Source organism: Aptenodytes patagonicus, chromosome 2, assembly GCF_965638725.1.
Source record: "Aptenodytes patagonicus chromosome 2, bAptPat1.pri.cur, whole genome shotgun sequence".
NCBI classification, from domain to species: domain Eukaryota; kingdom Metazoa; phylum Chordata; class Aves; order Sphenisciformes; family Spheniscidae; genus Aptenodytes; species Aptenodytes patagonicus.
This window is the reverse complement of record NC_134950.1, coordinates 99119974-99184126: the sequence shown is the minus strand read 5'-3', so window position 1 is coordinate 99184126 and position 64153 is coordinate 99119974. Positions and strand designations below refer to the sequence as shown.

Sequence of the window (64153 nt, the reverse complement as noted above, 5' to 3'; positions counted from 1 at the left end):
GCTATTATTGTAAATAAGGCTTATTAAAATAAATACGCACAAGAAAAGCAAGTTAAAGTAATCCAGGCAGTTTTTGTTCTATGGTATTCTAATTTTTAATCCTTCTCTTGGCACATATAATATCTTTGAAGGTAACTGGCAACCATACCGACTACTGGAGCCAAAACTACGTGTAGGAGCTTGGCTGCCTATCACTTGTACCCTAGAAGCTCGCCAGGTAGTGATAGTTCATGCGGAAGGTGCAAAGTGTAGCCCTTCCTTCTATTCAGAATACCCTTGGTGACCTCCCTCCCACTACCTTTCCTTTGGCATTAATACATTACTGTTTCCCAGGGCAGGAGTGCAGAGAACAGCTTCCTTCCGCCCCTTTCCCTCTGCGTTACACCTTTATGCATCACACAGTGAGCTCGTTGGGGAAGGACTCTGGTGTGGGCCTCAACACAGCAAGACCATGATCCCAGACCGGGACCTCCGTATGCTACCCGAACACTAAATGCTAGCGGGTATGAGAGAGGTCATTCAGGTCCCTCCACAATTCACAGCAAGTTAACGCCACCAGACTCCTCGGAGGAGATGTGCAGACAACGAGGAACAGTGCATCTAAATACGGTCTTTTGTAACAGCTCAGCTTCAGTTTTTGGTTTGGAGCCATCATTTTTTTCCCAGTTCTTGGCTGACTTAAATGAACAATACGGGCTATTTATATAAAGATGATAAGCATGAGAGGGATGAGAAAATTCTATTTATGTAAATTTAGAAAATACCAAACTACACAACTAAACTGTACCTGTGACTGCAGCCAAGGACTTTTCCTGGACACGCTGCAATTGCATTCCAGCTTTAGCAAAACCTTTAAGAGCAAATACCGGCAGTATTACTTTGTTCCAAAAGAGGGTGCTAAAACATAATATTTATTACAAAAACTGCGAAGCTGCGCAATTGTTCAACTCGATACTTCCTCCAGCATGAGTTTATTGTGGCTTAGTTTTTATTTTACGTGCTCACAGCTGGCAATTTAATACAAGTTTTAGCTTTAGCTGTACAGACATATTACACCAGCTATAGTTTCAGAAATGAAAAGCATAGAAAAAATGACATTATAAAAAGAACTAACCATACCAGAGAAAAACAAGAGGACAAACTTTCAAATCGGTTTTGATAAATTACAAAATCTTTTTGCTTTAGCCTGATTACTCAGATTTGATTCAACGCAGTTTTATTACTGACGGTTCTTAAGCACTCACTGAGGGTTAACAAAAATTCTGTCACATTAACCTCATAACTCCCTGTGATGTCACTAGCAGAACTGAGATCTTTAGGTACATAACCACTGTTCTGTGCCAATAAAATTAGAAAATGGATGGATAACAGAAGAAAGATAACCTCTTTCATCTGAGCTAGCTGCTCAGGGAAAGATGAGATGTTTTGCCAGTGAGTTGGACAGATGCTACTGACACAACAGTTTAGTGAAACAGGGAGGTCCTGAGTTTAAATTCCAAGTTTTGGAGGAGACCGTGATCAAGAGCAGTGGTTGGTAATGGGAGACATGGCTGATTTCACTTTTCTTTCCCAAACTAAAACTTTATCCTGATTGAAACTTAGCAGGAGCTGAGAGCTGCCGATAGTTGGATGATCAGTGGTACCTTGTCCAGCCTGTTTCCTGCTGAGCTGCAAACCCAGTGAGACCTGGCAGCTCCAAAGTCATTGCAACTCAAAGGTGCTTTTCCTAAGATGGAGGGATATTCAAAACCTGACTGGACACAGCCCTGGGCAACTGGCTGTAGGTGGCCCTGCTTGCGCAGGTGGGTTGGACCAGATGACCTCCAGAGGTCCCTTCCAACCTCAACCAGTCTGAGATTCTGTAAGTTAGATAGCTTGTGATGAGGTCCAACCTACAACAACCCCTACACCAGCAGGACTCAAGCTAACTCCCTGTGGTATTTCACCGTGAACAGTAGTTGTTGTGTAACAGCATCGCCCCAGAATGAAGTCCTGTTTTAATTGCCTCCACTTACTCTCCTTGTTTCCAGGGAATTTCAGCTGGAACTATGCAATTCCATTTTTCCACATGGTGACTTATTTTTCTGCCTTTCCTCTCAGCAGAACATGCTGTTCAGCAACCACTCAAAGCTAACGTGCATGGCAGAGGTCTGCTGTGCTCAGTGCCCAGGATCCAACTAAATACATGGCATCGTCCTCCGTACAAAACAGATGAATCCAAATCCTGCCACAGCCCTTAAATCTCCAAATTCAGGTCATTAGATAGGTGTTAAAAATATCTAATATTATTACAGCTTCTTTTAGATGCCACCAGGATCCTATTTGCTTCTTATGTGTGACTTCATTGGAGTCATTATTGTTTTGATAAAAAATAAAATCACTACTATAGAAGGAAACTACACTAATTAGTATTAATATGATGTGTCAGGTACAAGGAACTCAAGAAATTAGAAATGTTACATCTTCATCCAACTTGAACAAATGTTTCCTGTCTCTTTTAGACAAAGAAAAGCAAGAATAAAGGAAAAATGTTTTGCATTACCATGTTTTTAGGTCTGGATTTGGCTTGACACACTAACTCCAGCCTATTAGGACTAAAGAGAAATTGGAATAGAAATTGTGAGGCTGAAGCTTTCCAATGCACTGAGTCACTGCCATGTTTCTCTGTCAGTCAGCTTCCAAACTGTTCCTTGCTCTACAGCACCTAAAGAGTAATGTCTTGGGCAAAGAGTACAATTTTCTGCTTAGGGAACAACTTCTCTGGGGTCAGAATGGATGTCAAAAAGTATTTCTCTTCAATATTTCAAGATGGTCCGTAGTAACACAGAAAGAAATTAATAACCTATCAAAAAGATGAATTAGAGGAAAGGCTGGCAGGTCAACCTCAGGAATTACGGCAGTTCAGCGTAGACTAACACGCCAGAATTTGGAAGCTCAAGCAAACAAATCTGCATCTATAAAAGTGGGCTAGAAGTTACATGAGGACACACTTTCACGTGAAGCTTCTGGCAGTGTCATTTCTGGGCAGGCAGGCAGCCCTGGGAAGATAGCCATGCTGTCACAGCCTTTGGAGTATCTCCGCGTCCAGATCCGAGAGAAAGCAAGGGGTGAAGTAGTACACGGACAAAGAGCCTACCAGGAAGGAAGACTTGAGGTTTAGAACATCAGCGCTACATTTTGGACAAACATAGCCCACCTATACATCAGGTACGCTTCAGTTTCTGAAGATGTTACCTGTCCTGCACCACACATGGTCCCCTCAGCTTACTTCTGCTGCTTGTGCCACTGAAACTGGGAAAGACTGTTCTCTGAGCCCTGGTCAACAAAACTGTGAACAGCAGAACTGAGAGGGCAGCAATGGGAGTGCATGTATGAACGTGTCATTTTTGACAAGTTTTCATTTAGAAAATAAAATAAAAATGAAGAATTTTAATATTTTAAGAAAGATTATTTTGATTTCACATGCCAAAGACTGCTTTATTAAAAACAGGGGAAAAGAAGCAGGACATTTTCAATAAGCTTTGATAGTTTAAATAAATGTTTTATAGGAGATAAAAGGCTTTGTTAGCATTTAGAACAAAAACCAGTTTTGAAGGCATGAAATTCTGTGCTTGTCCCACCAAGCGCGAAGCCTCACTTCTTCCCTGACCTTCTGTTTTGTAATGGTGGCAGAGTTGTGACGGGGTCAGTAGCTCCTGCTCTGTGTGATTTTTGCCTCTTCCCTAGCCAACCTAAATAAACATTTGCTTATCAATTCCTCCCTAATAGACAGATCTCCAGGGAGGTGCCACAGTTAGGTGGTAGGGCGACACGGATCTCGCTTTGGCACGGTGCGTGGAAGATTCAGGTCTTCCAGTCAGAGAACTTCAACTGCAAATACGAGTGCGGGGCTATTGACCAAACCCTCTGTTAAATACAGCAGAGAGGCGTCAGGATCCCGCTAGCCGGCCAGCGCCCCCACCTACTCCCAGACTGGCCTTGTCAGCGGAGACCCCTCTGCATTGAATCTTCCCAACGGTGTTGTCGAGGGCCGATGGCCGCTATCCACAGTGCCGCCCGGGGCGGTGGTGGAACAGCAAGCATCCTTAACCTCTTCCCCTGCTCACCTGTCGCATTCCCACCTCCCCGCGGTTGCTCGCCACCGCCTTCCCATCCTCTTTGCACTCCTCCCCCTCCCGGTGCGCGGCGGGGTCCCGGAGGAGCCCAGCGCACCTCGCCCCGGGCGCCGCCGCGGCGATGCCGCCGGGAGCCGGCCCTCCCGCCCGGTGGCCACCGGCAGCCGGCGGGGGCGGGCGCGGCGGAGCCGGGGAGGAGGCGGAGGCGGCGCCTTATAGCGCGGGCGCGGCGGGCAGCGCCGGCAGAGCCGAGCCGGCCGATACCCTGGACAGCGCCTCGCCGCCGCCATGGTGAGTGTCCCCCGGCCGCCGCCGGGGACCCTGCCCTCCTCTCCCCCCGGGGCCGATCGCAGCCCCGCATCCCCCTCCCGGGGCTGACTGCAAACGAGGCGCCGCTGCCCTTCTTGCCTCCCTGCCCCCCGCTCCTCTGGGGCCGGCTGCAAGCGGGGCCCCGCTGCCCTCCCTCCTCCCTCTCAGGCACTGCTCCCCCCGCTCCTACGGGTCAGATTTGGGGCGTGCTTTTTCGGGGGGGGGGGGGGGGAAGGAGCACGCCCTCAGCTGCCCCCCCACCCCACGGCGAGGCACCCAGGCCGCCCGCCCGGGTCAGGCGGCGGCGGAGGAACGGGAGGGAGCCCCCTGCACACCCGTGCAACGCGGGGAGCCGGGAGGCGTGCGGGGACAGTCAAACGGAGGGACGGGGCCGTGGGCGGAGGGAGTAAGGGATGTGCAGCCCCCGCGCATACAGTTCCCCGGGCGGCATGCGGGGGCACGGGGGGCACCCACAGCCCCTATGCCCTTCCCCGCTCCAAGCCGGTGCGTTTTTCTCTGTTTCGAGGTGCGCTGGAGCATGTTACATAAACAGATTATTCCCGGCGGTATGTTAATAGAAGCTCTTGTGTTAGTCATACAATCTGTAGTGGAACACTCTCTTTTTCCACGTAATGAATGAACAACAGAGTTTTAGATTCCAGTTTAGCACTTAAGAGAGTTAAAGTGGAACAATGCAGTCACCTATTTAGCGAGCAGGACCATTTCCCCACAGCACATCTTGTCTTTACAGTCATAGTAACTTCCCCAAAGGAGCTCATCCTGTTTATAAACAGTAATGCATTAAGTATAATGCTGACCTTACAAAGTAGGACAGTATCATACAGGTATTTTGCAGCCTTAAAGTCTGAGGTACAGTGGGGCTGAGTAACTTGTCCAAGCTTGTCGTATCAGAAGCTTGGGGCATGATTAACAGCAGAACCTAGTTTTTCTTTTGTGTGATTTAACAACAAAAATCCTTTTTTTTCCAAATGTCTTTGCATCATATATAGTAAATTCTGCCTTCCTTGCATAAAAATCAATTTGAAATCCCCCCACCCCTATTCAGACCTGAATACTATTAAAACAGTCTTTCCATGAATTAACTTGAGTCCTCTTCTTAACAGTCACGTATCTGTCTGCTGTCAGTTTGAATCTACTTCTCCTATTTAATGTGTTTGCAATCAACTCAGACGTGGGATGATAAATGGGAAAAGACCCTATTGAAAAAGACCAGAAATGGTGCAGTAGTTTATGTTGTCTAGGACCCCCAGAATGACTTTCCGCTACATTACCGAATTCCTATTTCTTATCATGTAGGATGGGACATAAATACAAAATATATGACTAAATTACCATAACTGCACAAAGCCTAAGTTAATACCAGCCATTGATAATGTCTTCCTTATGATATAGTGAAGGCAGTTACAAAGACACCTGGTGTTACAGAAGGTAATGTGCATTATTTGTCAGTAACTGGTACAGCTAACGTCCAGGTGCTCAGCAGTGCTGAGTCAACTGGAAGGAAAGTTAAAATTGCCTGAACCAGTTAAAATAGTTCATTTTGGCTCCTTCCAGGACTGAGATGAAGTCAGTTATAGAATCATAGAATCATTAAGGTTGAAAACTGCTGCAATGACACTAATGAAGGGTTAAAAGTTACAGCACATCAATGACTAGGTGGACCTGGAGCTTGGGGACGGGGGGACACACGGACACGGGAGGATACTACCAAAGGTATGTCAGGAGCAAATGAACGACAGACAGATTTTTGGTCCAAGTAGTGGGAACAGTATTTTAGCGCTCCCTTCTCTAGTGGGATAGAAATAAGCAGGTGTATGTTGCTAATGTCCCTTCAACTCAACTGAGAGAGTTTCCTCAGCATCCTGGGTGTTAAACCACTATTATTTGTAGAAAGTAGCATAAGGAAACATGTTTTTTGAAACTTCATTTTGCTGAAGCAGCAAACCGCAGCTTTCATCAGGCTTTAAGATTTCCCTGTCATCCCCATCGTATGAGGGTAACCACGGTGGGGTGGTTCTTCTGTTTATGCAGTTCATTGCAGCACTACTTCAGTGAATCTAGGTCAAATTACACTGGCTCAGGATTTGGCTGCACTCTTGAACTTTAAACCGATTATAAATTTTGATTTGTCAGTGTATTTTCCATAGGGTCAAATCCCACTTTTACGGAGTAAGAGAGTGTATAACCTTGCACAGTGCATGGCAACTAAAGCTTACAAAGAGACTAGGTAACACTAAGGTAAGCATAAACATGAGGACGGTGTGAAGCTGTATTTAATAGGTTCAAGTATCTGTACCTCTACAATATCCAGTTGCAGAGGGGTTATATAGACAGGAGCTAGAATATTTTTTTAAATTCCCTAAGAGACTTTGGTAACCGGTGTAATCTGAAATCAATGAAGAAAGATACCTAACTTTTCTAAGCATTCATAAGCATCATGGCCACCATAACAGGGTATGATGCTTGATGTGGGCATACATTCATTGCAGGACATACAGAAAGGACCCTAGACAGCAACAAATCTCTCCTCTTTGTTGGCAGTAACTAAAAGAAAACCCTGCATCGTTATCCATTAGTATTTGTTAATTGCCCTGAGCACCTCCTGAAAAAGAGTATTGCAAAGACAATGTTCCAGCCCCTTCCTTTGGAGACCCTGGACGTTGACACACAAACTGGAAGAGAAGATTTTCTGTAGACAGAGATCAATCCAGCACAAATCTATGACTGACACAGGAGGCAGTGCTACAGCACCCACTGCCAACAAGATCTCTCCAGCTCCATTGGACTGAAAAGGTAGCAGACTTCAGCAGCCCTGCCATCCAGAACCACGGCAGCAAGCCAGGTTGTGCCAGCTGATACAGAATTAATAAACTATGAGAAAACATGCTCGGAAACTGCATATAGAATAGACAAAGGGACATAAGTACTTGCAGAGAAACTCAAGAAGATGCGCTGAAGATATTTGCACATGATGCAGTGACAGAGGATTGGTTAGAAAAAACCTCCAGGGCCTGAAGTAAGAGTCCAGTGTTTAATTTGCATAGTTAATTATAGATACCTGCTTATAAAAACCGGCATGCTGGCCTTGATGTTGATTCCTTTAATCTCTAGAAAGATCCTTTGATTCTTTAAGACTGATCATTGTATCTTCATTACAAGCACTCTGACCTGTGAAAAGAAACAGACTTCTGTTGTTCATCAGGCACTTGATTTTACGTTCATTTAGTTTAATAGCATCTCTTGATTTTTATTATGTTCATTTAGTTTGATAGCATCACTTGATTTTTATTAAAGAAAAAAGTTAATCAGGTGCAAACACTTTAAAATTGAATCTCTGACCCAGTTAAAAGTTGGGGGAGAAAAAAAAAAAACCAAAACCTGCAGTAGTATTTTCTTTAGGTATTAGTAAACTCCAGATTAACGTAAATATAAAGGGCTGGTTTATTCCCTGATTTAAGCTAGCTTCAAGTGTAAATCAACAGAATCACATCAGGTAGGAATTTTGCGTGGTGTTTGCATGCCATGCTATATGAGAGTTTTTGTTAATCGCTGCCTGTAAAACTGATTTAGAAGCTGAGGCATTGACCGGAATTTAGAAACAAATTTCATACAAATTGAGTCTGAAGTCCATATTCAATGATAAAGTAGTATGTCACAAGTGCAGCCTGACTTGCAATTAAAGAAGGTAAAGCAGAAGGGAGGGAAATTAGGAGGATGAAACTAGTCATACCGCTGATTGTTCAGAGCCAGAAGGCTGTTGGGATGAGTCTGCCTTATGAGGCAGTGGTGGAAGGGCACGAGAAGGATGGCCCAGCTGCAACAGAGAAGAAACACCTTGTGAGACTAGGGCCCGCAGCTCTGCTGCATTATAAACGCCATGCTTCAGACTGCAAGCATATCAAATTTATCAGCCAATTTGTAAGCGCCTGGCAACAGCAGAGCTTATAAATCCATTATCTGCTTTCACCCCCCGTGGCTTGCCTTATCATACGCTAAATACATGGGCCACAATATCTGAGTGACTGCATCTTTACCCACAGGACTGCTGCACAGCTGACAAGTAGAATTCAATATGAAATAAAATGAACACTTACGTCTTCTGTGGGGCTTCTTATCTACCTAAGTAACAGCATAAAACACTTTAGTTTCTGAGGGCTAGTTATGCTCAGATCTAGGAGGGTAAGAGGGAAAGCTTTACATCCTATATCTTCAAGAATATGATAATTAACATTATATTGGCATTAATACTGAAAGTACTCTGGTTAGATGTCAATCTAACAACAACTGAGTGATTTTTAAAAAATACTAAGTTCTTCCAGCTAATGACTTTAAACTGCATCGCATTTCCTCTTCCTCAGTCAAAACTGACCATGATAAAATAGTAAAGGTCAGATGTCCCAAACTGAAGGAAATCAAGCCCCACGTGGCAGAAATCGCTGCATGAAGATGTGTAATTAGAGAATAAAAAATTAAGGTTGTTTTCATCGCTGTTGGGAGACACTTTGATTCTTCCCCCTAAGAAGGATAGATGTGGAAATGAAACAAGAGGTACTTCATATTCTGTGTCTTTATTTGAAAGCCAAACACAGCAAGAAATGGAAGTTGGAAGTAGGGTGGCCAAGTTTTAAATAAATAAATGTCCTAAAACCAAGCATAAGGAAGTTCAACAAAACCATTCTTTCCCTAGTTCTTAAAGACTGCCTAAAATATACTAGTCATTAGTTACCTTTCGTGACACTTTGCAGCTAGCAAAAACAATGTGGTACAGCAACCTTATGGGGGAAGTAACTTACACAGATGAAGAAAAGTCTACAGTTGTTCTTATTTCCCCTATGTGACAATAACTGATGCAGTTTACAGACATTTTTGTGTCATTAGGGCCTTACCGTGCAGCACAGTCATTAGCATTTTTATTTTGTTTTGAGAAAAGCATCAGCCTGGGTGTTTCCATGGTATAATGGGTTTAAGAGTTTTGGGCTTTCAAATACCAGTTATACGTGGATTAAACTCTAGAATGCCTACTGTGGGGGTTAACGGAGGAAGGGGGCTAATTAGCTTGTGTACCCTGTTATCCCGTGCCAGCAGACTGTGCTCTATTATTGGGGTTCCCTAGGCTTTTAAGAAGAGGTGTCCTTGGAGTTTATTAGCCTGATTTAAGGTTTTAAAAGAGGTAAATTTAGAACTGTTTTGGAGGAGGAGACATAAGAGAACTTCCATACTCTCTTTTTGTCTTCCTTATTAAACTGGAAAACCAACTGTTATTTCCTTTCCTCTCCTCACCTAGTCTTCTTTAATCATGATTGAAGTCCAAAACAGGAATTAGCATTTGAAATCCAGATTTTTGCCCTCAAGGAATTAAGGGAGAAATGGAAGAAAAAAAAGTTAAGGACTGGTTAACAGAACAAGAAGATATTTTCCTCTTCAAATGTTGTTTTGTGTTCTCAAGTGACACTTTGGAAAACAGGCATCAGATTCTGTTTCTTCATTTCCCTATATTACACATGCACTTTCACAGCCAGCTTGAAGTAAAAAAAAATACTTTGTTTCTTGCATTTTGCTGTGAGCATGGATAAAACCATTCCGAAAAGCAACGTGCCTTCAAACTGGCAGGGAATAAATGGTTGGCAAAGTTGTAAAGGGTGACTTCCATGTCAGGGAATTGGCACATCTTTTGGTAAGGTGGTTCTGAATAATACCATCCACGCCCTCTTTCTCTCCGATTTCTCTGCAGCCAGCCAAGTTACTTCTATTCCAGTTTAAGAGGTCAGGTGTGAGGTCATGCGAGTTCTGCATCTGCTAGAAGTCAGTATTTGTGGCAGAACAGTGTTTTATTATGTACACAGTTTAATTTTTTCAGTGTTTGTCAATAGTCCATGCAATTCCAGGAGGAAAACCATGAAGGCTATTTTCATATTTACGTGTTTGTCAATCTATTATCGAAATTTCTGTATGTACAAAGTAGTTTAATCAGTTTGCAGTATTGACTGGCTACTCAAAATTACCCTACTCTCCAAATTCAGGAGCTCTTCTAGTATTTAAAAAAATATTCTGTGCAATGCTTATAGGAACAGCTGCATCTCTCCTCTCAGCTGTTAGGATTACGCACTTTCCTGGAGTAGCGTTACAGAGACACTTTGCTGTTACATCAGAGACTGAACTGTGGCTTAAAATCTTAAAATCAGCCCTTCTTACCTAGGAGTCTTGAGTAGATTTCTTTTTGAGGTGTATCTTTTAATATTGACAGAAAGCTATGCGTGAAGCCAGACAAAAGCCTCATCATTTCAAGTTTACGGAGGAAAAAGAAAAATCAAAGACATCAGAAAACAAGCATATAAAAAACCGGTTCAGAGTAGCAAAGTGTTTATAAAGTCCTTTCTTCTTCCCACCTTCTACTGCTGCTGAAAGCAGAAATGAGAGATGTCCTCCAACCTGCCAGTATGCAGGTGGCTTCAATTTCAGCAGTTATCATCACTCTCCAAATAGTAGACACTTAATTTTATGAAAGTTACTTAAGAAATCCAAATCTCCCCCCAAAACCCACGTCCTTCCATTGAAAAAGGTATTAGAAGACTCTGGATCCACCCTCAAAAGCACCCTTGGAAATTTTGCCTCTTCAAATACTGGAGCTACTGGCTTTATCTGGAAGCTTGATGATTAAGGGTCGTGAGAAGATGGCACTGAATCAGTCCATCCCCAAAACCAGACAAGTCAAAATATATCACGTCTCTAGTTTTACGGCATGCTCTTCAACTTCCAGAGCTCTCTTTTCTGGCAGAAGGTTAGTTACATATCCTCTCTAAGATTTTTTTTTTTTTTAAATTTCTCTGATATGTGTCAAAAGCATCACAGGATGTTCATGCTCCCCTTTGAAAGCTGAGATACAGCTTGTGATTTCTTGATGCTGAAACATATTTGAAGCTTGGCTCAAAAAACAGGGAATTTGTGCAGGGAAACAGAAAAGGTAGCATTTAGCTTTATTCCTCTGCAAAATACCAGTAGCTCTCCATTTCAGTGAAAAGCAATATTGAGAACCTTTTGGTTTTAATGCGGGTATTCCTTACTGCTGCAGACTGTAAGCCTGCATTTTAATAGTATGTGCAAAAAACTTGAAAGATAAAAGACTAGATGAGAGTTATTTTGCTTACAATGAGTAAAAGAAAAACTCAAAAACATCCCCCATAGCTTACCCTAGAGGGAAAAGCACCACTTTTTCCCCTTTTACATTTACTAAATTACCAGCATAATGTTATTTCAAATCGGGTATCACTGAAATGTCCCCTCAGGACTACATTTAATACACATTTTTTCACAAAATAATTTATTTTCATCAAGCAGGAAGTCATTTCCTTCTCTTTGACAGACACCTTTGGGAGATGGCAGAATTCAGATCAGAAAGTGTTTTGATGGAATGGTGCAAAGCCAGAGAACAAGGTCACGAGGACGGGTGTAGAAAGGAGAAACAACACAGCACTATCCCATTATTGCCTCCAGGTGTGTTTTCATGAGTTTAAAGGAGTGTAAGTATTTCAAAATTCTGGCTCATTAAACCTTAGGTCTTGCTGAAACTCGGTATGCGTGCTGCAAGCACTCAAAAATACTCAACAACTCCGGAGCGCTCAGTAGGATAAGGAACATCCTGATCAGCTGAAATCAAGAAACACAACCCAGTCCCCTAGTCTTCAGCAAATCTGGGGGTTCATGCGCTCTTGTTTCTTTTACAAAGGCATCCCCCCACCCCTCAGTGCTCCTTCTCCAAGTATGAACGGCATTGATAAGACATTGAGGCAAATGCGATTCTCAGCAGTTCTCATTGGATGCAATAAGGTGGTTATTTAAGTGAAGAGGATACAGTATTGCTGAAATAATGATGTCATGTAAATTAACAATATGGAGCTAAACAACAAGGCATTCACTGCAACATGGGCATCTGCGTTCCAGAAAGCAAAGTGAGATCATTAAACACCTATGACGCTTCATGCATCAATCCAGAATTAGAAGAGGTCTGAGAATTTGTTACCTGAAATGATCTTGCACTTGACTCAATAAGCCAGTTTGGGATATGTTTTGATCAACAGCCAGTTGATCAGATCTTCAGGTTAATATTGCAGATAACTGAGTCTAAATTACGAAGGAGAAATGTACGTAGTCAGAATGAAGGAAGCGTTCAATTCAGTTAGAGCCCTCAAGTAACACAGTGCTTATACCTAGCTGGGAGAAGTACCAAGGGACATCTTCAGACATCACCTCCTGGTTTCTTTCTCAGCATCTTGCTAAAAGAAATCATTTCAAGTAGATGGATTTTCTTTAAAACTAGTCATACTTGCAGTTCTTTTATTTTACTTACTTAACTCTCACTGCTATCACACATTTGCTCCCTCACCACATTTACAGATTGCACAGACTTAAACAGAGATGTATATTTCTTGTTATAGTCTGTTTTCCAGGAGAAAGTCTCTTGTTGCTGCTTTTTTTCTGTAATGCCTTAATTCTCTATGATATTTGATAACTAGATTTACCATTGTTACCTTTGCCACTTCTGTCACACAACACGTTTTGCTGGCAAATAATTATTCTGTGTCTGCTAGTTAGTTTTTCTTCCCTTAGTTTTTTGGTTAGTTTGTTTGGGTTTGGGTTTTTTGGCTTTTTTTTTTTTTTTTTGAGGAGAGAAGCTTTCCATTTTATCTGTCTTTAAGGATATCTGTAGTGATACTTAAATCAGCTGCAAGTGCCATCAATGCTACTTTTAACTTGTCCTGTAAAACAAATGTATCTATTACATTTACTTGTAAGAAATTGTCACCTCTGCAAATAGTTATTCCCAACAGCACACATTCAATGCAAAGTAAGAAGTGATGCTTCTCCTTCTTTGAAACAGTAGTAAAACTAAAGAGACTTGGAGCATCTGCTTCACTTGTTGGGAACTTGAGCTCACGAAGATATTCGTTTTCTGGAAAGAGGTACCTGATCAGTGCCTGTGATGTATACCAGGTCTCAGGCAGTTCAAGCTGACCTTGCCAGCAACTCTGTTTTCCTCCTGTCTGCTATCTGTCTGCTACAGGGCAGCGCTGAACCTCATTGATACTTAACCATCGAGGGAACCAATACTTTTCCACATGATCTCTATCTTTATAATGGCTGTTTGCTCTAAGAATTAATTAATAATTAAATCAGTCCAGACGGGCTCTGGACTGTCCAGTGGCAGTCACTGCAGTGCAGCGTTCTCGTGTAGATGTGATGTCACAGGGAAATTCCCAACTTCGATGGCACTTGATTTTACAGGTCAGCTTAGGCTGATCCTATCAGATGATCTCCCCGAATGATGAAGAAAGCTGTGTGAAAAGCTGCTACCGAGAAAGCCGATCTTCTAATACTGGACATAATCAAGAAAACACAAAATGTATTGCAAGACCAGACCAATGCAAAGACTGAAGCAATGAATGTCTTCTAGTCATGTTTTCTTTCCATAATATTAGATATTGTGACATGCTCATCCTTTAGAATTTTTCTGGTTTTACTTTTCTTCCTTAAATCAGCAGTTACTTGTAAGTGAATCAAACATCAAACCGATAAATCAGAAGATAAATGTTTATTAAAACTCATAAGCTTGAAATCTGTTTGATTTTAAGTTTAATGTACAGATTTTAGATTTTATAAGCAGATATTTTGACCTAAAACCTCAGGTTTCTTTCCCAGAGTGAATTATAATCATAACTAATTGAAAAGCTTCCTGTACTGAGTTTTGTACCTGCATTCCTCACACAGCGGTTAGATTGTTTTGTACACGGGTAGTGACCTCGAAGTGAAATTGAAAGGCTTTGCATGTGTTGGAAGATTAAGGCTGAAGCCTTAGAAGCTGGGATCTGGACTCTGTAATCCACAGCAGCATACTACAAACACCTCCTCCTCTTCCATTCCTTTCCTTCCCCTTTTTCCACTTCTATCCCTACAAATAGTTCAGCAAAGGGTCTATGTGTTTGGGCAGCAACTAGGCCTGGAATGGTGCGGCAAATGACTGCAAAACAAGAACAACCCACTTCTCTAATGGGCAAATAAACACAAGCGGATTTCCTTCACCCAAACTATAAGGACAAGAACAAATCTGTAAATTGAGTGCCATTACTTCTAAGGCTGTGGCTAAAGCAGGCTACAACGTGACCTGTCTTACCAGTCTGAATGGATAGCAATGGAAAGAAAACACACGCACACACGTACGTTAACCTACAGCACTAAGCTACTTTGCCAGATTCCTTCGTTCCAAGTTTTGAAGAGAAATTAAAATACAAAGGCTCCACTCCTGGCAGTGGGTCCAGTGAGTCTGGGCAAGTGGACCATTACACCCATGTGGAGCTTTGCTGGTCTCTTCAGCAGCCAGCACAGCATTTACCCATACGTGTTGGGTTATAATTATGCAATGAACACTCCTCCTTGTAAATCTCCTGCTTCTTCCAGGTCTATTCCCACGAAGCAAGGGAATGGGAGTATGTCCTGGTTTATATCTTGTATAATTCAATAACTTGAGTAGGTTACACAGGGTATATATATCAGGGCAGATTTTGATGCATTGTGCCTTTGGGAAGGTAGTTAGCCCAGTTTGACTATATGTTTACAGGTACAATTTTCCACAAAGGAAATACAGCTGGGCAGAATTAATCTCAGTAGCTTTACATGAGGATTAAATAAGACATTCAGTAGAAGATTTGGGAAACAAAGCAAACACATAGGCATTATTATAGATACGGTTTTGTGGGTTTTTAATCCCACTTTGTTCCTTTCTGGGTTTTCTGACTTTACAGATGTAAATAAGATTATTACAGAGTAATAATCTTAACTTACAGGTATTCCTTTTAAATATAATTCTAGTTTTCTTGTGGCAGTGAAAAGCTTGAAAGCATGACTATAACCTCTAGAGCATGTAAATTTATGAAAACAAGAATTTAGTGTTTTAACTCAGTAAAAATGCAGGAAGGAGGGAGTTTGGTTTGGGGGATCTAGACTAAATAAGTTACTGCAAAAGCCAACCAAGGATGTGAATATCTGTCTGCTCCTGTTCCAGCTGTGCCAGTAGACGAAATTACCGCTCCCAGTCACACAGCACCATCCTTTTGCTGCAGGTCACTGTCCCGCACAGCTCGTCACATGAGCTTTGCGTAACTTACTTTAAAAGCCCCTATCTGGATAGTTTCAATTAACCAGAGTCACTTTAACAGAAATACATCGCAGTCGTACAACCAGCACTGCCAAGGGGTCTGAGACGGTGTTCCCAGCCCAAAGGAAGCACAGCTGAGAAGCTGGTGCATGGGAACCCAACTCTGCAGCCAGCACAGGGGCTCTCTTGGTGCCCAAAACACAGCAGCTCTCTAGCTCTGATTTGGGTTTTATTTATGTTTAATAAGGAGCTCAGTGCAGTTTAATAACTGCATCAACTGCAGATGGTTTTGCTCATGAGGATGAAAGTATTTTCAGGACCATTATTTTTTCTGAAAAACTAAGGTATCCTATGCTATAACTGTCTGTTTGCTCCTAGAAGTTTTTATACTAAAATGTTTTTCTGTACACTTTCAGTAGCTATGGCTATTTTAAAATACTTTAGAAGCATGAATTTAATAGTAGTGAACTTCAGAAATTCATAATACATTGACTATATATACAGTACACAGATGATGCAAACAAAATGTGCTGCATTTCATTCATTTTCTTATGTACAGTACCTTTAGCATTATATATATTAGAAGCCTATTTTACCCCCTACATCCTGACTAGGTGAATCAGTTATTGGTTTGGTTTGAAAACAGGTATTAATTACACATATGTATGTAGCTGTCCGTTTTGCCGGCAGCTCTCAGCGTCTTTCATTTTTGTTAGGTGCTTCACAGACTGTATTCAATCTTCTACCACTAGTGTCCTTAGTAAAGGTGTGTCTATAAAGGGAATTAGCATTGCAGGAAAAAGTCTTAATTAAGCAATGAATTAGTTAATATTTTCCAGGTTGAGTTTCTGACTTACAGTTTTCTGAAGGGTTGCTGACAATTGTCAGTCAAAGAGTATAAGGTATAAAGAAAAAACCCTAAGGCTTTATTTTATTTTTTATATGTTTATATTTTTATAATTTATTTTAATTTAATTTATTGTATTTTAAAGAGAGAACCTCACAGCCCTACTTTTATGTCTGCCCGGAGGAACCAGAAGTGCTGCCCACGCAGGTTTTCAAATACTCATGCCTTGTCAACCCCCAGCAGGCGCGTGCCCCGCAGCACCAGTACGAGCTGTTTAAGAAGTGAGGCAAAACCGTTCAGTCAGGGAGAGCCCTGGCCAGGGAACACATTTTAGAAAATCCTTTTTAATCCTCCCTCCCTGTAACAGGAGGGGCAGGCAGTCCCTTGCACATTAATCCCTGCCGTGGGGACACAGTGTGACATTGCAGACATCTGGGATGGCAACCAAGAAACCTACTTCTTCGTCATAGAGTGCCCTTTGTCTTACTGCGCTGCCAGGATTGTGGGAAAACCAGAGCTCTTGCTTTTGGGATTGGGGTTTTTTTTAAGCTTCATTGTCCAACAAGCCACGAGATCCTGTGCAGAGGCTTAGGATCTTATTCATCTTAGATCTTGAAGTTTGTTACAGTACAAAATTAAGAGATTTTCACAGTACTAGAAAGGATATGTTGTCTGTTTGTCTCTATCGCTTTCTCCAGAAAAATGGCCAAACATGTACGCCAAGTACAAAATAAAGCCCTGCATGCATTATACTAACTTACCAAATCAGCTTCTCAGCGCGACAAAATCTGTCTGCAAATAGTGAAGAAAAAAAATTATCACGATATGGCATATTGAGAAAACTGAGCTGCCTTGTAAACTTGTTGCTGTAATTCTCTGCTACCATTTCATTTGCTCCCTGTCCCCATCTTGTTTATTCATTGTACGGGTCTAAATTTAGGATGCAAGCTTTTTGCTGCAAAAACTGCGTAGTTGCATACATGGCACATGTTGGGCAGACGCTGTGTACCGAGGCACATCTTTGGGGAATATTCTGTTCCAAAACCAAATTGTTTGGTAAATCCAAAGCCTTAAAAGGGTAATTACCCTCCCTTGCTCTGGTAGAATTGTTTTCCCATGCTTCTCAAAGTGCAGCTGGCTGTCTTGCTCTTATATAATGAGAAGTGATACACTGCTTCTTCATTACATAGTTTGGTTAGGCATCCTTTACCAAGTCTAGTTGTTTGGAAGCAGGTATGTTAAGCTGTGCAGGCTCTCATATTGCTGATGTAAAATTAATTCTGACACTGATCTCTCTTCCCAACCCCTTGTAAAGTCAACAAGAGCTGAACAGACCATTAAGGAAGCAACTGTAACAGAATTAACCTCCCTGTAAAAACCTCATTCGGGTTCTTTGCTTGTAACTTAAGGACCTTCGTGCTCCAAAGGAAACTTTCTCTTTTTCAAGCCAGGACCAGTTCCCAAGGGTTGTTGCTTTGCCTGAGAAAGCGATTTATTCACTCAGACTATTAGAAGAAGGCAGAATTTTTATCTACCCTTTCCTTTCTGACTCATTTCCTTTCTGTTTATTCCCTCGCAGTCATACGGTCTTGTCACATCATCGCTGACGGGAATTACGCTCCATCTCAGATCGTACTGTCATTTTAAATCTGATTGTTAGAGCAAAGGAAAAACGAGGTCAATAATTGCTACCATTTTCTTGGGAACTGACAGGCTACATCTAAGGTCTCCCTAGAGAAATCTTCTTTAATTACAAGTTAAGCTGATGTTCCCCTGTGTAGCAGGTAGAATTGAGCAGGATTACTTTTAAAAGGATTGCACTGATCTGCTTTGGTGACAGTTTCATCTTGAAATTCTGATAACAAGCAAGAGGATGGATTATAAAGATACGGTTGTCAGGAGTGTACATGACTGACACATACTGCAAATTGAGCCACAGCAGCCACCCTTCCTTTCCACTCTTCTTTTAAGGCCAGATGAGTTCTATTTTGAGCGCTGCCATTGCCATATTTTATTTTAGTGATTACTTAATATGATTATAAAGAACAGAGCAAAAAAAGTTTGGAAATTGTAGAAGGAAAATCCTGCAAGCAGTGATTCTAGAAAGGGAATTTTTCATCCTGGAGACAATGCAACCACTCAGCCTTTTACAGGATAAAACAATGAAAAAATGTGCAGTAGGCTGAATGCTTTCAAGTACTTAAATTATTAATAGATTTTTGGAAACCAAGTAAATATTAATTGGTTCTTAAATCACTTTCATACTATCCCATGAAACTGTAGTGCAAAAAACCTTCCAAATTCATTTTCCTCGTAATTAAATAAAATAAACAGCTGATTAATTTTTTAAGAACAATTTATCTCACAATGATATATGGTCTGACAGTACCGTGGCTGGTGAAATAAGGCTTACCTTATTTTATGTGAGAAATTAATATGTTTATGACTCCTACGAGGTTGAATAGTCCAGAAAAAAGGACTGACATCTGAAATAGCTTAATTACATACAATGTTTTTGTGAAATATCGTTCTGCCTCTTAGGGCTTACTCACCTTTGGCGCTGATGGTGCTTCAGCCTGATCTGAGTCCTGACAGAAGCCATAAAGCAGATAATTCTCCACCTCAGTCCTTATTCCCCATGTGTGGGATGAGCGTGCGTAGCACTGAGCAGGACTACAAAACCAAGTGAAGAGAGACCTCTTGTTAAACAAAACTAAAAATCCCAAAGCAGGAGAAGCCTAAATATTAGTGCCATTTCTCCAGAATTGAAAAGCCTGGAGTATGTTGGCGCCCCAGCTGAGAACATCTCCAAGTCCCGTGTCCTACGGGAGCACACCAACCATCAACCAACAACCGACAAAGCTTGAGAGAAGAGTGTTCCTCCGGAGCCTCCTGGCTGTGAAGGTCTGTCATGCAGAACTGAGGTGCTCACAAAGTGCCCACTTCTGATGGCAACCCCCACAGCCAGGCAATCTGGTTTCAGGAGTTTTACACCAAGTAAAATGCTGCACAAGTCACTCTGCATATATAACCACACTAAAGCAAGACATGCTGGATTTTGGTTTTTCTTAATGTATTATTATAAATTTAGCAGTACAAGGCAGAACTTGCTATTCTACTTCACTACAGCTAGAACCTAGCATTTTCAGAGACATAAGAACTATGATAGTTTGTGAAGCTGTATAGTATCAAGAGTTAAAACCCAGTCTTTTGGAGGGGGAAGAAAAAAAAAAAGCAGGGTATTTTTTTGTTAGTTAGGAAGAGGGAATGAAAACACATACAGAAAGCTTTTACAGTTAGATCTTCATTTTATATGACATTTTTTTAGAAAGGTGAATGTTAGGAAAGCCCGAAAGTAAATTTAATTTTTTTCCTTTTATTGCACTGAGTTATCATCTATTGCATTTCCCAAAACGACCTTATGTGCAAGAAAACTTTATCATTCCATAAGCTTTTGTTTTAGAGAAGCATCGCAGCAGCAGCAGGGGTTGCCTATAGATTCACACCTGTAAAAACCAAGAAAAAAGTCAGCACTGAGGGTGGATATTGCAGCGATAGAAAAGGATGAGATGGATTACAGCTGATATGGGGCGTGCGTCTGCGCTGCGGTTACGACTGTGAGCAGGATGGAGCGCAGGCGTGTTGTGTGAATGACCAAGCATAGCTGGTCTCCTTGGGTCTGTCTCCCATCCTGAGGTGACCAGCTGAAGCCTTGCCTGGAGCTCAGAAACCTGAAGCAGGCATGTGCCTCGTTCCGCTCCAGGACCAACCCCTGCAGGCAGGCAAGCCAAGCCCAAGAGGCGTTTTCCTTCCTGCTCCATCAGGGGCGAATCCCAGAAAAGGCAGGTTCACCGGTAACCATCAGTAACGACAGGTCTCAGTGCAGAAATCAAAGGTGTTGAACCTCTGACAGAAATGTCCATTCAACTTTTTTTGATATGTCCTGCTAGCTTTCTGTTAGCATTCAGCACATTAACTTGGAGCTTGTGGTTGTTGCTGTATTTCAAACTCCCCCATCAGAGGGAACACTGTAGCTGCTCAGCTCTGCGTGTTTATTTTTCCACTATGACCGACTTAAGTGTGGCTGGAAACTGGGCTGAGATGCAGAAGGGAGATGGGGAAACATGCTGCTTCTCCCATCACAAAGCCCTCTTCCGCTCCTAGCACCTCCGCCCGTTCATTTGTGTTAAACTCGGTGATGAAGGTGCACCACTACCAACAGCAAATTGCATCAGGCGCCCATTTCAGTCCACATGAAGAAAGGGAGCCCCTTGCACAGCACACACTGATTTGGGGGACAATGAGCAAGCCCACCAAAGGGCTCTGCTTCCTCAGTGTGAGGGGGTACAAGTACCACATAGAATCATAGAATCATAGAATCATTGAGGTTGGAAAAGACCTCTAAGATCATCGAGTCCAACCGTCAACCCAACACCACCATGTCCACTAAACCATGTCCCTAAGCGCCTCATCTACACGTCTTTTAAATACCTCCAGGGATGGGGACTCAACCACTTCCCTGGGCAGCCTCTTCCAATGTTTCACCACTCTTTCAGTAAAGAAATTTTTCCTTACATCCAATCTAAACCTCCCCTGCCGCAACTTGAGGCCATTTCCTCTTGTCCTATCGCTTGTTACTTCGGAGAAAAGACCAACACCCACCTCGCTACAACCTCCTTTCAGGTAGTTGTAGAGAGCGATGAGGTCTCCCCTCAGCCTCCTTTTCTCCAGGCTGAACAACCCCAGTTCCCTCAGCCGCTCCTCATAAGACTTGTTCTCCAGACCCCTCACCAGCCTCGTTGCCCTTCTCTGGACACGCTCCAGCACCTCAACGTCCTTCTTGTAGTGAGGGGCCCAAACCTGAACAAAGGATTCGAGGTGCGGCCTCACCAGGGCCGAGTACAGGGGCACGATCACTTCCCTACTCCTGCTGGCCACACTATTTCTGATACAGGCCAGGATGCCATTGGCCTTCTTGGCCGCCTGGGCACACTGCCGGCTCATGTTCAGCCGCCTGTCGACCAACACCCCCAGGTCCTTCTCTGCTGGGCAGCTTTCCAGCCACTGTAGCGCTGCATGGGGTTGTTGTGGCCGAAGTGCAGGACCCGGCACTTGTCCTTGTTGAACCTCATACATGGGTGGCACACAAAGCACAGCACAGCAAAGCCGCTGCCTTTAGTAGGCCACCGTTTCTCTTAATGCTCTCTGTGAATAATACCCTGAGAGCCATAAGATACCTAAGCAGGGTGTTGTTAAGAGAGCCATGTCCTCTGACTGTTATGTAGGCCACCCAAACTCACACTCCACAGAGGAGGACATGGAAGTTTCTCAACCTTCAAGCCTCAAAGTCATCTGCTTCCCTTTCACCTGAAGAAAAGCACTTTTATTTAAAATACTGAAGATGACACAGGAACAGATACCGAAAGGTGGGGTTGGCTTTCTGCTACTAGCTGCTTTAGCAGAAAATGGGAATTAACTCAGGGCAGGTCTGTGGTAAGTCCCTTCTGGCCTTAACTCTTTTCTGTGGAAACCTCTAGATCTGCCCATGGGGGCTGTCGGTTTGAGACTCTCTGCTGTTTCTCCACCCTGGGCAATGAGGAGGGATGTTTTCTGGGTCCACAGTTCCTATTGCTTTAATATTCTAGTCTGGTTTGGTGAGGAAACACCCACAAAAAGTACCATCAGCACAAGTGGAACTGCATAAAAGTAGCATTATTCACCAGAGGTACATGGAGACCACAAGGAAACTTGGTTTAGGTACGCATAAGCCAAAAGACCAGTTTTGTAACTCCCCAAAGAGCAGAGGTAGTTTCTGCTGAACTGTTGCAATCAACTCTGGCAGGCAGAGACTATTTTAACATTGAATATGAGCTTGGGATTACGTGAAATAATGAAAACTAATACAGAAGAAAGAGGCACTCTGAAATACTATTCCTGAACACTGAGGGAGCAGCTGGTGGGAGAAACTAATTGAAGAGCCTCACCCTTCCTTACAACAGAGCATGTTTAGGACTACCTGCCTGCCTGTACTCCAAGGAAAAGTAGATTTCAAGACTGACACTGCTTAAATGTGTAGTGGCCACACTTCTAAACCTTCAGGCCCCAAAGAAGCCCTTTCCCTTCAGAGAGACATACAGATACCTTCCACAGACCTCAGCATACTGGGACTCTCAGACAAGCTATGGGAGGCAGCACATAGAACTCCACTCTCCTTGCTACCAGGCAGCATAAGGGTAAGAAGATAAGGATAGCAAGTTGCCTTTCTCTATAAAATTAGCCTGAGAATCAGTAGCCTACACAGCATCACTGAAGGCACTAACTATGCAGGCTGTGTCTGGAACCCAGCAATACCCCCCCAAAAAAAATTAGTGGGAGAAAAGAAGTGGTAGGAAGAGTTCCCTGTACAGCAGATCCCTAACATCAGTCCTTGCAGTCTGCTACAGAGCACGGGCATGCTGAGGATGCAATTTTACAGTATGGAATGACATATTATTGTCCTTATTTTCAAACACTAACAGGCACAAATGCTGCTGTCCTCAATCCAGACTGGGGCAAGGAAATTTTTTTCTGGATCCTCTTCATGGGTCTCAGAGAGAGATTCCTGTTCATTTTAAGATTTTTCTACAAGCCCAGACCTAATGAAGACAGCTTGCAGTAAGGGTAATTAATGAACAAAATACTAATCAGTTTGGTTTGTTGGGTTTTTTGGGGGTTTTTTGTTTGTTTTTGTTGTTTGTTTTTTTTTTTTTTTTTTAACTGACTGCAACTGCAGGATGGAAGCAGCAGTTTGAGTGATGCTTTTGGTTTCTAGAGGTAAAGCAGAATGGTTTTGAAAATAAAAGTATAGCAAGTGGCTAACATTGTCAAAGCAAACCAAGAAAAAACCCAACAGGCTAGCATTTATGCTTTGAAGTGCCATTTTTCTGGATTCCTTTTCAAAACTGCAGTTTAAATCTGACACATATCAACATCATGATACTACATTTTTGCTTGGTTGAAGCACATATGCTAGGAAACTACTGAGCCCTACAAAAATGCTGGCAAAGCAGGGGTGGATGTGAAGGGAGAACTAGATGCTGCACAGGGCTGTTTGTTGGCTTTATTCCTTCAATCATTTAAGTTCTTTTTCAGGGTACCTATACCCAAAATTTAGAACCCAGCTGCCACATGATGTTGGAGGCTCTTAAATTCTCCAGTTGTTTGTATTTCCAGTAGTAACAGCACGTGTATTTCTGTATATAACTATACTGATCTGAGCTCCTAAACCCCTGGAACATTCCTTGCCCTCCCTCCCCTGTGGGACATGGTTTTCTAAGCCTGGATTTGAGATTGCCACACACAGACAAAACTAGGCAGTTGCGATGCCGCAAGGCCCACTACCTTATCACTCTCATTAATGCAATGCATACAGCCCTCACCTGTTGTATGGGAGATTAAGCTCCAAACTGCTCTTCTGCCTAACTTGAACTCATATCTCACATCTTTTTATGACTTCCCTAACCACTTGGGCTGGCACATCCCCCTAAATTTCTGAGCAGAGTCAGCCGTCACTAGCATCAAAGAAAGGGGAAAAATTCAAATTGAAGTCATTCATCTCAACATCTGGATTCTAGTCCCTGCTCAGACATATACTGAAGTATTTCTCAGGGAAACAAGAGCTGCAGTAGGAGAAATGAAATGAAAATAAATTCCAGAGTTAACTGCTAGTCTATAAGGCTCAGGGCAGATGGAGAATACAAGCCCACTGACAGATTAGACAGAGGGCAGGTGTGAACACCAGTATCACAGGAGCACCTGGCATGTTGGCAGCTGCTTGTTCACAGGTACCATTTTCTTATCTTGGCTGTCTTTGCAAGGGGAAAGACTTGTGTAGGTACCCAGCTCCAGAAACAGTCACTGGCGGTAAGCTGCAAGCAGGGGGAGACAGCCCGCTGCTTACATACCACCCTCCAGAAAAGGAGCTCCCGTACCCTCTCCAAGCTCCTCTGTCTGCACAGCGCAGGGAGCCAGGTACCCAGGTCTTGTGCCTTGCATAGGGAGCTTGGATATCTCACTTGGGACCGTGGAGCTCATCAAGACGCCTCAGCATCATACACCCCAACACTACACCCCAGACCTCTTTGAAGATTTAACTCTTCTGCTTGCGAGATATTTTCAAGCAGAGAGAACGCAGAACTAAAAAATCAAGATGAAATTGAAGAAATTCAGTTTGCCTGTGTAAGTAGCATCTTTTATCATGCTCCTGCTAACTTAGGCAAGTCAAATATTCTGCTTCAGGCTTGGTGCAGATATTGCTGGCAGCCTACCCCTTTCCCACAGACATTGCTAAACCATGTGGTGAATGTCTCTGAATAGCAATAAAATAAGAGAACCTTTAGACACAAGTGCTCTCACTTCAAAATTACAAGAACATAGGACAGAGGAGAAATTATAACTGCTGAAGATAAAACCTCTGACTACATTTAGCTGTGTCTTTCCATGCTTACCAAACTTTACATCCTTCCACTAATTTTTCATATCAGAAATTGCTAGCTGGTCTTCTTATTGAGGAAGCCACTGAAAACATAGCATTGTCTTGCAGGTAGTGTAGCCTGAGCAGCTACTGAGGCAAAATCCGTGAGCCTCCCTTTCCTTTGCAGCCACCTTCCCCTTATCTTTTCACCATCATCAACTCAGCTTTCTCTGCAGTGACTAAATCAGCACAGGAGAAGGTGTTCAGCACTTTTGGCTGTGATCACTGTTCAAACAGCTGTTCTCAATCCCCTCTAGAGAAAACCAGCCTATTTGATGAATCAGCTCCCCCACCGACTTACTCTGTCAGATAACAGGCAGGAAGCCAACCTGCAGTCAGTAATTTCCAAATACATGCAAAAATAACCCTCAGCTGCAAAGATATTGCCATTTTGTCACAAAAAGTGCTGAATTTGGTAGTATCAACTGGAAAATGTCCAGATATTTGCACATATGCATGCAGGCTTTAGCAGTGGAATGGAGCATATATTGCATAGTATGAGAAAATAATAGGAATAAAATATAATCTGGTTGAAAAATATTGAAAATCAAATAAATTGTTTTCAGACCAGACATGGCTCTTACTGAAATCTTTTAGAAATACTATGTGTTTCTCAAGTATAAGCAGTGCTACTCTTTGTTACCTTCAAGGCTGTTCTTGAAGTCTTTTAAATAATTTACTGACCATATTTCTCTCCTAGAGTGCTTACAGTTTATTGTGAAAGCTTTTAGAAGAAAGGAAATAGGAAGAGAATATTTGAAGACCATTCATTTTTTATTTTCTATGCTAAAGCTGGAACAGTTGCCTTTTGTTTTTTCTCCACCATACTGTATTTTTCAAACAAAGATTTTTGCATTAAATTAAAATGTGTTATACAACTTGCATTTTCAAAACAAAGATACAAATCTCTCTTCTTTTGGAACTCATAATAAATGTATCTTTAGATGGAGTCATTGGTGTTCTTTCTATTAGCTATTCTTTGTTATCTTTCCCAAAATAGGAGCGTTACCAAACACTGTTCACATATTATATGGGCACCTCACTGGACCCAAACCACTAGCAGAACTTCCCTTGCTGCAGTACTGCTTAGTTCAGTCATTTCTATCCCACCAAATTACGTGCCTTCTTAGGGCAGATCCAGTTACAAAAGTCTGCCGACTTCGCAATGCCACTTGTTAGGAAGGCATCAGGCAGTGAGATTGCTATGCTAGCAAAAAACATCCCAGGTGGATGCATCTGACATTGGCAAAAGAGCCCTTTAGCCAGCCCAGTTTACCACAATCAGAGGGCTGTGCTTCTACTGGGAGCTCTGGCAATACAGCTGTGCTGATTAAGGCTTTGTGGGGTAGCTAACCCCTATAATCTTGGTCAGCCATCAGAGTTGAAAGAACATCCCAGAGCATGGGACACAGAAATTACCATATCAAATAAGGAGTCCAGTTTCTGTTTCTTGAAACGATTAATCTGAAATGCTAAAACAGAAGATCTGAGATAATGTCCCTTCTAGCTAATTTTTTTCCTTCCCTCCCTGCCTCCCTGTGCATCCATGGGACGTAGCGGCAGTCTCATCACCCAGCTAGTTGATTCTCTCATGAGCTCTCTCCATCTTGTTCCTACTCTCAATGAGATTATCTAGCAGTGACTTCCATATATTAATTATAAATTACATAAAGCAACAGTTTATTATAAACTTCTGGATGTCCTGTCTCCCAATTTCATTTAATATCCCCCTTGTTATAGTGACACAATACATAGCAACCTCTGGCTCACCTTTCTGCCCTCAGCTTCATCTTTCTCTGCTGTTTGCGTATAATAATCCCTAAAGAAGTGCTTTCTTTAGGGGCTATTATATACATATTTCCCCTACAGATATAACACACAACTCATAGAAGATAAAGATGACAAAAACCTAAAAGGTGGTCTGAAACAATCTGTTGATGAAAAATTGTCCCCCATTGTACATCTTTGTTCCAGATTAAATATAAATGCTCCGAACAATAAAAAGGTAAAAAATTAATTTTATGAGCAGTTACACCACAGTCCTGAGATTTAACTTTGACTTCCCTTTGCTTCATTTCATCCCGTTTCAGCCATTCTTGAGCCAACACTACAGTTTTCCAATACTTCTTTAGTATTTGTATATTCAAATATGTGCAGGCATCTAAAATTAGTTTCTTTAAACATGTTGATAAATTTGGATTAATTCCAGTACTGCTTAGTCACTCACTATTTATGGAGCAGAAATCTTCAGGGAATTAAGGAAAAGTTGCCATCTAAATAATAAAAATCACCATACAGTTAATATATGTATTTTCTATCATGGTTGTTTCAAATATCACATTTACTTCCAGGAGCTGTATTGGAGAGCAGAGGCTGGCACCTATTTCTGTTTTTTGTTTGAAGCCTGAAATGAGGTGTCTTTGTATACAGAGTATTATAATTCCTGTATGGCTGTGTAAAAACAAGCAACAAATTATCTTGGATTTTTGAGATACTGAATGATATTCAAGGTTTTTGCATGATAAAACCCCAGTAATACAAAAGGTTTCCAGATAGCATAAGTAAGATTGAATGCAGTTTGCTCATCTGTAGGAAGTTTATTTCAGAAAGCCGTTTAAAATCCACATAATCAAACAAAAAGCCTCACAAACATACCTCGGCGTGTCTGCGTATATTTAATAATTGCCTTTTATTTGTCTTTTAATCACAGTTGTTGTCTGTAACAGTACTTTATGCACGTGAAGAACATTTTGAATGTTCTTCATTCAAACATGAACTCAGAACATTCTTCTGAGCTTCACCCCAGCTCAGAAAAGCCTGGTATCTCTGTCTCTGAATTTCAAGGAACCTTTAATTTTAGTGTATCCATCCTTAGACTAATATGGGTGATGGAGACCCCATGCCTGTGGGCAAATTCTCTTTGTGAAGGGTTTGTGACTGCAGCCACTAGGACCTAGGACTTCTGGTGGGCTCCCTAGCCCATTGGTGGTCATTCCTGGTCCCGAAAGATCAAACAAGTTACTTTGGCTATAAACTCCTTGTTTCTAGTCTGTGGTATTAATTCACTAAATTAGTGGTTGGGGGATTTTTGAAGATTGTCACTGGGAATAATAGCTGACAGGGACAAGCATCCACTTGCTTCTGTAAAAGAAAAGAGTTTTTTCATGTTTATGTTGGAACCAGGTAGCCTGGTTTTTATAGCTATATAAAGGGAAACTTAAATCACTTGAGGCAGTGTTTTCAGCAGGCACTAGATAATGCCTAAAGACAGATCATTGGTATTTTGAGAAATCAAAGGTGTTTTGGAAAATCAAAGGTATTTTGATACCTGCAGTTTAGATAGCATGTACATAATTTTTGCATAGCTTATACTACTTTTACTAAAATTATTAGGAAACCAGTAGACATTGGTCTCAGTGAAGACCAACACTAACAAAGATATATAAGCATAGAATGAGAAGTGATTTTTTTTCCCCATACCTGCTGACCTTGAAATAGTGTTTTAAGTGCAATCAGCATGAAAACAGTAATTCACATATGTGCACCATGCTACTTATTCACTTATTTCCATTTCGGTTGCAAAAATACTGAAACTCATTAGAGAGCTCTATGTTGTTTTATCATCATTGGCTTTATGCTCCCTCCCCATCTTTCCATTTGGGTGATTTGATTTGCTCAGATAACCTAATGACTTTTTTGTAGGTGTAGGTGAATAAATCTTCCACATATCTGCCCGAAATCATAGAATCATAGAATCATTGAGGTTGGAAAAGACCTCTAAGATCATCGAGTCCAACCGTCCTGCCAAACTGCTAGCATTGCCAATGCCCAGAGCAATGTCCTGTACAACAGAAGGAAAAACATGCAATACATGTTAATCTTTAACCCTGTAACTCAAATACCTTCATTGATAAAGGCTATTACAGTGATTTGCCTGAGAGAAGCGAGTTGTCTGAGCATGTGGTTTTGTTCAGGCTGTTTTTATTTGCTTTTCTTTAGAAATACAACAGATCATATGGAGCAAGACATTTGAATCTAATCTGCCCAGAGGCACTATTAAGGACATGTTCCAAAACCCAGAAATACGTATGGTCTCTTGTAGTTGTGTTGACAGGAAGGTGACAAGACTAGTCACACAAAATGACCTACCTTTTTTAAAGTAAGAATTTTTTTTTTCCAAACTACTAGTACTAGTATTAGGTATATAAACAAATGTATTGTATTTAATAATCTTGTAAATCTATAACTTGTAAATCTCTATTTTTGTTCCTGTAAACTAAGATAAGCTGTAAAAAAGCTAAAAGGGAGGCAAATGCTTGGACATTCCTAAGAAGTATATTTGTTTCTTCTGCTGCACCTCCTAGAAAAATTTCTACTCTCAAATTACCAATGAAAACAAACCAGGCACCGAATGGATCTAGTGCTAATTAAGAAACCAGAACAGGGCTGGGAGCTGGTACAAGTCCCCACCGTGTCATTTAAACACATTCATAAGGAGGTAGATTTAACTTTAGACTGGCTCATCTATTCAGCATGCTGTCTGCTTATCCTAGCCAGGTGTAAGAGGTCAACTGTCACAAGTTGGATCAATGAAAACCGTAACCTGTGCAAAAAGCAATCTTGGTATATTTTGCAGATGACACCAAGCTGGGTGGGAGCGTTGATCTGTTCGAGGGTAGGAAGGCTCTGCAGAGGGACCTGGACAGGCTGGATCGATGGGCCCAGACCAACTGTGTGAGGTTCAACAAGGCCAAGTGTTGGGTCCTGCACTTGGGTCACAACAACCCCATGCAACGCTGCAGGCTTGGGGAAGAGTGGCTGGAAAGCTGCTTGGCGGAAAAGGACCTGGAGGTGTTGGCTGACAGCCAGCTGAACATGAGCCGGCAGTGTGCCCAGGCGGCCAAGAGGGCCAGTGGCATCCTGGCTTGTATCAGAAATAGTGTGGCCAGTAGGAGTAGGGAAGTGACCGTGCCCCTCTACTCGGCACTGGGATACTGTGTTCAGTTTTGGGCCCCTCACTACAAGAAGGACGTCGAGGTGCTGGAGCGTGTCCAGAGAAGGGCAACGAGGCTGGTGAGGGGTCTGGAGCACAAGTCTTATGAGGAGCGGCTGAGGGAACTGGGACTGTTTAGTCTGGAGAAAAGGAGGCTGAGGGGAGACCTCATCGCTCTCTACAACTACCTGAAAGGAGGTTGGAGCGAGGTGGGTGTCGGTCTCTTCTCCCAAGTAACAAGTGACAGGACAAGAGGAAACGGCCTCAAGTTGTGCCAAGGGGAGGTTTAGATTGAATATCAGGAAAAATTTCTTCACCGAAAGGGTTGTCAAGCATTAGAACAGGCTGCCCAGGGAAGTGCTTGAGTCACCATCCCTGGAGGTATTTAAAAGGCATGTAGATGTGGCGCTTAAGGCCATGGTTTAGTGGTGGACTGGGCAGCATTAGGTTAATGGCTAGACTTGATGATCTAAAAGGTCTTTTCCAACCTAAACAATCCTATGATTCTGTTACTTTTTTTTAAGTCTTCATTCTGCTTTTTCTCCTTAATAATTATTCTACAATTCTAATTCCTCCATCTAACTGTTAGAAGAATTCAGTCCCTAATTTCCATTTCAATGCAGCCGAGAGTAGATTTGTCTACAGTATTTTAATATAAAAGGAATATACATGGTTCATTATCTTGTTCTTGACATGTAAGATTTGTTTATATAATGTAAGCATGAAAGCGAGTAGCTTTGCATGCTCATTCCAACAAGTCACTTGAATCCATTGAAGTATTTTTTCCAAAGCAGTCTGTTAAGTCTAACCACAAAACCATCAAGCACAGGAGTAGCTCTGTTTCATATTAATGCAGCAGGTGGGCACATCACAGACAAACAGCAGTGTGACATTCCCCAAATGGCAGTACCTTCGTCATGAAATAATAGCAGAAAAACTGCATAGCTCAAGGATGTAAAAATGGAAGCAGATCTTTTGCACAGGTCCTGCACCTGGAAATGGAGCCACCTCCTTTGATAGAAGCCATCCTTAGGCTGCTGAGGAAATTGTCTGAAATTGAGAAAATGCCTTTCTCCATGGGCAGTAGTCAGGACTCTTTCCTAAAAGCTAGTTTAGTTTCCTCAGTGCTGCAAAGTATGAGAAAACTTTTTGTATCATTAATCATCAGTTCCATTCTCTCCTTTTTAAGAGCAAGTCCTTTATTTTTTTGTTTTTTATATATATATATACACCCCCCTTTAGTTTTGGGGGTTTTGTTGGGTTTTTCTTTAAGGTAAGATGAAAACAGCAACATCTTGCAGAGACAGACCTTTACAGCCTGGGACGCTGCAAAACCTCTTGCTGCCACGTATTCACACAAAATCTGTCCACTTTGAACATCCTGAGGACCAAAATGTAAGAGGGGAAGGGAGGGAGGCACTCCAAGGGCTTGGGAGTGCCAGGAGCTTCTCCCTGCCCAGACCACAGCCCAGCCCCAGCAGGGGAATGCAGAGGCCAGGGCTGGACCTGCCAGGGTGCAAATATGGTTCTTCACGAGGCAGATGCGGTAATGGTGACTGCAGCCCAGGCTGGTGTGGAGATATCTGGCATTCAAAGGCGCACACAGACCTCGGCAGCTCTTGCCCTGTGGAGATGCTCAATGTCACTCTGCGTCTTTCTCCCCAGCTTGGCTGCATTTGCTCAATGCTGAAATTAATTCATCAAGCACAGCAGGACATTGCTGGAAGGAGCAGAGGAAGAACCTGGCTGATCTCAGGCTTGTGGCAAAGAGTAGTTCAGGCACCGGCATGCAGGAAGCCACTGCCCGGAACTGGAGTCTGGGAAGAAAGTATTTTGGAGAGGCCACCACGTCCGACTGAGGGAAGGACTGTGTTGATCATGGCTTAGCTCCCAACTCAGCCACAAACAGACACAAACTTGCTAAGCCTGCCAGCTTAGCAGCTTCGTTGACTCAGACCTCAAAACACAATGTCTCTGTAACGTAGCCCTCCTCTTCCTGCCTCCTCTTCCTCCCTCCCTACCTGGCCTGAACTTCATTACTGGAGGTCTTGGTTCTCTTACCAACTTTTTTTAGGAACTCAGTGCCTGATTTAGAGAATCTCAGTTGGCTCACCCCAAAGGTTTCCTTCTTTAAGAGTAGAGCATCGAGATATTCAGCTGATGCGCTGTCACTAGGCTGGTTGCAACCAGGCAGTTTTGTGAAGCTTACCAAAGGAATAGCCAGCTCCTCTCCACAAAAAAATTATTTCAGTTGAGGAAACATAACAAAAACAAACAAAAAAGTGCCTTCGTTAGAGTGAAAATGACATCCATCACAGATGGGTTTGCTGTGATACTTGTTCTTTTTCATTTGTAAAATCTTATTTTCCCTTCCTAAAGAGTTCTGGTTTGGACAGTTTCCAGTAACAAGGCCTCTATTGTTATCTAGACCACAATCTAGACCTTTAATTTTTAGAGGTTTGTTTTTTTTCGGTAGACATGATGTTGCATACTTTGGAAATACTTGAGCATGACATGCTCTTTGCCAGTTTGTTGGGGTTTTTTTAATTGTATTCTCTGTGTGAACCATGAGATAATGTCTTTGTCACATACCCTTTTTATATTTTTAGGAGCACCTGAAAGCTTTTGACTGGGAAGTAAATGCATTTGTGGACTATATGTTTGGACCTCGAGGTAAGCTTCTCCACCTATAGCCCTTTTAGGAAATAATACTTATCCAGATTACCACTCAAAAATATTCTAATAAATAGAAGCAGTCAAAATCTATCTGAATAATTTCTCATTGAAAAACGTGGACTAGGCAGAATCACAGTATTTGCAGGAACACACCATTATTGTAGGAAATCTATCAATGCACTGCATTTATAGAAAGACAATAGATTTTTGTTTTGACTCTTTGACATAATATTATCTGTAATACAAATTAAAACCAATCACAGATTATACTGAAGATGAAACAAGAAATGAAACTTAATTTTTTTTGAAAGTTAAAAAAAATCACTAGATTTGAGAGTTCTTTGTTTCTGAGAATATCAAAAGATTTCAGTTTTACGTCCTAACGTAGATTAAAAAAATTGAAAGCCTGGATTTTTCTGAAACTGGAAGATCTGTTTTGGGACTGATTCTCATTCATAATCCAGTTATTGTTTGGTCTAGCTACCTATCAAATAGCCTATTTCAGAAGGATGCTCAGAGCCAAAGGAAGAAAGGGCTTTTAGCACCCTGCAGGATCACATCCAAAATTTCAGTAAACCAGTAGACGGGTTGGGAGAACAGATGCATCTTGCTACTTCCTATTCTTGCTTTCTAAAACGGTTTGGACAAGAATAACTTGAATAACTATAGCTTGGAGGTACCTCATGCTCTGTTAGGACTGAAACAGGTAATAACAAAAAAAAACCAGAACAAACTGAAGTAGGTCTGCAGAAAGAGAGAGAAAGGCTACGGCAAGGTGAGGACAGAGCGTCCAAGTCAGGACTAAGAGAGCCAAGCGACTAGAGGAAAGGGGTAAGACAGGAGCTTAGACAGCAGACAGTCTTCAGAGAAGGTCCCTGTAAGGCCACCTTGCTGCTGATAGGGCTGGGCTTAAACATTCAACTTCAGGAATAGCCTTGCAAACTTTTCCCCATGGTTAAATCCAGAACTGCTGCCTGTGTGGATGGACATATGCTTATGTATTCTCACTTTGTTGCAATAATGTCCTCCAGGTCCCAGAAACAGTTCTTGCTTAATTAGGAGGACAAGGAAAAGAAAGCTGTAGCATTCTTAAAACCAAGAAATTCTCATTTTTCTTAGCTGGCTGGATGGCTACAAAATCTTTTTCATCATCTCTGCAGTAGATGTGAAGCTTGAAAGAAAGATTTCTGGTGAGGAAACGCTGAACAGCTTGGGAACTGCAGCAGAAGTGATTAAAACAAAATAAGTTTTATTAATGGCTTCTACAATAGTGCATTTTAATATTAACAAAGAAATGTGATCACAAGCATAAAAGTTCTACTATTTTTTTTCAAATGGACATGATGTTCTCCTTCATTCCTCTTTCCTTCTTGGTCCAGAACAAATTGTTTGAAGGAACAAACTGTAGTTAATCCAATGCAGAATACCACACAGATCCCTTTGGGCTTTTAGAAAGCACTTTAGTTAAACAAGTATTATTTGTATTACTTGCCAAGTACACCATCCCTCTCCAGACATCAATGCTGAAGATAGCATTTGTTTGTCCGTGCCTCTTCACTATGATCTTTAATTGAACCGGTGGTATAATGACACAGTATCATACATTTCATGAATAACATAGCTCCCTCCAATCTGTTTATACACATAAATAATTCACAATAAACTGCAAACAGTTTTAAATTGGATTGAATGACCCCACAAATGAAAATCTAATGAATTCTTGAGAGCTTCCCCAAATGTCTAAAACCAACAAACTGTTCCCCTTTTTCTCTCCACCATTTTTCATCCACAGTGCACATTTCATTCAGCAGCAAGATGGCTTAAAAGGATAGATAAGAGTGCTCTATTCTTTTAAAAATCAATCCCATATTTATGGTTTATATTTTAGGTAGTAACTCCTGAAATACTGGTATCACCATACTGGTTTTAGTCGTCATTACCAGGTGTGGCTGAGGGCACGAGACAGAAAGCCACACGCTGGTTCCCAGAGGCAATCTCTGCTCACATTGGTATAGCAGGTTAACACAAGCTGCAGTACTGCGCTACTAGAATAAGGGGCGTACTATCGAAGTTCTGGATTTGATTTATATATAGGCATATTTTGTGCCTTTGTTCACTCGTGTCAGCTGGACTTTGTACACAAATTTACCTCAATGTTTGCTTTTGAACTAGCAGACCAAGTCCTTTGAATCAGGGAACAGAAGCTATATACACGCCCGTCAGTTGCATCTCTTAACAAGAAGTGGTCTTACAATTTGGTGTTGGTCCATATTATTCTGGATAAGAGATTATCTAGGCTTAAGGCAAAATGAGAAACAGTGAAATAGCTATATTGTTCTGTAAGAGAGCATTTTTCCAGGGTCGCCTTAACCTGCAGAGTATTGTTTGGTGTTACGCAAAATTAAGGAATATTGAATTGCAGGAGCTAAATCTAGTTAATTGATTGCTTGTTTTATCTGCGAAAGAAACAGAGGCGGTCAAGAATAGATATATTTTAATAAAGTTATGATAAAGTAATAAGCACTCCTCCTCTCCTCAATTGAGTATGAACAGTAGCAAGGCATTGGTGCAAAACCATCTCTCCCCTGCACCTAAAAAGGTCGGAATCTACTCAGACATCAACCAGCCAAAGCTATAGAGAAACCTGAATCAAAATGTTTCTAAACCTCACTGATAAAAGCCTGACACCTTTAAAGAGCCTGGGACGCCTGCCACTCATTTCAAAGGAGCCAAGATTTCACCCCAAGGGTCTGGCACATCGTGGCCAGTGACCGTGAAAGAGCTTATTCACGGAGCGATCAGAGCTTGTGTGGGCGCCTGCTCCTTCCCCCTGCTCCCCCCCAGTGCTTTCACACTGGCTTTATTCACTGCCTTGGTCTCAAATTCAGATGCTGTGTGGGTTCAACATTGTAAAACTAATCCTTTCTCCTATTGACAGCGTACCTTTATAGTACTTGAACATGGAGATTGAACCGCCAGTCAACAGAAATACTTTTGATCTCTCCTTCTTGCAATAACTTTTTTTGAAATACACTCCCTTTCCTCTCCCTTCCTGCCACATAAAAACCTCCCTCTTCTTGTCATTCAGGGATAAGTGTAAGTGGAAACAAAATAGTCACGTTCCTTGGCTGCCATTTATAAACCACTTTCTGCCAATAACTGTCTTACCCTTCAAGGTACCAAGGTCGGGGTGGAAAATAGTCAGTAAGGGTACACGTTTTAATAATTTCTCTTGAAATGGAAATAGTATAGATCTTAAAAATACTCGACGTGCTGACCTGAACAAGCACACGAGTTCTGCTTCTGCATGGATCAGCCCACGTGCTTGTGGCCACTCACAGCAGAGTGAAAACTTTCTGAGGGCGTACTGGGGCAGCATTTAATGCTGTTAAGTTTAATTTGTATTCTCATCTCTTCCAATTACTTTTCCTCTTTGAACAAACATGCTGTTTCGTTGTCTACTGATGCCCATTGGCCTTTGTCCAAGTAACCTTTATGCACCAAGTGTTGCAATCGTCGGATGGGGAGACCCTTCTTTAGACAGCAGCCTTGCTGACGTGACTGCTTTCTACATCTTCATTTAGGACACCAATTAAATAAATTAAATCCTTATGCTCCTAAAATGTACACTAGATCAACCCTTACACGCACAACCTTTACCTGTCCTATGACCCCTGTGTCCTGCTTAGAGCCCGTATGGGAGGACAACCTGTTTGGAGCCCACATGGGAGCAGAATCCCCTCAAAAACATCCATTCCAGAGCATCACACGTGGCTTGTGAACTTTAAGACGGCTGTTGGAAGTGTTTTACTCTCACACTGAGGTGATCTTAAATAGGCATTGAGATCTTAAGACAGAAAACGGGCATTCTAGCTTGGTAATGCACAGCAAAGCAAGGCCACCCTAAAGGAAGGATGGTGCTTTGTCATAGATGGCTGTGCTGTCATGACTGCTTTAATCCTACACCTCTCCTCTCCTAGAGGTTTTTGGGAGTCCAGAAGGGAGAGTCAAAACCAGGAGAGGACTGGAATTCCACGGTAACTTAGGTCTGGCTGAAAGTCTTTCCTGCAAAAGAGCTAACATCCCATGCGGAGCCCAAGTCCAACAGATGAGTGTTACAGCCACTGCGATGGAAGCAAGGTGGGAAGTGGAGGGAGACTGTAATGAGAAAGAAAGCTGGTGTTCATAGCCCTGTTCATAAGCAGATTACTCTAATCACTTAAAATCTCACTTTACATATACCTGTATGCATATATTTCTGAGGAAAGAATAGTCGGAAACAATACAGTACAGCAAAATTGCAATCGGCAACAGTTTGTTAAATGCTTGGGCACATTTGGTTTGTGCATCATCCATTGCCCAGTCCTTTCAAAATTCAACACAGGTGGAAAAACAGTAAAATGTTTTTTCATGCACTGTGAATACCTTTTCTTCTTTTACAATTTTTAACATAATCTTGGTCTTTGTAAAAAATAAACTAAGTAATTTGAAACAGTTTCTAAGAGCAGAAAGTACTGTGACCTGCACAATAGCTTCTCACAGACTTACTTCTTCACTGTAAATCATGACAGATTTAGAGTAACCTTTTTGAAAAACTAGCCAAGATGCCCCCTGTTCTTTTCATAGATAAATGTCTGAAGATTGTCGCTGTGGAAAATTAACTCTAAATTTTGCCCTATCTTGAAAAAAAAAAAAAAAAGAGAAAACGCACTCCCCTTTCGCTCATGACATCCAGTTGCTCATAAGACAACAAAGCGGTGCCTCCAGATTGGCATATAGGATTAGGCTTCGCTCATACACACCGAACTATCTGATTACTGCCAATGGGATTACTTGTGTGAATAAGGCAAGCAGGATTTGACCTTAATATTTCATTTCAGGACCAGGCAAATGGGACAGAAACTGTGAGAGAGCAAGCCCTTGCCTTGCCAACTATCTTTGATACCTATCAAAGTAAACATTTGCCATTTGTTTTTCTTATTTAATGCTTTTGAAAAATCCTCCCCTTGTATAAATGTTTTCTAGCAAATGTTATATACCTTCATACTTATATGGCAAATGCAGAATTAAAATAATATATGAACTGGCAACTTTACATGCATACTTTGTATTTAATTCTCTCTGGAAATTGTCCATTGCGCAGATTAAGATATGATTTAATTAAATATTAAGTTAAAACATTAAATCAAATTTTTAAAAGCATATAGGAATGTTTTCTTCTTTTCCTTTTCTCTTTCCTGTTAAAATGAGGAGATTTAAGTGACCTTAAATTATTAGGGAATTCCATGCCGTTTTCAGCACACATTCTCTGAATTAGTATGCAGTTTTGGGGAGGTAAAAGCAATGGATAGCTCTTGCGAGCAAAGCATGGCAGATTCCCTCTCACACTTTTAACAGACTTTTTTCACTATGTGATTTGCCTTATTTTAGCGATACTTTACCATAGCCTTCTTAATTGCCTGCTGCATGTGTTTCTTTTCAGATGCCAGGGTTAGAGGATGGTTCCTTTTGGACTCTTACCTTCCCACGTTTTTCCTTACTGGAGCATACCTACTCTGCATATGGCTGGGCAGCAAGTTCATGAAGGACAGGCCTCCTTTCTCTCTCAGGGCTCACCTCATTGTATATAACCTTGGGATTACACTGCTCTCCTTGTACATGCTCATAGAGGTAAGTAAGTGTTCTTCCATGCAGCCCAGCTGAGAAAGGTGAGCAATATACAGTTTTTAGCAGAAATATCTTAGCAACGGATAGTTTTGCTAGGAAATTTAACATCAACAGCAAAGTAAATTTAAGATCAAGAAAAGTCCCTTAGCACTTGGACAGTGAGTTGTACAGTACCTTCTCAGCTTAGATCTCGGCATGTTTTAACTGTCCTTCCCAAGCTACAGTCCGCACCTGGGGACAGCTGGCTGCTACCAGGACAGTGTCTACAGGCATGAATTTGAATCTGCAGCAGTCACTTAGCTCAAACATGCCTACACCTCATTCTTCAGCACCCATGAATATGCCCATGGATTGGGTTTTATTCATATGACTGTCTATGGAATGATTTTTCTATGTACAAATGCCCATGCTTAAATATGAACAGATTTATAGATGAGAGTAAGTACTGATTTATTTATGGTATTGGCAATTCAATGTTATTTTTCTGCTCTCCTGACTAAGAAGCTTTCCTCATATAGTCAGACAATAAGAGAGAGATCTTAAAAACCTGCCACTTCAGCCAAAAGCAAGTCCTGTGGGACTTGGAGGCTGAATATGGTCACACAGATTATTTCCCAAGTACTTATCAGGAAGGAACATGCTCACAGAAATCAGGATCCATTCAGAACCAGAAGAGAGGTTTGAATGCATCTGACCATTTTGCAACAGCAGAGGACTCAAACAGTGCTCCTCAGCAAAGACGTGTGTTTTCACTTCTCCAGTAGGGAGCAGAAGCCAGAAGTCACTATTTTGATATTATTTGGGAGCTCCCCATTCTCAACCTTGTGATAATTGAGGTACTTTTAATATTAAAGTGTTAACATCCATCACTTGCGGCCCTAAAAAACAAACACTAAAAGACAAAAACCACAAAACATTTTCTGACTTGCCTTAAAAAGTGACCCTGGGCACGAGAAGCCCTGGCTGAAGGATGTGCTTGATTTCACAGTGTGACCTGCGGAGGTGTGAGCTGACATTGCTGCCTTGCCTGCACAGCCTCGCAGCATTTCTTGCTCCCTGGGCTCTTGGCCACAACAGCAGTTTCCACGAGAAAAACAAGGACCGACTGTTCTGTCAGCTGGACAAGAAACTGCAGAAGCCAAACAGGACCCCAAAGATTTCAAGTTTTAAATTAATTTGAGAGCGAAATACCAAGTGACTGGCCCGGTCAAAAGGCTGAACAGCAGTTTAGGTTTGTGCCTTTGTGCAGAGGACCGACTGTGCTGCACAGAGCTTCGTCCTGGTCAAAGCTCCAGCCGGCTTCAGCGGTTGCTGTGAGGGTCTGACAGTGCAGGATAGGGCCCAGAGCAAAGGAGAAACCAGCACAATTGCTGGAAGGTTTGATGACTCCATACTGATTGTCCTCCAGAATTCAAATTAGCACTTTGGTGTTTAAATCCCCATTTTGCTTGAAGGTATACAGATAACTGCCTTCAGTACCAGGACTCAGCAAAAAGGATTAACTGAATAGAAAACAAAAATACTGCTCCCTTCCCCTTGCAGGCTGATTTGGCCTGCCACAAGTAAATGAATGAACAAAGAGAATTTTAGCAGGTCTCACTTACATGAATGAAGCAAACTTGGCTTTTGCCACCTTCACATCCTTGTAGGAATTGTGTTGAGCCAGCTCCCGCTCAGCCGCCTCACTGGCCTGTCCTTCCTGAGGCTAACTTTGCTGCAGATGATTGCTGAGTTGCGTTAGTCCTCAGATTAGCTCCTTTAGACCTTGATTCTGTAGCTGGACGTTGCTGATTTATGCCTCCCAGACTGCAGCTGGGCATGGCTGGCCGTGGCTCATAGCTCCACATTCTGCATTTTTCAGAACCCAGGGGACATCACGGCTGATCTGCACCACCAGCTGTTTTACTGCAGATTTCACTCTTAGCTCTGGACTGTCACCCAGGATAGTTTTACACTGTACAAAACACTCTTCCATAATAGTGGCTCTGTATTTTTTCGTAGTCTACTTCCCTGGTTCCTATCACAGCTTTTCCTGTGAAGGAGCAGAATGGAAGTGAAGACTTGCAGACCTGCCTGAGCTAGCTTGCATGTCCCTGCTGAAGGAAAACAGGCAAATGGGAGAGCAGAAATCATCTTCAGTACTGAATAAAGTTATGGTGACTCAACATTTCAAAATGTCTCATTTCCGAAGCTTTTCTCTGGCCCTTATTCTCTCTGTCTTTTATGGACAGTAAGCTCTTTAAGGCAAGAGTTACCTATATTTAGAGCATTCTGCACAGTAGTTTATTATGTAAACACAGCTGATCCCTCCAGTGGGTATGATTCAGGATTAGTTCCTAGTTAGAGACATCTATAACAGTTGTCTTATTCCTCCATCCTGCCACTGCACCTGAACCCCTCTGGTCTCTGTAAAAGAAATAAATCACAAAATAATAAGCTCTGTAATACAGAGAAACCACAAAAAAACCCCACAGTTATTGGCATTGTTCTTATCTGTTCTTGGTTTTGTTTATAAGGCGCCACACACCTTTTCTTGTGATAGCTCCAGAATGGAGTGGGCGCTTCTTAGACATTCAAAAGAAAAATATCTCATTCAAAAGAAAGGCTGTATCTCCAAATGCAGACTGTCCCACCTGATGGCTTTAATGAGAAACATGGTAAATCAGCTGATGGGGGTACCTGTGCTGCAATTCTTCATCTCCCCACCTTCATCTCCTGAACCAGTTTAGCTGTCCCTTGACTACACTTGATTTGTACAACCTCAAGGCAGGAAGACAAAGGTTATAGCAAGGAGTCACAACAAAAGGGCTGCTTTTAAATCTCCAAGGGCAGATTCCTCTTTTGAGCCAGAGCTCCATGCACTGTACCATGGGCATGAAGTATCTGGGAGCCAATTTTAGCTCCATGAGCTTTGAGGTCAACCAATCCTTAAAGTACTTGGAGGAACAGCTCCAGGACAACTCTAAGATGTGCCATTAGCATAAGGTCAGATACCCCTACTATCCCCAAAGGACAAGGTCTAAAGAAAAACAGCTCTGCCCAGCTGCCCTCATCCTACTGAGATGTCTCAAAATTTTTGTGTCAAGAAAGAGTTAGGTGCCTTCGAAAGCCTCCCAGAAGGGCAGTTTATTAGACCTGAATTTAGACTTCTGAGTTAGGCAAATGGATTTTCTTGAAGTTATCAAAGGCACTTACCTTTCCCCATTGAATATACTGGAGAAGCGGGACACTTGCTTTTGGAGCATGGCTTTTTCAAGTACCTGAAGCTTAGATGCAATTCCTGTGTTTAAATTAGGCAGGCTGCAGGTGCACTGCTGAGGGGCCAGAAAACAATCCCCTGCACCCTTGCTGCTACAAGACAAACCTGCATCAGAGGTTTGTTATTGGTTGTGTACTCTTCTGTACCATTAAGCGTTCATAGACCCAGGTCAAGCCCACTGGTCCGACAATTTCTAGTAACATTACCAAAAATCTGCATAAAGACAAACACCACCACCTTTTTATTTTAATAAAAATCAAACTTTTAGCAATTTCACTGAAGAAAAACATGCCTTTCCTTTACACAAATCTCTGCCTAAGATCCTAAAAGTACCAGCTATGAGCAGAAAACCAGCTTACTGTGAAAAGCAATTAGGCCTTTGCATATTTTAAAATTATTTCATGTGCAAGTCAACTCACAAACCACACTCCAGGGATGCAGTCTGAGGCGCCAGAGGCCAAGATAAGGTTTTGAAGTTCACCACAGGATAAAACTGTCACAAATCCAATAATAAAGTAAAACTAGAAACAAAGGAGACCAATGCTGATCTCTGAATTGTGAAATTACTCAGGTGAGGATACTCTCTCTCATTAATAGAAAAAGACATAATCGCTACCATGGTCTTAGGCTGCTTTCCCCAGCAGCAGGCATCACCTCTGCCCTATTTAAATTAAATCTCAGCTAGACATCAGCTCTCACCCAAGTCTTTTTGCTGATCAGGCACTGAGAAAACCAGGACACTGGCACCATCTGGGTCAGATTAAAAAGGAGATCTAGAGATATGTGTCATTAGCATAGGGGTGGCGTGATGTCTCAAACTGCCTGTATCCCCAGGTAGCTTCACAGACTTATTACAAATCCATAGGATTTGTAAGCAAGCGACCACATCCACGTGGGGAAGCAGGACTTGCATGTGAGGACCCCTCGAATCAGAGCAAAGGGGAAAGAGCAGAACTGAACAAGTATTGCAAGCCCAGTGCATTAACCTTTTTAGTGAAGCCAGCAGAAAAGTCTTTTACCTTACAGGATAAAAAAAAAGCAGTAAATTACCTTCACTTCACCTGTTTCTAGGAGCTGAAAATTCACCTCACAGTAGGTCCAATTTCTGAATTATAGTCATGACTTGCAGATCCATAGGTGGCAAGACAATGCGAGGATTCCCAGGAGTACCAGAACTACCTTCTCTGTACCCTCTGATAGCAGGGAAAGGTCAGAAACACAATCAGGGCCACCAGCCCCCATTTTTAGCCCTATGCATTGCAACTAGAATTACATCTCACAAATTACTAGAAAGCCCGGTATAATGCCTAGATTTGCGATAACAGTGGGCAAAATGAAAGGAACAAACCAAAAATAGAAGGAGCACTCAAACTCTGTTTTATTCCATCATTATAATGGCTGAAATCAGAAAGATTTGCTAGGAAGCAAATCTAACAAATCTAACAGCAAAACATTAACTGTGCAAGTGTTAAAAAGATAGAGCTTGAATAGCAGAAGGTCTAAGTAAAGTTTTAACTGGGCAGGTGATGAGGAAAGGTAAAGAAGACATAAGTCCTAGCTGATTTGAACTGTCCTGGAATTTTACTATAGAAATCCAACTTCAACATAATGATTTTTTTTTTTTAAGATTGTAATAAATGATTGTTTACCTCTTCATTAATTGTTCAGAAGTTAGCGAATGTAAATTTAGCAGAGAAGTAAGGAATGATTCTAGATCCATAAGGACTGGTGCTTGAGGTGAAGGCTTCCTTTGAAGTAATTCTTTAATTAGGGCAGAAAGACTGTCTTAACCTTAGGGGAGCAAGAGGAAAAGAACAAAGTGAGAAACCAGAAGAGATCAGGTGCACTTTTCTATCATTTGGAAGAAGGGAGAAGTGAGAAAAAAAAAAAACTAGACAGCAAACGGTCACTGAGAATGCAGCGTAAAGCAGTGAAATGTAAGGACAAAAGCAAACAGCCTTTCTGAGCAAGTAAGAACTTTGTCTGAATAAAGTTAAGTTCCCAGGTGTTCTTCTATCTTATTCAAATAATTTGTTCGGAGAGCTGAGGAGCTGACTTTGCTGTCCCTGCCTGCAGTTATTCTAGCTGCACATGTTGTCCTCACTTCTCAGTTTTCATCCTCTTGAGTTCTCCATGTCTTTCCTACTGACCTTTCTGAGCTCCACATTTAGGTAGAACATTTAGCCTGTTCATTAAAAAGGCAGTGCTCTGGATCTCAGCTGCACATTCAAATGAAATTCAGTAGAACTTTATTGGAAATCAAGAGTAAAAATTCATATGATGAGGTTTTTCACATGTGCAAAGCTTCCGATACCATCACTGGTACCACAAAGTAAAATATGGGAGCTATTCAGAATAAGAGATGTAATCAAAGATTCATGGAAAATAAGCCTAGAAGGGATTTCTTTTAGCCTATACTACTATCCCAGACAACAGCAACACACAAAGGAATTATCTAATATATATAACTGTAACTAATTGAAGTCATTAGTTCACTAATCCTTCTAGCAGTCTCCCATTTACTTAAGGGGTATTAAATGGAACTGGCTGGGAGTTTCTCAGCAACATGATTTTACATTTGAAAGAGTTTTTGTTGACAAAAAAAAAAATCAGACATTTATGAAAACTTCTTTTGGGAAGGGGGTCTTATTTTTGTCACTGTGATACAAACTTTCTGACCTCAAAATAAGAAGAAAGCATGGGACCACTTACTTCCTCTGCTCTGGAATAACCAGTACCTTTCTAGTTAGGATGCTCCAGCAGGATGAGAGATCCAACATGGAGTCCTGCTGTACATATTGCAGGTCAGGATAGCAAACCCCAGTTGGTGTATTACAGAATTAGCCAATCTTTTTTTGGGGGGATACCATGCATGCAATTATTGGACCTCTAACTAGACCCATGGCGAGACGGAGAGCCTCACCAAGGAGTAGCCCAAAGCATGCTCTTTACGTTTCTGTCCCCATGAATAATATCTCGACTGCATCATAAAGAGGAACAAAAAATATTTTAATTGTGAAAAATTTTATGGGGTATTTCCTATTCAGCACTTGTTTCTTGTTTGGCACAACACTGCTGCTAAGTTGTTACATTTGGGGAAACTGAGGCACTAAGCGGAAGAGCTGGGACTAGGCTCCTGGAATCCCCCAGTCCTGGGCTGAACAATCTAGTCTGCTCTGCTTCCCTCTGGGGTTTATAGTCTTGCCAGACTACAGCTTGAGATCTTCAAGACACAAGAGCAGATACTATTCACAGATGATTTTACAATTGAATGTCCTAGCCAGAAAACCTGCCTGAAAGGTTTCTAGGTATTATTTAAGACTGATTTAATGATAAAACAAGGATGGTTAACAGTACCTTCTATTCATCTACTTATTATGTAAAAGTGCAATGGCCTCGGTAGCATTGCGGCATGCCTTCACCCCAGCCTCTTGGGGATAGGAAGATAATTCAGATGTTGCATGCTTGTGGAACTGAGCCACGTTACAGTCAAAGAGCTGATTTCTCCCTTTAAAAACTAAAAAAGGAAAGTCAGATGAGATGATGAATATCTGGCCTCTGTTTTTAGACACTGACAATCTTCTGAGGCATTTGATTCTAAAATTCACTTAAAATAAAAAAAATGCAAAAAACCCAAAGTCATTCCTTTCTCCTTCCTGAGACACTGTCCTGAGTGTTTGCTTAGACTCCTTTTCCTTGGGATGTGGCCACAGTGCTTTTAGGACTGTTTTGTCCAAGTCTATATATCCAGGGAGGAGCTACCATTCACAGCACTGCAAGTTAGACCCTTCTTTCCACTACACAGACGGATTAGTCTCCTTACTTAGTTTAGCAAGCCCTCCATTGCTTGAGAACAGTGGTCAGATCAATTTGTTTTAATTGGCCTGAGGGCTGGAGTCCCAGAGAAAACCCAGTAAAACATCACGTAATAATGTCAAGGGGCTTCTTGCTCATTTTTTTCCACAAGGAGGACACTAGTGCTCATCCTCCTGCTCTGAACTTTTGAGAGGAATTTCAATTATTTGAAAAAAATTCCATTATTAGTTTTTGGCTTCCCCTTCTGAACTGTTTCTGGATAGACAGACAATATACCAGATAGACTATTTCAGTTGGAAGGGACCTACAACAATCATCTAGCCCAACTGCCTGACCAATTCAGGGCTGACCAAAACATAAAGCATGTTGTTAAGGGCACTGTCCAAATGCCTCTTAAACACTGACAGGCTTGGGGCATCGACCACCTCTCTAGGAAGCCTGTTCCAGTGTTTGACCACCCTCTTGGTAAAGAAATGCTTCCTAATGCCCAGTCTAAACCTGCCCTGGCACAGCTTTGAACCATTCCCATGCGTCCTATCACTGGATCCCAGGGAGAAGAGCTCAGCACCTCCCTCTCCATTTCCCCTCCTCAGGAAGCTCTAGAAAGCAATGAGGTTGCCCCTCAGCCTCCTTTTCTCCAAACTAGACAAGCCCAAAGTCCTCAGCTGCTCCTCATAGGACATTCCTTCCAGCCCTTTCACCTGTGTCATGGTTTAACCCCAGTCAGCAACCAACCAGCAAACAGCTGCTCAACTCACCCTCCCCTGCCCCAGTGGGACAGGGGACAGAATCAGAAAAGCAAAAGTAAGAAAACTCATGGGTTGAGATAAGAACAGTTTAATAACTGAAATGAAATATAATAAAAATAAATTGTAATGAAAAGGAAAACAACAAAAGAGAGAGAGCAAGGAACAAAACCCAGGAAAAACAATTGATCCAACCACTCACCACCTGCCAACTGATACCCAGCCAGTCCCCAAGCAGTGGTCACTGCCCCCCAGCCAACTCCCCCCAGCTTATATACTGAGCATGACATCATATGGTATGGAATATCCCTTTGGCCAGTTTGGGTCAGCTGTCCTGGCTGTGCCCCCTCCCAGCTTCTTGTGCACCTCCTTGCTTGCAGAGTGTGGGAAGCTGAAAAGTCCTTGACTTAGTATAAACACTGCTTCGCAACAACTAAAACATCAGTGTGTTATCAACATTATTCTCATACTAAGTCCAAAACACAGCACTGTACCAGCTACTAGGAAGAAAATTAACTCTATCCCAGCCGAAACCAGGACAGTATCCACCCCTTATCCTATACCTTCCACATCATTCCCAGGTCTCATACTTTCCAATCATTCCAATTAATCACCACCACTTTTCCTGTCTTTTAATATATACACACAGATATCATTCCCTTGGTCTATGGGCCATCCCTCTAAAATGTCCGTTGGTTTCATTTAGTCCATGACTTTGGGTTCCCCCTCTCATAGCAGTTTCTCAGGACGAGAGATGGTGTGTGGTGTTGGACTGTTGCATGCTGAAGTCAGTTCTGGTTTTGTCACTGCTGCACTTTGCTCGGTTTCATCGAAGTTCATTCTTCATTAATCTGGGTGATTCTTACTGTAATACTGTTGATATGGCATATAGCAACCACAGAAGTGATGACATGCAGTATTACGTAGCAATTAACATCACACAGTTCAAATCATTGGCTATTCTCACCCAACATCAAATCCCCTTGAGGTACACATCGGACTTCCCCATCCTTCCGCATCACTCACCAAGTGCACCCAGGTCCTTGAGCAAAAGCAATCCCACAGATGGGTTTGCCTTTGCCCGAGGCAGGAGTAACCCAGACTGCCTTCCCCAGCATATTTTTTATGTGCACTACAGGGACTTTATCCCCCTCTACAGCATGTAAAAGTTTTGATTGGGTGGGGCCAGCTCGATTGGCAGATCCCCTAGTGTTGACTAACCAGGTGGTCTTCACTAAATGTCTATCCCAATGTTTAAATGTTCCACCACCCGTTGCTTTCAGTGTAGTCTTTAACAGTCCATTATGTCGTTTGATTTTCCCAGAGGCTGGTGCATGACAGGGGATGTGATACACCCACTCAATGCCGTGCTCTTTGGCCCAGGTGTCTATGAGGTTGTTTCAGGAATGAGTCCCATTGTCTGACTCAATTCTTTCTGGGGTGCCACGTCGCCATAGGACTTGCTTTTCGAGGCCCAGGATAGTGTTCCGGGCGGTGGCATGGGGCACGGGATATGTTTCCAGCCATCCGGTGGTTGCCTCCACCATTGTAAGCACGTGGCGCTTGCCTTGGCGGGTTTGTGGGAGTGTGATATAATCGATCTGCCAGGCCTCCCCATATTTATATTTCAGCCATCATCCTCCATACCAGAGGGGCTTTAACCGCTTGGCTTGCTTGACTGCAGTGCATGTTTTACATTCATGGATAACCTGTGCAATAGCGTTCATGGTCAAGTCCGCCCCTCGATCACGAGCCCATCTGTATGTTGCATCTCTTCCTTGGTGACCTGAGGTGTCATGGGCCCACTGAGCTATACATAGTTCACCCTTATGTTGCCAGTCCAGATCCACCTGAGCCACTTCAATCTGAGCAGCCTGATCCACCTGCTCGTTGTTTTGATGTTCTTCAGTGGCCCGACTCTTGGGTACGTGAGCATCTACATGACGGACTTTTACAGCCAGGTTCTGTACCCGGGCAGCAATATCTTGCCACAATGCAGCAGCCCAGATGGGTTTGCCTCTGCGTTGCCAATTGCTCTGCTTCCATTGCTGCAACCACCCCCACAGGGCATTTGCCACCATCCATGAGTCAATATAGAGATAAAGCACTAGCCACTTTTCTCGGTCAGCAATGTCTAAAGCCAGCTGGATGGCCTTTACTTCTGCAAATTGGCTCGATTCACCTTCTCCTTCAGCAGTTTCTACAACTTGTTGCATGGGACTACATACAGCAGCCTTCCACCTCCGATCCTTTCCACAATACAACAGGACCTATCAGTGAACAGAGCATATTGTTTCTCATTTTCTGGTAGTTCATTATACAGTGGGGCCTCCTCAGCACGCATCACATCCTCCCCTAGCAATATTCCAAAATCTTTGCCTTCTGGCCAGTCCATGATCACTTCCAAGATTCCTGGGCGACTGGGGTTTCCTGTTCAAGCCCATTGTGTGATCAGTGCGACCTACTTATTCCACGTAGCATCAGTTGCATGATGTGTACAGGGGATCCTCCCTTCGAACATCCAGCCCAGCACCGGCAGTCGGGGTGCCAGGAGGAGCTGTGCTTCAGTACCAACCACTTCCGAAGCAGCTCAAACCCCTTCATATGCTGCCAAGATCTCTTTTTTCGTTGGAGTATAGCGGGCCTCGGATCCTCTGTATCCTCGACTCCAAAACCCTAGGGGTCAACCTCGAGTCTCCACTGGTGCTTTCTGCCAGAGGCTCCAGGTAGGGCCATTCTCCCCGTCTGCGGCGTAGAGCACATTTTTTATGTCTTGCCCTGCCTGGACTGGCTCAAGAGATACTGTATGAACTATCTCCTGTTTAATTTTTTCAAAGGCTTGTCGTTGCTCAGGGCCCCATTTGAAATCATTCTTTTTCTGGGTCACTTGATAGAGAGGGTTTACAATCAGACTGTAATTTGGAATATGCATTCTGCAAAAACCCACAACACCTAAGAAAGCTTGTGTTTCCTTTTTGCTAGTTGGTGGAGACATGGCTGTTATTTTGTTAATCACATCCATTGGGATCTGATGACATCCATCTTGCCATTTTATTCCTAAAAACCGGATCTCCTGTGCAGGTCCCTTGACCTTACTTTGTTCTATGGCAAAACCGGCTTTCAGAAGGATTTGGACTATTTTCTTCCCTTTTTCAAAAATTTTTCCTGCTGTGTTGCCCCACACAATGATGTCATCAATGTATTGCAGGTGATCTGGAGCTCCACCCTATTCCAGTGCAGTCTGGATCAGTCCATGGCAAATGGTGGGGCTGTGTTTCCACCCCTGGGGCAGTAGGTTCCAAGTGTACTGGATGCCCCTCCAAGTGAAAGCAAACTGTGGCCTGCACTCCGCTGCCAAAGGGATTGAGAAAAACGCATTAGCAATATCAATTGTAGCATACCGTTTGGCTGCCTTTGACTCCAGTTCGTATTGAAGTTCTAGCATGTCCAGCACGGCAGCACTCAGTGGTGGCGTGACTTCATTCAGGCCACAATAGTCTACTGTTAGTCTCCACTCTCCATTAGACTTCCGCACTGGCCATATGGGACTGTTAAAAGGTGAACGAGTCTTGCTGATCACTCCTTGGCTCTCCAGTCGACGAATCAGCTCATGAATGGGAATCAGGGAGTCTCGGTTGGTGCGATACTGCCACTGGTGCACTGTTGTAGTAGCGATTGGCACCTGTTGGTCTTCGACCTTCAGCAACCCCACAACAGAAGGGTCCTCCGAGAGACCAGGCAAGGTAGACAGCTGTTTCATTTCTTCCGTCTCCAAGGCAGCTATACCAAAAGTCCACTGGTACCCTTTTGGGTCCTTGAAATACCCTCTCCTGAGGTAGTCTATGCCAAGGATGCACAGAGCCTCTGGGCTAGTCACAATGGGGTGCTTCTGCCATTCATTTCCAATTAGACTTACTTGGGCTTCCAATACAGTTAGCTGTTGGGATCCCCCCATCACTCCAGAAATACAGATGGGTTCTGGCCCTTTATAGCTTGATGGCATTAGGGTACACTGTGCACCGGTGTCTACTAGAGCCTTATAAGTCCGTGGGTCCAATGTGCCAGGCCATCAAATCCACACAGTCCAGCAAACCCAGTTGTCCCTTTCCTCCACCTGGCTGGAGGCCGGGCCCCTCTAGTCCTGGTCATAGTATTTGTTACTCATTTCCTGTAAATACGAGTCAGGAGTCTCTTCATTAAGATCAGAAGTAAGATTGGCCCATTCTACTCTGTCTGGGGAACTGCCTGCTGGAAACTGGAGCAGCAATTTTCCTGGAAGAACCCCCTTGTGTGATTGTTTTCCCTTGCAACTCATGTACCCATGCCTCCAGGGCTGAGGTAGGTTTTCTGTCCCACTTCCTCATGTCCTCTCTGTGGTCACGCAGGTAAAACCATAGGATGCCCCGTGGTGTGTACCCTTTATATCCTCTCTCTTGAGCAAAAGAACACTAATTCCTAATAGCTGAGATACTGGTCCATACAGGTGGGGAGTAGGACCTGTCCTCTCTGAGTTGCTGGACCTCCCAGGACAGTTTCTCCACAGCCGAGACGAGGGAGGAAGAGAGGCTTTCTTCATATTCCCGAGCTGGCCAGCCAATTCATCCACCGTTTGTCCCTCTCCGTCTTTCCAGGTCATTACTGCCAATGAATTGGCATACGACGATGGTGCGCTCCGTATAAAACTTCTGCCACATGGGTCGTGTGCACTTGACTTCATCTGGATCTTTGGATAACTGCTCATTGTCCAGGTCACCATAAATCACTCCAGCATGGCTAATTCCTCAGGTACTGGATACCTCTCTCCATGGTGGTCCACTTGCCTGGGTGACATACATCATCTTCCTTGAAGGGATACCTTTCCTTCACACTTGACAGGAGTCGCCTCCAAAGGCTGAGGATTTGTGTCCCTTTTCCAATCACTTTGTCAATGTCCCCTTCCCTGGAAAGGGATCTAATTCCAGGCTGCGGGCCCCATTATCCCAGCATCGGAGCAGCCAGGTGACAACATGCTCGCCTGGACGATGGCTGAAATCTTTTCGTATATCTCGCAGCTCACTCAGGGATAGAGATCGGGTGGTTACCACCTCATTTATGAGTTCTTCCTCTTCTTCCTCCCCAGGCAGTGGCCGGCTCTCCTGCTCCTGTTCTCATGATAGCCCTACTCCAAGGCAGTCTGCCTCGTACACTTCTTCCTCTGGCTCCCTTTTAGAAGTTTCTTCCTCCCTTACTAAACGAGCCGACTTCCGCTTCCAAGATTTCTTCTTGTGTACGGGGGAGACTGATACCGGCACAGGCTGGTTCTTTGGTTCAGCCGCAGGGCCTGTCGCCGGGGTTTGAGTGGCCGCAGGGCCTGTCATTTTATCATCAGATCCAGAGACCTTCTCTTCCCCTTGAGGGTACTGAATAGTGTTGAACAGGGCTCGGTAGGCATGGGCCAGGCCCCAGCATGTTGCAGTGATCTGTGTCTCTCTGGAGTTGCCAGGGTGACAGCATACTTTTTCCAAATATTCTACTAATTTTTCAGGATTCTGCACTTGTTCAGGGGTGAAGTTCCAAAACACTGGGGGTGCCCACTGTCCTAGATACTTGCCCATGCTATTCCACACACCCTGTCACTCATAACTATCCAGCCTTGGGGCAGATCTCTGGATGATATTCTTAAATTGCTTATTAACCTTAGACAAAACCAAAACAATATTCCCAAGAAATACCAATAGAAGTATCTTAACTACCCAAGGATGTTCAAGATACTGAAAAGTTACTGTAATGAAGGAGGAAACATCATAGAAGAAGGTAGCAAAGCTGCCATTCTGTATTTCCTCCATAAAAAAGTCTCAGACGAGGAACTATAATTGCTAATTGTCTCCACGAAGTGGTACCCAAAGTACAGTAACGGCTTCAGTACAAAGCTTAAATACCAGATTAAGCTCAAGGCCAGTGTTTTAATAACAAACCTCCCAGGCAACCCATCACTAATCACTGCAGACCACAGCAAACTGCAAAACCCAATGCTAATCTTTAACATGTACAGCAAAAAAGAGCATGATGCAGATCAGATAAAATAATATCGAGAAGAGATGAATAAATATTGTGACCCACAACTGTTAACAAATTCCTTAATGCGCTCTGATTAATCTGTTGTTATCTCAAACCCTTCGTGCCCCACATTAAGCACCAAAAAAAAAAAAAAAAGGACTGTCATGGTTTAACCTCAGACAGCAACTGAGCACCACACAGTCACTTGCTCACTCCCCCCCCACCGTGGGATGGGGGAGAGAATTGGAAGGGTAAAAGTGAGAAAACTCATGGGTTGAGATAAAAAGTTTAATAATTGAAATATAATAATAATAATAATAATAATAATAATAATAATATACAAAGCAAGTGATGCACAGTGCAATTGCTCACCACCTGCTGACCAATGCCCAGCCAGTCCCCGAGCAGCGGCCCCTCCGGCCAGCTTTCCCCTGTTTATGTACTGAGCATGACGTCACATGGTATGGAATGTCCCTGTGGCCAGTTTGGGTCAGCTGTCCTGGCTGTGCCCCCTCCCAGCTTCTTGTGCACCTCCAGCCTTCTCAGTCGGTAGAGCATGAGAAGCTGAAAAGTCCTTGACTTAGTATAAACACTGCTTAGCAACAACTAAAACATGGTTGTGTTATCAACATTGTTCTCATACTAAGTCCAAAACCCAGCACTGTGCCAGCTGCTAGGAAGAAAATTAACTCTATCCCAGCCGAAACCAGGACAGTCTATACAGACACTGATACACACCTTCCCCGTGCATGTAGTGCCAGAGTTGAAAGCAACCCACTTCTCACAGCATCTTGCAATTCTGCTTACAGCATAACACCGATGTATTTCTCCCACCATCACTCACTTCATCCTCTGTAGAGAGGAAGACAGACCCCAGAATATGAATTTCTCAGCTTGGCCCCAAAAACCACTTTGCACACATTCAAGAATAACCAAGACCTTTGTAAAATCAATGGACTTTACATAGCATTTATAGACAAAAGTATATGCTACCAAAAGGTCTGCTGAATGCTTTAGGTGGGCATTACTATCAAAATATTCCACATCAAAAGCCACCATATGGCTTTCTGGAAACCTTCTGCTCCATCACAGTGTGGTAGCCTGATATTTCATTGCTTTGTCTGCCTCCCAGTATGACATGCGCTAAATCTAAGAAATTGCTTGCGTCTATTCATGTCTCCATTCAGCACTACGCCTGCTCTCCTCTACTTCCTCCTCCATTTAACACTGTAGGATAGAGAGACGTGTATGGCATCAGGAAATATTTCTCCCATTGCACTACTTTGGATTTGCCTTCTGTTTGCTTGCTTGGCATCAGGGAATTTTTCTCAAGGACGGTTTTGCACAAGTATCTATGTTAAGCTCTGTTCATATTGCTTCAGGACAGATACAGTATTCAAGCTCAAGCTTTGGAGTGAGGATCACTACACTAAGTAACCAGAGATTTTAATGGATGCCTTGAAGGCTCTAAAGCTAGAGAAATGTAAAAGGTATACCATTTCAGTGTATATCTCCAACACAACCTGATGCCTTTTCCCTTTCAAAACAGAAGATATTAGCAAGTTGTCTGGTTTAGAAGCATCAGCTTATGGAAGGAGTGGGAACCTACCCTACTTCCATGCTGCTTTTTTTAATAAACGCATAACAACTGCAGGGGCAAAAGCGAACTGCTACGTCTGTTCATGAACATAATCGCTGTGTTTTCTCTTCCAGCTCATCCTTGCCACGTGGGAAGGAGGCTACAACTTGCAGTGCCAGAACCTCCACAGCGCAGGGGAGGCCGACATCCGGGTGAGAGACAGCAACAGCTCAGCCCCCAGCATCCACGGCAGCCCTTCCCTCCGCGTCATCGGTGCAACACTTCTGCGTTCACGGCAGTGATAAGGATGTTACTGACGGCATCTTTAACATGAGGGCTTTAATCAAGTTGCCTAGCAGCTGGTAGCAAACAAGAAGTGTTCTCTTTCTGATTCAATATAGATGCATCCTTGTTGTAGAAAGCATGATAGAGAGTATTTTGAAAAGCCATATATCAAGATCTGTGATCCAAACAGTGTTGCCTGACTATTAAAACAGAGAATATGGATAATTTAAAAATTTGGAAGAAAAATCTACCATCTAAAATGTAACACTTGTTGGGCTGTAGCTGGAAATGGACTTAAGCCCAACTCTAAACTCTGGAAAACTGCAGAAACATTTTGCTGGCTTGGCTCATCTCTAGTTTCAATCCTTATTTCTGCATCACAGCAATTCCATGTATTAACCCTCTGTCATTCCCCACGTCAGGCTTACTTTCCAGATAACGCTAGCGCTCAAGGGCAGAAATATTGGTTAACTTATATAATTTTCCCCAACCCTCAAAATCTGTCTGTGTTATGGCAAGGGAAAGGTCAGCTAAATACCTTTTCCTATCAACAAGGTGTTTTCCCCCTTTCTGTTTTAACTAACTGGCTTCAACTGTCCTGGGACATATCCTGAGCTCTGATGAAGTGTCTCAACTCTAGAGGAGGGTGTATTCCATTGTGTCAAGTGTCAAATTTGGATTATTTAAAAAGAAGAAGCTGCCAGCAAAACCTGTTCAGTGCCAAGAAAGTATAAATGGTAGCACCCTTAAAAAAAACAACAAAAAAACCCCCACACAACTGTATCTTTGATGAAAAAAACCAGAACAATTAGAAAACCCTTCCTCAAAGTTTATATTTCTTAAATTATATTTAGATAATTATATATTTATACAATCACATTAAAAATGATGCGTTTTTTCTAAACTGCTTCATTCGAAAGGGAACTAAAATTGAAGCCAGAGCTTGTGCTCCTCCTTCAATAGGACATTAATGCCTTTTGGGAAGTTGCATGCCTAGGGACTGATGAAGTACAGCAATATTTAAGCCCTTTATTTAAGCCCCTTTATGGACAGATATTGATCTCCTGCTCCTTTGTTCTTACTTGTACAGGTAGCCAAGGTTCTGTGGTGGTATTATTTTTCCAAAGTAATTGAATTCATGGACACTATCTTCTTTGTACTGAGAAAGAAAAGCAGCCAGATCACCTTCCTTCATGTGTATCACCACGCCACTATGTTTAACATTTGGTGGTGTGTTCTGAACTGGATACCTTGTGGGCAAAGTAAGTCTCTGTTCGCTTCATCACCTGGGGTATAAGTCACCTGTTGCTAGAGGAGAATTACATCACCATGCAAAGCAAGTGTATCACTGACAGCACCATTAACATTCATAGCCTTTCAGAACTGTCGAATACCTGCAGATCGCAGTAAAATTAGAAGCATGGTTAAAAGTTCAGGGCAAAAAGATATCTGAGTGTTAGGCCCCAGATTTTCCATTTAGCTGCCACAACCCCTCATATTTACTTCTCTTCAAACCAGTTTTAGACAGGGTAACACTACTGAGTAGTACACAAGAGCAATCACATACAAGACCTACTCCAAAAGCAGATGTAGGAGGAAATCATGACCCTAGTAAAGTCAGTGTCAATCACGACAAACGAACTCAATTGCATTTTTACAAGTTTGACTCCTGTATGCATCAATCTGATATTCCGCTTTAGCAAGATACTTTACTTACATAATCGCTAATTAAAATACCAGTATGAGTTTGTTTTGTTTTAAATGAGAATACATCTCACTCAAGTAGTAGAACTACTGGACAGCCAGAACTGATCAATACGGTCTTACATTTCATATTGAAATAGCAGAAGTAGCAGCATCCTTTGCCTTACTATATTTTGAGTTCAATATACTTCACAACAGTAATCTCTAAACAGCTTGGCTCTTAGGAGGATATTGTAATTCATCATCTCCCCTGTTGAGGTGGGGGAAGATGTACGGTGCCACAGGCTGGCCACCTGGCATTCGTATACCAAGTCCAAACAGCAGAGAACTACTTCAGGTGTCTCACAACATGCACACTTTTCCAGGGCTTCATACAGCCAGAGGCTGCCTGTGGCATTGTTATCAGAGTTGAGAAGACAATCAGTTTTCTTCCTTTGAGCTATTAAAGGGAGTCACCTCAGTCTGCTGTAATATTTGGTAAAGCAACTTGTTGCAGATGTTTTTCAGAACAAAAAGCAGAATTCACATTTGTTGGTACTTATTATAGACAGCACAAAATCAAAGTGAATCACTGTTACAGGTAGAAGCAGAGATCAAGGATTTCATAGCAATTACGAGCTATTTCTACAGAGGTGTAAACAAATTAGTGGGGGTTTGTGCCTTCTACTGTGTGAACATATTCCCCACACTTTGCACTACCTTTGCACTATTATAATTAACAGCCTGGAAAAAAATCAGTAGCTAAGTAATTAATCAGTAATTATTAAGTAATTAATCAGTGGAAAATCAAAACAATCAGTGAGACCATCTTCTAGTTGTCAAGCACTGCCATCAAATGCATGAGCATACAGCAGATAGAGTAGTACTGCTACTTCTCAATAGTCTGTAAGGCACAGAGAAGTAGAATTTGCTCTAGAATTAGTATTTGCTCTAGAATTAGTATTTGCTAAGTGTAACTAACTAGAGTGGCAAGCTATTATCTGGGGTGAAATTCTGGAAATCTGCATCTAGCAGAAGAGCCACTGAAGAAAATGAGAGCGGTGCTCATACACTGCCACACGAGGTTAGTTTAATTCAGAGTAAAGCCCTTACTACCGCATCAGGGAGCAGGAGAGCGGGTGCCTCCCAGGGCGCTAAGCTGCCGTACCAGCAGCAGTCACCCACATCAGCGCCTAAAGCTTACAGCGATAATGGACTCGTGCAAATAACGTTTGGGAGGGGAACAAAAGCAGTAACCTGTAAACTACAGAATAGAAAAGGAAAGTGGAGAAAATGAAAAATACAGGATGAAAATAAAATATTCAGCATGAGAAAAAACCCTATAGGAAGTATCATTCAGCCTGTCAGTTGTCCCTAGGAGAGCATCTCTTCACATCAGGAATGTCTTTAGCAAAGGACAAGCACAGAGGGAAGACTTACCATATGCAGGAGACATTGCTAACAATAATATCTTCTCTCACTTTTTAGCACTTGGTATATAAAACGTTTCCCTTGTTGGATTTTTATAGGTTTCTTTGGACCCACTTTGAATAGCTTTATCCACGTGCTTATGTATTCTTATTACGGACTGTCAGTCATCCCTTCTATGCGCAAGTATCTGTGGTGGAAGAAATACCTCACTCAGGCACAATTGGTATATATCTATTTTAATCTCATTTTTGATGACCAGAAATCCTTCAAAATACGAGAGTTGAATGATAGATAAATATTGTCATTTGCAGAATTAAGCCAGTTAGAATTAAAATATAACAAAGCTATCAAACAGAATAAGTCACTAGTACAGCTTGCATAACTTAATAAAGGAAATGGTGCTCAGAAATATTTTCTACAATACAGTAGAAACTCTACAGTCCATAAAATTCCATTACTTTTGATCTCTTGCATAGAAAATGGACATTGCTTAATCATGGCAAATGGACTGATTAAAAAGTTATAAAAACTGTCTGACAGGGCCAGCCGGCTCCAAGACGGACTCACCACTGGCCAAAGCTGAGCCCATCAGCAAAGCTGGGGGCACCTCTGTGATATCATATTTAATAAAGGGCAAAAAATGCTGTACAGCAGCTGAGAGAGAGGAGTGAGAAAATGTGAGGGAAACAGCCCTGCAGACACCCAGGTCAGAGCAGAAGGAGGGGAGGAGGGGCAGAGATTTCCCTGCAGCCCGTGGAAAAGACCGTGGTGAAGCAGGTTGTCCCCCTGCAGCCCATGGAGGACCACGGGGGAGCAGATATCCCCCCTGCAGCCCACAGAGGACCCCACGCTGCAGCAAGTGGACATGCCCTGAAGGAAGCTACAGCCCATGGAGGACCCCACACAGAAACAGGCTCCTGGCAGGAGCTGTGGCCTGTGGGGGACCCACGCTGGAGCAGTCTGTTCCTGAAGGACTGCACCCCATGGAAGGGACCCACGCTGGAGCAGTTCATGAAGAACTGCAACCTATAGGAAGGGCCCACGTTGGAGAAGTTTGTGCAGGACTGTCTCCCTGGGAGGGACCCCAGGCTGGAGCAGGGGAAGAGCGTGAGGAGGAAGGAGCGGCAGAGCCAAAGCAATATGGACTGACTGCAACCCCCATTCCCTATCCCCCTGCACCACTTGGGGGAAGGCAGTAGGAGTAAGAAGTGAAGCTGAGCTTGGGAAGAAACAGGGGCTTAGGGGAAGGTGGTTTTAGTTTTGTTTTATTTCTTGCTATCCTTCTCTGTTATTAATTGGCAATAAATTAAATTAATCTTCCTGAAGTCGGGTCTGGTTTGCCTGTGATGGTAAGTTTTACCAATTACCCTCCCTGCCCTTATCTCAACCCACAAGTTTTTTCATCTTATTTTCTCTCCCTACTCTACTGAGGAGAGGAAGTGAGAGTGCAGCTGGGTGGGCACCTGGCAGCCAATCAAGGTTAACCCATCACACCGTGGTACAACTACAAAATGCAAAATTATGTAAACGAACTCTTAGACAAGACAGAAGTGGTCTGAGTTCTAAAAGTCTACTCCGACAGTTGCTGTACCCAAAGAGCTGAGCCACATCAAAAGCTTCTATCAACAAGATATAAGGCTTGATGTGAAATAAAGTTCCTTTCGCTTTTTTATCTTAGGGCCTGTTCATATTATTTGGAAGTTCAGATGTTTGCAGTGGGCTTAAACGTCTGTGTAGAAACATGTTTAGCAAATGCTTCTTCTCTGAGCTGAGACCATTCCTGCAGTTGAAACACGCTGCCCTGTTTGAAATGCACCTCAGCATGTTGGATTGAGGGCACTCTCAGCTGGCTGGGGAGTATCAGATGCACCAGCGTGGGCTGTGGTTCACAGTCCTAAATACAGCCAGCCTTCTGCAATTCCTTCTCCATCTCATTTTTGCTTCATTTGTCCCCATCTTAACTCCGTTAATGCAAACACCAGCCTACCTGAACTTCTCCTCGGACCTGGGATTTCCATTTTCTGTTCAGACTTCTAAAGCTATTGCCTGGAGTCTTCAGAGTTTTCTCGAGTTTCTGCCCAGTAACAGAGACAACGCTGTACCTGGCACAACACGGTCTAGAAGACAGAACAACCCCTATTAAAAAAAAAAAGTTTTCATTTTGCCAACTAGGCCTGTAAATTCATTTTTAGATATCTCTGACCCCTTATGTTTTTTTTTTCTAATTTCATCAGAGCGCCATCTTAACTTGGGCCTCACAATACATTCACAGGTTCAGAAAAGGATAGTTTTGAAGAGTAGTCAAACTTTCAAAGTGAGGACTAGGTGACATTGTTATATCAGATTCAGCTAGCACCGACCCTTTCTCAGCAAATACTCATGCATGATCTTTCCTCCACAGATCCAGTTTCTGCTCACTATTGTGCACACACTTAGTGCAGCTGTGAAGCCATGTGGATTCCCATTTGGCTGCCTCATGTTCCAGTCCTCCTACATGGCCACACTGGTTATTCTCTTCATAAATTTCTACATTAAGGTAAGCAGTCTTCCAAGAGCTCTCTGACAACAAGCGTGGGGAAAAAAAGAACTTTTTGGATAGCAGTCTTGATGAACTTACACGTAGAATGAGCATATCAGTACTTAAAATATGTTTGTATTAAAATATGTATGTCAGTTAAGAATCATAGATACAGTAATGTCTTCAAGAGACAGTTACTCGGTAATGATGACCTCCCCCTTGCAGCTCAGCTCTTCTGCACTTGCATAGCAAGTCAGGTACTGCATTCAGGAGTTAGGAGGTCTGAATTTGCTCTGTTGTGCAGCTTTTTGAGTCTTCCTCCCTCCTTGGAGAAACGAAACAAGCAGCTCTGTCTTTGCATTGTTTATTTCAACCTTTTTTAGCAGGGACTGCTCCAGCCTGCCTGCATACATAGAGCTTCTAGTGAAAAGGGCTTAAAATCTTTTTTGACATCAAGAAGTATTACAGTAATCTTAGTAAGGTAATATCACCCACGGCAGTGAAAGTGATACAGTTCCCTTAACACAGTCTGAAGCAAATATATACATCTGCATCAACACACACCAGACAGCTCCATTTTACAGTTAACCATAAGTAGCGTTTGGGGGGCACTAAATAAATCCAAGTATTTACTTTGGATTTTGCTTTTATAGACATACTGGAAAGCACCTTCAAGAACAGCTATAAAGGAAACCCCTGTCACAACAGAAATCAAGAACGGTTTCCATAAGGACTACTTTGCTGCTGTCAATGGATTCCTGAACAATAAGAAAGCACAATAAGTATAGTATTTCCTATGATGTTTTTTTTCTAAAAAAAAGAAGAATAAAAAAGACTGAATTACAAGCTTTAGCTTAAAACTTATTTGATTACATTTATCAGCTCTTTGTACTAGACACTTGTTAACGTACTGCTATTTAGGTTTTAACAAAACGAGTAGAATTACTTGTCCTGTCAAAGACCACTGTCGGAACAAAGAAGGCCAAGATCTTTCTCATATGAAAAAGAAAACCTTTCTGATCTCTAATGCTGACACAAAAACGCCTTATAAAACACTTGATGGATAAATCCATCAATGCCTTCAAAAGGTTAGGACTCTGTTCAGACTAATGTGGTGAGCACTTTCTCTGCGTGCAAGAGGTCTTGAGGCAAGGCTTCGCAGTGCACGCAACACATTCAGCTAAACTGTGGCCAAGGTCAGGAAAAGGAAGGAAAAAAAGGTAAGAATCATACCTTTTCCATCACCATACTCTTCTGCGCTTCTTCCCAGCCATTCCCCAAAGCACACTCCCTCCCCATGGACACCAGCGAGGTGCAGCCATCTCTTAGGTCCTGTGGGAGCCCTGGGGAAGGACATAAGAGAGGGCAGAGCCCAGGTACACCATCCCATAGTTTGCAGACAGACACGCACCATGCTCACTTGCTTTACGCATGTGCAACCTGACTCAAACGCCACGAAGGCTGGCAGGAGCTTGCTATTTCAGGGGGCTGGACTGGTAGCACCTGGGACTGCCCAGGATGGTATTTAGAATACATGGTATTACACCATGATATGAGTTTTTGAGCTCTGGTGAAAGCAAAACAAGTCACTTTGGATGTGCTAAATTAATAGGAGTTCTGAGTAAATGGATTTTGAAAGAAATAGGAGCTCAACAACTTAATAAAGATAAATCTTTTGAGTGTAAATGTGCACAAAGTTGATCCTATGTAAAGAGTGCTAATTTGAAGCAAACTGATATGCCACATTTTAATAGACTAGAAGATGCAGAAAATCTTGAAAGTGAATTCAGCAATGAGCAAATCACATTACATAGGAATTTCTGTGCTAGGTGGGCCTTATTCAGACTGGTCTCTGACTGGAGAAACAGATGGGACTGAGGCACAATCCTCTGTAGGGAAAGCAAGGAGATATTTGCTGCCTGCAGCTGTAGCGGTGTCTCTCTCACAATAGCCAGTCACCATCTTCTCTGCTTCAGTTAGCTGCATTCACCTCCCACTTAAATGGTTAGAAATGAAGAATACCCAAGGTTAGCTTTGGGGATCTGCCCTTGCCCTTTTCTCATTTAGCTCACTTCAAAATCTTTACTAAAAGTGGACATGGCCTTTTTCCTCTCCCTTTTTCACAGTGAAGTACTTCTGGTCTCTTCCAATCTGGTGTCTATAAATTCTTTCAACAAAAACATCTTTCGAAGTCTTCCCAGCCCAGCAAGCACCCGGACCGAAGCAGTTCTGTAAAGGGACTGTGTTGTCTCCCTCCTGTCACTCCACGGGGTCTCAGGGCAGGAAGGGGACAAACGACGTGTGCAGCCAGCACAGAGGGACCAAGCAGCTGCAGAGGGCCCACACGGAGAGAAGGCTGTCCCAAATCCCGCTCCTCCAATTCTTCTCCACCTCCTAGGTCAGTTATCCCCTCTAGATGATCTGTCATCAGGGGGTCTTGGAGACTGCAGGTGCAAAGGCAGGAAAGGTTTGTCCCAGGGAACGGTGCAGGGCAGCCGGCTTAGCTGGGAGCAGCCTGAAAGGCTGCAGGCACGAGGGCTCGTGGATAGGAAGGGAAGAGGCTGGGGAAGTGGTACAGGATGGGGGAAGAACAGACCGTTTTGTCCAGCAAAAGCAAGAGGAGAAAGTGGCACAGAGAAGGGTGTCTCAGGTCAGAGTTTAGTTTAAATTTGTGCTTGAAAGTCCCATTGGATGCCATCTGTCTCCAGCCAGTTCCGGCTCCGTTACAATATGGACGAAACCTTTCTGCTCCAGCAGAAAACTGAAATCCCCACAATGCTGCAGCACAGGCAGTACATTTGAGCAGCCTGGCTGCTAAACTGCATCATCATGAACTGGGTGACCAAAATAACGTCAATATTCAAACACTTTTGACAAGATAGCACACAAGGCAACTAGCTGAACCATTCATCTAAGGCAGGCAACAAAATGGTCGTGTGGCCCAGTATGGATCATTAGGCTGAGTGGAGTCCATAACCTTTTGATGGTAAAGCATGCATTTGACTATCAAGGTGGACAACGTCAGCGTGCTAAGTGTTAAAGTTTACTATGGCAACCAAACCCACAAATATTGTCTTTTGTTTTGTCTAAAACTCATTCAAAAGAAAAATAAATAAATAAATGCCTTACTTGAAACTCAAAGGGGGGGGGGGGGGGCGGAACCCAGGGAAAAAAACCAAGATGGTCTCACCTTGCAGATCCAGACTGGCCAGGAAGGCTGGAATCAGGTATGTTTTAAATTCTTCAGATCTGTCTTAACATCTTCAAAATGCTGCAACTTTGAAGAAAGAGAAGCATTGACTTTTTAAACTGATTTTCCTGTAATACATAACACTGTAAATAAACAAATTTTACTATCAGGTTGTCTCCACTCCCCTTTATTTAAGGCATCAAATTGCTGCAAAGTGGCTATGTGAGGCCACTTTTGTGGTGGAACATTTTCAGAAAGATCTTAGGACATTCACCTCAGACCGAGAAACAACTTTACACACCAACTTCATGCACACTGATGTAAAGCTCCCCTGTGTTTTTTGTACAAGTGTTGGCTGTGCTCTGCCCTCCTCATTGACTGGGCAGGTGGTATTTCTGCACATCATGCTCATGCGCACACACACACTAATTAGGTTAGTAGGAAACAGTTTTCTACAGTGTGCAGACACAGCATGTTTACACTTTCTACTTGAGATACCTTTCTTTGGTAGACTGAACGTCCCTGTCCCTCCTAGGCAGTCCTGCTTCTTAACAGCAGCTCTACAGGCAAGGCAAGCTCTCACCTTTGCTCCTGGGTTTTATTTCAGATGCGTGAAGTAGATGATGTGAATACCTCATACTGAGTTTGCCTTTTCCAGTGGAGAGAAAAACACTTTCAGCCCAAACTTCAGTCCAAACAGACTTGTTAAAATTATCCTGTGTGGTTCTGCTGCCTCCCTGTTCCCAGGCCCTCTTGCCTTGCAGATTTAGGCTGGTGAGATCCTTTTGATTCATCTATTATAATTATACCCATTTTACCCATTATAAATGGGTAAAAAAAGCAGTCTTGACTTTGATGAAGGAAAACTTCCAAATACTGCACGGGAGGAAGACCATTGCATCCCACTCATTAGTTCAACTGAGTTTGACTCCCAGTTTTTATTCACATTTAATTTAATACACTCTGTAGTGCCCCACACACAACACCAAAAACATCTCTAGATTTTGCTGTGCATGACAGTGTGAGGGCACAGTGAAGCATAACTGGAGCATCACAGTTGAGACATGGTGGAGATACAATTTACAGAACATCAGCTTTCCACCCAAACATACCTAGCTGGGACGAGTGACCTGATTTACCAGTTATTTGCCAAGATGTGGAGTTCTGTCAGTCAGTCCAGACTTCCTTACTGGCAATACAGCTTCTTGTGCCTGCTGTTTCTGCTACATAAAGGCTTTAAAATATCTCATTTGGGAGTTCTACCTGACAAAAATAAGTAAATAAATCAGGAGTCAACACAGCCTAGAAAGAAGCATGTGAATTT

The 64153-nt window shown here is 42.6% G+C and overlaps 1 protein-coding gene across 1 annotated transcript; it reads left to right on the top strand.

The window, feature by feature from the left end:
• Nucleotides 1–4343: 4343 nt before the first annotated feature.
• ELOVL2 (ELOVL fatty acid elongase 2) lies at nucleotides 4344–62775 on the top strand. Its single transcript, XM_076330530.1, has 8 exons — nucleotides 4344–4406; nucleotides 32553–32616; nucleotides 38102–38289; nucleotides 53857–53934; nucleotides 55098–55269; nucleotides 57220–57344; nucleotides 59523–59657; nucleotides 60293–62775. The coding sequence occupies exons 1-8, from the start codon at nucleotides 4404–4406 to the stop codon at nucleotides 60419–60421; spliced, it is 894 nt and encodes a 297-aa protein (XP_076186645.1). The 5' UTR covers nucleotides 4344–4403; the 3' UTR covers nucleotides 60422–62775.
• The last annotated feature ends 1378 nt before the right edge of the window (nucleotides 62776–64153 follow it).

Coding starts and splice junctions, on each gene's coding strand:
- ELOVL2 (XM_076330530.1), top strand. Junction 53,935..55,097: donor CAGGGGAGGCCGACATCCGG/GTGAGAGACAGC, acceptor TTACTTGTACAG/GTAGCCAAGGTTCTGTGGTG. Junction 59,658..60,292: donor TCATAAATTTCTACATTAAG/GTAAGCAGTCTT, acceptor TTGCTTTTATAG/ACATACTGGAAAGCACCTTC.